The following is a 55,984-nucleotide window of genomic DNA, read 5'->3' on the forward strand; positions in this document are numbered from 1 at the left end:
AACAGGAGAGAGACCTTTCAGGTGTAATTCTTGTGTGAGTAGATGTGTGTATTTTTTTCATTCTTGCACCTATTCCTTTAGAAACTTTTTGCAGCCATGCTTTGTGCTTCTGATGTTAAAGGTGATTTCAGGTTAACAGATTCAGAATAAGCATTCCTCATGGGGCTTTGGTAAATCATAAACCAAGATTGTGGATGCTTTAACTAACGTCCCTGTTCCCCAGCACATTCTCCAGCCTATCTGGAGGAATACGAGTGTGCCAACTTTCAAGCTGCATGGCCAGTTCAGAACTAGTATTACTGGAGCTGCCGGGGCAGAAGAGTTTCCCAAGGAGCAATGAAGCAAAGTGAGAGAAAACAGACCAAATACCAAGGGCTTGGACTGAAGTCCACACGAGAAACAATTCCACAGCCCCTCTGCTGTTTTACGTATTCTCCCTGAGGAATAGTCCCTCTGCAAATGTCACTCACATATCAGAAAAGAGCAGATTTAAAATACTTTATTTCCCTGGAAAAATGTTCTGGAGTTCTGGAAGTGCAGATGAGTTCTGGAATCCCTGAGAAAAATGTTTCCATATATCCAGCTGATATTCAAACTCCAGTGTGAACATCAGCATGAACACATTTTAGTTCTAGAAAGTTTGGTCAAGAAACTTTCCAAAGGTCCGGAGTTGAAAGCCACCACAATTCTGGAGAAAAATATTCTAGCAAATTGAAGACAGTTACCAACATGGGAGAATACACTGGTTTTATCAGATTTCTTTTACAATTAGCTATTGTATGGCACCCATGATCCTCTGAGTGCAGAACCAAATGTACAAGAGAGTTGTTTATGGAAGTATGAAAGTGATGCACTGCTTGCTGCTCCAAAGATTCATTTGTCTTAGCAAAATAAAGGTTTACCTTGCTTAGACAAAGGTCTTTTGGGAGCCAGGGGCAAAAATGGGAAGAGTTACAACCAGTCACTAGACTCATCTTGTGTTTCTGTTAAAGACCACACAGCTTTTCTTTAAGGGTGGCTTTTATGCCTATTTCTTACGTTACACTGCGCTGGAATTTTTAGTTAAAGCAGCTGTATGGGAATTGGGGATGACAGCACATTCATTTAGCTGGATGAGTTCTGTCAATACCCAGGATACATGATTAGTGAGTCACGCCTGCATTTTTCAATAGGAAACCAAAGCCAAGTGTATGTCAAGAGCCTGGTAGGCAAATTAAAACAAACACATGTTTTATTTTAATCGTGTGCTAGATACAATTTTCACTGCTAAAGCAAAGAACAAAGGGGACAGGACATTGCTAGCAGAAGTTTCAAGTCTCTACGTACATTTCACAAAGAGAAGAGGCTATGGTCTAGGCCTAATAGTGAGTATTTCCCCGTGCTGATGCAAGGTGAAGGGAAGAGCCTGCACTGGAACCCGCCCGTCCCGTCCTGTGTCGCCTGGATGCTGCACGTGTCCCCCCGAGCTCCCTCCTCCCCGGTGAGGGTGTCCTCACAGCCAGTAGAAAGAGTCCTGCAAGGAGCAGCTATTTAGCGAGGTGGACCAGGTTCTCAGCCTGGTGATGGATGATTGCAAATCTTCCCCAAGGACTTCCACCTGCATTATGTTTAGGGGTAGCTTGGGCAGAAAGAATCTGGGCTGTCCAGCAGCTCCAGCAAAGATCCCTTGGCAGCTACTTCCACCCAGGGCAGCGCCTGGCATCTGAACTGGGAGCTTAATGTTGCTGCTTTCTTTCCTGGCATTAATGCCAAGACGGAAGAGTCAGTTCAAGGCCTTTGATGTCAGGAGGACCATATACCCATTTGTCTTCCCTCTCCTTCCTTTCTAGTTCACGCTGCTTCGCGTGTCCCTCCGGATTGCAGGTCGAGAAGAATTGAGGGTGAGAGGTGAGCCCTGATTTAACTACATCTCACATCCAGCCATGGCGCAGGCTTGTTCCTGATAGGGATGGGCTTTGACTCACCCTTTGGGTACTGTTAAGAAGTCATCTCGAGGTCCATGCAGTTTTTTTATTCACAGCCTTTTGGAGGATGAAGTTTGTGTGTGTGCATGCACATATAATTGTGTTTGCTTTCAAGAGAGCTAAGAAAAGGTGGGGAACTTCCCTAGGGTTTTTCTTTTTGAGGCCCATGCTTCCTTGGTGATTGGAGTTATTAATTACTCACTTCCTCTTCTCCCACTTAGAGCTAAGAGGAGGAGGTGTTTTACATATTAGCTGCAAGCTGCTTTCTTCCCTCAGTTTTCACAGCTCTCATAGCAGTTACTTTGTTTTCCATTCACAGGTTTAAAATATGCAATTCCCTAGTATGTCTCTATGAGCAAAGTAAACACTGTTCCAGGATGTGTTCTCATCAGTTAATGTCTCCATCCTACTCTTCGTTATGTTTTTGTTAATAAAGCCTTGCACTCTTCCGCATTCATGTTTTGGTGCTTTATGCTGTCAAAGGCAGAGAAACCTTCTTGGTAATTGGTGGGATGCGCCCACAATACGTCTCTACTGCCCTTTGGCGTATAGTTTTCTACTTGACCAAGACCGAAAATTTCGCAGTTTGCTCATTAGCTCTGGAAGGCCCTTGGAAAACAAAAACATTCTCCCAGTAATTCGGGGATGGGCAGCCAGTGGCAATCGTCTGCATCGCGTGGCTGCAGGAGCGGCTGTTTGTCATCTGAGCAGCGATCACCGGCCGTGTGGGAGCTCCCAGACGGTTTCGCTTAAGAAGTAAAATGCATCTCTTCAGCCGTCTTCAGGGAGGAGTTGGGCACATCCTGTCACAGGATAAGCCTGAGTCACAGGATGGTGCAGGAGTCACGGTAGGAGGTTTCAGCTAAGGAAAACTGGGTATACAGCTCCTTTCCCATTACCGGGGGAGATTTTTTTCCAAGCTCTGTGTAGTGTTGGCCCTCGGACATGAGCACAGGACTCTCCCCAACGAAATTAGGTTCTCTCAACAACAAACAGAAAACTTTACTTAAAAATTAACATACACAATACAGCTAGTTAATAAAGAACTGTGCGACACTGATAAAACATAAAGAATTCATATATGATGTCATTACACGATCTCTGACTACATACTCAGTAAATGAGAATGGAAATAAATGCTTATATTACAAAACTCTAAATGTTACCTTGAAGTTCACTATGAAGGTGCCAGACTACGAAGGAAGAAATCCGAACCATGTTTGGAAACTAGCTCCCAAAGGATGTCTGAAAGTATCTGCAGATGAAAACGTGAATGTGAATCCAGTACTAAAAACACTGCCCTAGAGCCCTTTTTTTATTTGCTTCTTGCTTTTTTAAAATTGTATGTGTATATGTGTATATATACATACTATATATATACAAATATACATATATATGATTTCTAGTAGGAAATTATCTTAACCTCTGTAAAACAGAGATATCTGCTGGTTGTTTATAGACATACCCCTTTGCTGACTTTTTCCCAAAGAAAGTCACAGTTCATTTCTCATTTCCAATTCTTTCTCTGAATAGTTTCCAGTAATCTTACTTCCAACTTAGTCTTAAGTCTTCTACATTTCCAGCATACGTATTTCAGCTACTTCAATGTGATCTCCTACTGTTTCATACGCTAAGGCCTAAACTGAGTTATTTAATTGAGCAGTACAAACAGGGAGGATCAGACCCCTCACGCACAGCTGCTCTCTGCACACTCAGAGTGCATCCCACACTTCTGGGATACCTCCTACCTCCTGAGCATGCCCGGCCATCCGTGATGCTCTGGGAAGCGTCAGACTAATTACGCATACACTACAGAGACGTGGGGATTTCTACACCTGAGGCAGACTGGTCAGGGGGACTGATCAATTATTCTGCTAATGTCCAGATAAGGGTAAAACAAGAAAAATCTTTGAATTCTACCCAGGTAGCTTTTCTAGGTAGAAAAAGAGGATCAGGAAACCTTGACATTGGTAACTTTTTGTGTAATTCTCTTTCCAGCTACTACTTCAAAAATCTATATCTGTGTCACCATTAGAATGGCGTTTTCTGAAAGCAGTTGCCAGACCTGGACCCAGCCATGGTGAGGGGCCCAAGGGGTTGCACAGCGACCGTGTCCTCCTACCAGTGATTTACCCCCCTGGAACGGAAACAGCACATGTGTCTGTGCCTGTTCAGGTCTGCAGTAGGGCGAAGCCTCCCTTTATTTTCTTTAAAATGAGGAAATAGGGAGTAGAAACTTAGATGTAGCCATTTGTGTTTGCTCAACACTCAGGAATGGTTTTTAACATTTAGTTTACGTATTAACCCACCCAACCTACACCAAAATGCTCACAGCACACAGTGACCTGCACCCCTGCCCATTCGGATACCCTTGGGACTCTCAAAGGCATCGAGGTTTGCAAAGTGTAAGGGAAGCACGTGAGAGCAGACAGGACACCCATGTCTATGTGGACCTGCATGAACAGTTGATCCCAAGCTGGACTCAGTAATGGCCAAGATCAGATCTCCTTTCTGGATCTCCTTCCTAGGAGTCCTGAAGAACTACAGGAAGGTATTTCCTCCATCGCAAACAATTGAATTAACAGATCTTCAACTTGACCTGATTTGGAAGGAGACACATTCAGATCCCTCCAAAGAGTGTCTCTGTCTCCCCAGCAGAAGTGTTGCCACACCACCAGTTTTAAACACCCGGAGGCTGCTAAGCCATGCCGCAGATTGGCTCGGCTCATAAATGGCTCCAGAATCAGAAAAGCAGAAATGCAGAATAAAGGCCACTAGTTTCCCAGAGCCAAGGCAATCCTGAGGAGCAGGACTGCTAAAAGGGAAAATGTGAGATACAATTTGTTGTAGTTAAGAGGATCACTGAAAGAAAACTGGTAGGAAAGCTGAAAACGGCTCCTTTGTGGCTCCCCTCCATCAGCTGTTCCCACCAAGGCCTGGGCACAGCTGAGAATTCAGCCCAAAGAATTACTCAAATTAATGGCATGTAAGTTTTTTAAACAAAGAAATCTCCCTCCATGGGAAGAGCAAAGCTGGTCTGTGAAATTGTCTCCTGCAGAGTACTTTAGAGGTAAATACTGTGATTATATTTTTAGAAAGAATGCAAGATATCAGGATTGGGTTTAAAAAAAGCCCTTGATAAACTGGGGGCAGTGAAATGCCATATGTTCTTCACCCACCACAGACAAAGTAGAGTCTGACTTTTTTTTAAGTTTTCCTCTTCTACAGTTTTATGACTGTCACTGACAAAAATTCATGATTAGATAAAAGTAAAATGATGGGTAGTAAAAGTAAAATGATCACAAAGTCCTTGGAAGCCTGCATAGTAACATAGGAAGATAGCTTGTATTAATACAGAATCCTGGGAACTTTTATTTGTTGTAAAAATGATTTTTAAAAAAAATCTTCCTTAGTGATGGGATGATCCCAAATGATACAACAATGAACTCCCACATGTGTATTTGGAAAAATGTTAATGAGTAAAATCACTGGAGGAAGAGGACACATCAAAATAAGACAAAATTCATAACGGAGAGGCCGTAGATGACTACAAGTGGAGTATAGAGATGACAAGGGGAAGGAGGGCACTCACGAGGGCTAACTTTAGCCTAGTAAAGCTGATTTCCCAAGGTGCCCTGAACACAATGCAGTCTCTTGAGGCTGTTTCTGAACAAGAAGCTTATTTGGTTACCCTGATTACCTTCAAAAGGAGCCTGTTTTTTCTCCACTATCTATAGAAGGACTCTAAGGAGAGATTCGGTTTCTGGGCTGGAGCTGGCTTTTGTGAATACTCCTCAAAGACACTTGAGGCTTTGAAATTAGAGAAAGGGAGAAGAGCGTGCACAGAGATCATTCTGCGGAAGCTAAGATCATAAAGCCATCGGTGCTCTGTATCTTTGGGTTGCAACAGGCCTTTTTAGCCGCAGACATACTTGTCCGCGGTAAGTTAACTTGCACATGCAGTAGCTTTGCTTCTTCCATTCTGAAAGCTCGCAAATGCTCACAGATGAGGCTGGGATCTCACGATGTGGCCCTCAAATTCCTGGAAAAGAGCTTCAGATCTGTGCCCCAGCGGGTTCAACCCAGCACCACTTGGCAGCCTGGGGAGCAAAGCAGGGGAAGGAGCACGTCCCACTCGCCGGCTCTTGCCTAAGTACCAGCTGCTGCGCCTTGCCAGAGAGCAGGCATGGGGCTAAGCGCTATGCTGTTGATGCAGAATGGCAGCTACGTTCAGTTGACTGGATTTCTTGGATGCGGGGCTTTTTAGACGAGACGCTGAAAAATGAATTCCCATGTGCTATGTGGGAATTAGAGCTCCTTTTGCACTTTCCATCGGAGTTGAAAGAGTTTGGCCTGCTGTCAAAACATCCCTTCCTCTTTGTTACATGCTCTGCCAGAAAATAGCTACTTTTTGCCTTAGCCTGCTGTAAACTTTAGGGAATACTTGGGGGTAATCCTGCTGTTGCCACTGTAACCTCATATATTTAAAAAGATGTTTTGTACTGCTATTCCCTTTCTTTGTGTACTTTAATACACTAGAGAACCCGGAGGTGCTGTCCCAATATTCCCCTGACCCTTGATTTACACCAATGTAATTTCATTGACTGTACTTTTGACCCATGCAGCTGAGATCAGGTCTAATGTAAAAGAATGATGTGGAAACAGCTGTGGAGTGAAGCATGAGAGCTCTTCTGTGTGGGATGGCGCTCCAGAATTGCCTTCGTTGTGAGACTACACAGGAAAATTAATCTCTCGGTTTTCCTGTTTTCAGGCAGAAGATGATTAAATCAAAAGACTGCTCATTCTGTGAGCCTGAGATTGAAACAAGGGAAATCAATTTATTTCTGAATTACAATAGTTACTTCGATTTATTTTTATAAATGCTGTCTCATGACTCTCTGTTCCTCTTTTTCCTTCCTTTTAGTTTTCCTGGGACTGGGTTTGGAGCAAGAAGTATAAAAAAAAGAAGGGGGGAACACGATAGTTGCTTGTCATTCATATTTGAAGGAGCTATTGATTCTCATGTCCCATGGTCTAGTAAAATTTGTATAGTATGTGTTATTTTTGGTAAAAATATTTCCATAAAGTCAACTTTGCGTGCAAACTGTCGGCTTGGTTACCATTCATCATTTAAATTGCTGGGGAGTTCTGCTGTACTGCAACAGGCAGTCCACAATATTTGTATTGTTCTGTATCTGGATAAAGGCTAAGCCTTTGAACGTAACCTAGATACCTGGCAAACCTGGTGTTTATTAACGGCTCTGATTATACCGTGCCCAAAGACGACATTCCAGAGAGGCCGCGGCCATAACGTCTTGGACAGAGAACTCCTCGGGACGTGTTAGCGCTCAGGTCTTAGAGAATGACTCTAGTTTATTTTAATGGAGAGTGCGTTTTATGTTTTGCTTGTATCCTGCCCTAAGGAAAACAGCGTCCCAGTGTTTTCCTTGGATTTCACTTAACACTGAGTTTTATTCTGAGCGTGCACGGATGCACTGTGGGTGTTTTGCAGATGAGTAACAGCGCAGTGGAGGATCTACCCAGAGCAACAGCCCAAGTGAAGAGCAAGCACAAGCAGGAAGGCTTCACTGGGAGCGGGAGGCCAGAAAGATGCGGTTAACCGGAAAAAAAAAAGAGTTCAGTGGGAACCCGCCGAGCGCCTCCCCGCGCCGCTGTATCCGCGTCGCGCCCCGGCGCCGCCGCGCCCGCCCGCGGGGGCAGAGCCGACAGCGCCCCCCGGCGGCCGGGGCCGGGGCCGCGCCGCGCCGCGCCGCCATTGGCTGCTCCTCGCCGGGAGCCCGGCGGAGCCACGCCCCCTCGGTCGCCGAGGGGGCGGGCGGGCGCGTGAGTGACAGAAGCGCTGCCCAGTGGCGGCGGGCGCGGCGGAGCCCCAGAAATGGCCGGCGGCGCGGGGGGCCGCTGCCGGGCCGGAGGCGGGGATGGGCGGGGTCAGTTACGTGCGCCGGATACCGCCGCCCGCGCTCCTGCCGCCGCCGCCGCCGCGGGCCCTCCCCGGCCGCGGGCTCGCTGAGGAGGCGCCCTGGGAAGCGCCGCCGCCGCCGGCCGGCGCCGCCGCGGGCTCCTGGGGCGGACGGGAGGCGGCCGGAGCCATGTTGGGCAGCGGGGCCAAGGCGGCCAAGCCCTCCTTCGTGTCCTACATCAGCCCGGAGGTGCGCGGCGGGGGGGTGGCGGGCGCCGTGTGGGGAGCGGGGGCGCCGGGGCCGCTCCGCCCCGCTCCGCGGCCTTGACCGGCGCCTCTGCGCCCCCGCGGGACGGGAGCGTCCTGCCGGCGGCCGCGAGGGGCCCGGCCCGGCCGGGCCGCGGCGGCGAGACCCATGGCCGTGCCGTGCCGCCCGGCTGCGGGCCGCGGGGGGGGGACGCGGCCGCCCGGCTGGCCGCCATGGGGCTCCTGGGCTGGTGACTTCCCGGTGCTTCCCTCGAGCTGCCGTTTGTGAGCCGCGAGCGGGTGGTGGAGCCGCCGTCGTGCCCGGTCAGCCTGCGCGGCTTCCCGAGCCTGTTTCTCGGCGTGCTGCAATATTAATTTTCGGGCTCTTTATTTTTAGTTCTTCTGCCGGAAAGCCCGGACCTCTTTCCCTAGCAGTTTAACGCCGAGCTCGCGGGTGTGCGTGTGTTTCACGTGTCCTTTCTGCTGTTCCTGCGCTTATTTATCAAACCTTCTGCAGCTGGCTTGGTTGGAGCGGCTTTAGATCCGGCTCGCTGAGGCCGCGCTGTCCGGGCGGTGTTGGTCCAGTGCTCGCTCGCGTTTCCAGTAACCAGCTATCTTTGGCCTTAGCTTAAATTCTTGGAGTTCTTGGATCCTTGAAGTAACTCCTTAGGAGGATTCGTCTTCATGAAAGCTAGCCATCTATGCCTTATTTTTCTTTATAATTCTTAATATCCTGGGACAAACTGGTGGCTCTTGGTTGCTCAGTCCCTTTGATAGCTTCTTAGGGAAAATATTTTCCTTATCTTGTCAATTAGCACGGAATTTGTCACTATGAGGACCTTGAGGAACCTGCTCTATTTTTCACCAAGTCTGAAATACTGATGTAGAGCTGTATCAGCCCATTTAAGTCAACTGTGCTGTTCAAAACTCATTTCCTTATTTTGTGGTGGCAACTCTGTTTTTATATGTTACTTGGTCCTAGTGACTTGTAGCAGTTTACTTTTTAAAAGCTTTCTGAAACTCTCTTCCTTCTCCTTAGCAATGAAAATGCATATGAATAGTAGCTACAAAGATTTCTTGGGTCATGTAAATTGTGTCCGCTAAGATTTATCTTTTGCCTTAGGAAAGTGTGTGCCTTGTACAAATGTGCAAAAAGGTCTGGGGACAGAATTTGTGAAGGTGGGTCATGTAAATTGTGTCTGCTAAGATTTATCTTTTGCCTTAGGAAAGTGTGTGCCTTGTACAAATGTGCAAAAAGGTCTGGGGACAGAATTTGTGAAGGTGGGTCATGTAAATTGTGTCTGCTAAGATTTATCTTTTGCCTTAGGAAAGTGTGTGCCTTGTACAAATGTGCAAAAAGGTCTGGGGACAGAATTTGTGAAGGTAAGAACTTCACTTGTTGGGCCGGATGTTCAGGTATGGGTTTTAAACAGCCTCTTTCAAAGATATCCAGTTTAAATGGGGAAGTGATTGAAGCTGACTGAAAAATGAGTCAGTGGAGAAAGGTACAAGTCAAATACATGCAGTGTGGTTGGGTATCAAGTAATAGAGTATTTTAACTTGGTCACAACTGCTGTGGTGTAACTCTTTAACTATGACTCTGGCTGCAGGAGGAATAATTGAGGAACTTTAAACTTGAAGATGAAGCTTGTAATGAAATACCCTGGTGTATCAGAGACTGCAATCATTTGCTTTTTATCTACTAATATTGTTTTTATCCATCTTCTTGATGTACTTCAGAATTTTGCAGGCTCTTGCCATAAAAGCTTTAGATACAGAGCTGACTTCTGCCATAAAATTGTAGTATCCTTCTCAGTTTCAAAAGTTTAATAAAACTGAAGTCAGATGTGAGCTGTGAAGCAACAGAACAATGATACAGAGCAATATGGTAGTGTGATATGCTGTAGTCCTTGCTTGCAACCTTCAGAGATTCACTGGGCACATATTTTCCCTTGTTTGCCTGGAAAGTTGTTTGAGATATTAGGCTGCTGCTGCTTTCAGATTAGGGCAGCGATACAATAAGAAAGGTGTAACAGGCACCCCTGAGTCTTTGTTAAAGCCCCAGCTTGTTTAGCCTCCGGTGGTCTATCCTCAAATACCTGAGGGACATGCTAGTAATGTTCAAAAAAATAAAACGTTAACTTTAAACTGCTATTGCTGTGGGTTTTTTTGCTGTTTTTAATATGAAGAGAAATCAGAATCCTATTCATGTTCACATGCAGCAAGATAAAAGTAAGGTGTGAACAAGAAATGCTCTTTATTAAAGGAACGGAAATGACTTCTGCTGCGTTTCCCAGAGCGTCTGGAAAAGCAGAGTTTTTGACATCTGACTAAATATAACCTAGTTATGCTCTGCTATATGGAACCACAGATCAATCAATGGTCTGTTAAGAGCAAGACCATAGGATGTTGATATTAATGACACACTTCCCTTCAGGACAGACTTGGCTACCCTGCAGGAAATGAGGGTGAATACTAGGGTATAAAAAGTCAATGTTTTGACATGTCTGATCATAGACTAGGGATATTTGCATATGGAAGCATAGAAAATTTGAAATAATTCATGGGTTCTTGTTTCTAACCTCTAAATGTTTGCTGTTTTGAAGTGTTAAGGGCTAACAAGCTGGATCATATTTTTCTTAAGTCAGTCTCAATTTGGATGAAAATTGAGGTGTTAAATGTGCTTCAAAGCTTAATGTTGCTTTTTGCGTGTGCATTTGTAAAAGTGAAATCCTCCATGTTTATTCTTCTAGGGTGTTAGTTTTTGTATTAGCCCTTAAATGTTTCGAAAAATCGTGAACTACGTGGGAAGACTGCAACCCATTGCTTCTCGCTTGTGAATTCTGGAAGTCTGCTCCATATAATTTCAGAACAGCAGTAATGATGCCTGGCCGTTGCTTTGTGGGGTCGGAGCTTTCTTTGCATCAGGGAAGGGATGGGGGCAAGAGACAAAGCAAGCTTGGAAAGCAGCCCTCACTGCCACCTATTTGGTAAATGCAGTCTGTGCCCTGTACAGAATATAGGTGAAAGTTAGGAGCATCCAGGAATTCATGTTCTGCTTGATGCTGCTTGTCCCTGCAATCCTAAGCACACCTCGGGACACCCAGTTTTGAGAGTGGTTTGCATAGCTCTTGTGCTTTCTCTCAAATCTTTCATTCCTATTAGCTGATAACTACTATAATTATTTGTTCCTTATTTCTTGGTACAATATCACAGATTTTGTTTTGATTTTTTTTTTTTTTAAATAGTACGATCTTCCTCTAGATTAGAATGATGGAATTGAAGTGTGGTATAATGAACAAAAGTTGCAAAAGTAGACAGCTGGGCTCTGAACTGATGTGGGGGAAGCAAGGAACTGAAGTCAGAGGAGATGGACAGAACAATGTAAGGAAAGAGGAGAGATTAAAAGATGTAACAGACATGGAAAACATGTGCTATGATCTAATGGGGCCAAGAAAGGAAGGAAAACGAGCGTTTAGAGATTATTTTCAGCACTGTTTTTAATTCAAGTGTAGTAAGTATCTCTTCTGGATTGTATGAAATGCCAGTGGAAGATTAGGATTATTTGACCAAGTTATAGTCTTTCAGAAAATACAGAGTATGTATGCAGGTTTGCATCTGAATGTTAAGCATGTGCACAGGTATTATCTTTTCTGTAGGAAATGCCAGTGTAACTGTTAATAAAAATCAAACTTTTTTACTCAAGAATATTGTATTCATTCGAGTACTAGTACTTTACAAATATTTTGGTATACAGTTTGATGTTTACAGTTGATAAAGATAAACGTATGGTTAAGAAAGCTATTTCAGCTGTTAGTCTTATAGTGAAGTATGGTTAAATATGAAAAAGCTGAGATTCAGGGCAAGCCTCACCATGATGTAGAGCTTTCTTGTGGAGAAATTAGTTATGAGAACTATATTACAACATTAAAACATCTTGCATTTTCACAGCAGTGTTATCTGCTGTCAGCCTTGAAGAATACATGTTTCAGATAGTGCTCTTGAAACCTTGAAAGTGGTAGCCGTTTCCTTCATGACTTCAATCTAATAAACACTTTTCCTCCATATGTTTACTAAAAACCTTGTTTGCCACCGTTGGAACTACCTCTAGCAGAAATGTCTGGCTCTGGGCAAATGGAAGAGTTACCCTGGGGTATGGTAGGTTTTGAGCTTACAGCATGTCTCTCTAATTTGCAGTAACAGACTGAATGCACTGCCTCTCTGCTGAGAGTGAGCGATATCCTGTATCAATAGGCCTATATAAATATTTTGCAATACTGATTCAAAAAATTCTAATATCTCTGATAAGATTAGAGTAGTCTGGATGCTAGCATGCAGGGAATGTTTTTTCCCTTTTTTTCTCATTCTCTGTCCAGTTGTCTAGCTCCCTGTGGAGTGGGATGTGAGGAAATTTTGTCTATTGTGATGAGGCTCTAGGACAAAGTAGAGCAGGAATCACTTGGGATCCCTCTCCTGCCCTACCTGTTAGGACCCTAACAATAAATTAGCATGGTGTGACATGTTGTCAAAATGCAGTTTTGGTATGACTTTATACTCTGTACAGTTAGAATTGATAATCATTGTCTACCACTGTTTACTAAGGTGTCCTGGAAAAAAGCGTGTAGTACCAGGTAGGTACCCAGGTGGGAAGCTGTCTCCACGTAAGTTACTAAAAGCTTTAGCAAAATGGAGATCTTTGTTCCTGTTGGTCCTGAATCAATTCAAGCTTAACTGTCCTCTTTTGAATGGTGTCCTCTGGCTATCTGCTCACAGATGTTGCTGCTGGTAGGGTTTCCTGTGTTGTATCCTGAGTAAGAAGTGTGAAGTGCAAAGCAGCAGCTTAGGGCATCCAGAAAGGAGAAGCTGCAGATGAAGAATCTAGAGATGCATGTGGCTTTTGATGACTACCTTAGATAGCAAGTGTTTGCATGCTTAACTTCAAGTGGTCAAAGGGTGAAATTTCCTGAGGTCTGAGGTGATCTGATAGTTTGGTCCTGTTGAAAGGGACAAACTTGCTCCTGCTGCTTATGCTGCTGCTGTTCGGTGCTTGTGTGACCTGTTGATGAGTCAGTTCTGCTAACAACGGGCTATAACAAAACCAAACCCTAACCTAGCAGAAGTAAAAAGTTTCCAGCAGATCTTATGAACTGAATTTCCTCAGCATGTAGCCAGACAAACGTGGGTGCAAACAGGTGGTGGTGGTGGGTATAAACTATGTGATTGCAATTAAAGGGGTGTTGAGGAGCATCCAGCTTAGAGGCAGCAGGCTCTCAAGTCAGTCTGAAGACCCATGTGTTGTTCAGTACTGAAATGCTGTAGAAAAAATAAAGATGGAACAGTGGGTGAAGAAATGCTAGCTGAACTTCTGGGTTCCCACATAACTTGCAGTGACACATGGGGAGTTAACAACTTTTCTTCATAACGATCTTGGCTTTCTCTCTTAGAAGAACAAATACAAATGTAATATTTGCAGAATTGTAGACATTTAACACATCTTTATTTTTTACTTGGAAAATGAGATCAGTGAAATGAAATTCTTCAGCAATGCTCAGCTGTTCATTGCTTGCATTCTAACTATCCCTAGTGAATATGTAGGAAAACTGTCTTTAAAATATTTGCACTTTATTATGGGAATATAAATGTTGACTTTCAAGTAGAATTCAGGCTACTGAAGACTCAGCTATTTGAAACTGTTGTATGTTACAGGAATTCTCCTTCAACTTCTGTGTGTGTGTTGTTTTTTTTTTTGTCGAACAAACAGTGAAATTAGTTGTGTGCAGGTTTTTTGGGGTGTTTTGTTTGCTGATTTGTTATATATATGACTAAGATCTGCTATGGCAGTATTTTAATTAAAAGCTTAACTCCTTCCAGGAAATACCAATTTTTAATCAAAACACAATTTTTAAAAATGGTTTGCTTCTATGATGCTTGTTATGGAAAAATTCACTTCATTTTAACAAATAGAAGTATGTTCAAAGAACTTCTTTGGCATCAGCTATTTCTCTGCTCTAGAGTTGTCTGCCAGCACCAGTTGGCAGGCTCTCCTGAGTAAAATGATACTTAATTTTATTCTTATATTGATATGAGTAATATATGTACACATAATCGTAAGAATCTCTTATGGTATCTCCCAAAGTAAAGGCTTAATGGGAAATAGTATACTACTTTGCTATTCTGTAGCAGTGATAGTATATGGCTTGTAAGTGAACAGTGTCCTATTTGGTTGCACATAAATAGTGACAGCAGAAGGCATAGCTATAAAGGCATTAGTAAACCCAGAGTTTAGCTTAGAGCTACCAGTGGCAAAGATGTAACATTGGGAAAACTTGCATGTATTCCTCCTCTGAATGCAGCAGTGTTCAATGTTAACCATGGTGGTGGGGTTTGGGGGTTTTTTGGGTGTGTGTGTTTTGTTTTGTTTTTTTTGTATAGTAATTTCCTTAGCTGAAAAGTGTGAACTTTGCTTTAAGTTACTTGTATAAGATCCAGACTTAGAAGTCAAAGGCAACAACTTGTGTTTTGTTTTCTGTATTAGCTGCCAACTGCAGTTACAGATTTCTTCAGGACATCACTGCTTTCACTTTAGAACTGTTACCTCTTTTCAACCAGTCTCGGAAGTCTCTGCTTTCATGCCACAGCCTCCTGGTGTTTTTAGTGTTGCTACACAGCCTTAAAACTTTGTTTGGGTCCTCAGAGTTTTGAGAACAACTAATTATATGAATGGCATAGGGAATTTATGCCGCCAGAGACTTTTGTTTCTCTGTATTTAATCCACTGAAACTGCTATTGCTCAAGTCTACTTCTGATAGCTTGCCTTGATTTGCAATATCTGACTTTGGATGCTGGTCGCAAACTAATTTTATTCGTCTTACTGCTGCGCCCTTGGGGCGGGGGGGTGTTTCCAGTTAACTAATAGTTTTCCACAAAGACTCTAATGCATGTGAAGTGATTCTGACTTGGAGAGGGAAGTTCAGAACTGGCTGAGCAGGAAGGGTATAGCATGTCCTCTAGTTTAACAGTCTTTCAGCTGGAGATTTTGCCCTAATTGTGAGTGCCACAAACCTAGAATAACTGATACTGAGCGTTTAATAGGTTGGTTTTGTGCAACTTGAGTCCAGAATCAAGTATATCCTATGACTTCTTTTACATCTTGACTTTGAGATTCTGAAGTCCTTTTCCCTATGGTGTTAGTATTGCTGTTTAAATAACTTGCATACTTTGATTGGAATAATACATAATATAAGAAAATCAGAAACATAATGAAGTGCAAAGCTTTAAAAATTGTGAAGGGCGTATTAGAAACACATCAAGTCATATCTTTGATCTGTGTGGAGAAGCTTGTAAATGAGCTTTGGGACATGGAAATGTAACTCTAACTTTAAGCTAGTCTATTTACTTATACTAAAGGAACTAAGTAGCATCTGTAATGCTTTTATTTCTGTCTGTTATGTATGCAAACAATGCATTTCCTGTTTTTGTGTTCAGAACTGCATGAGTGATGCTATGGGTGTCAAAGCATTAACTTAATTATTTAGCTGTAGACTGCTGACCTTAAGTGATTATCCTCTTGGAGTAGGAAAGGAGTGTATTGCAAACTGAAATAACTCTCACTGATTTAAATGTTCCTATTTGCTAGAATATGAGGAATTTAAGAGAGAAGCTGTTAATACAAGAGTGTTATTTACAGCATATATTGGAGCAAGATATTTGCAAAGAAGTAATGACTCTTTTTCTCTCTAGGAAATACACATAAAGGAACCCATAGAAAAGGAAGTAAATCCTCGCTTGTTACCAGGTAACTGTTGTATATTTAGAATTAAAGAAAAAAAAATCATGCAAATATGGTTATATATATTCTCATCCATTTGCTTCAGCAAACACTCAAGTGTCAGTGTCTTGTAGTAGAACAGAGGTTTGGGAGTAAGTAACAACACAGGTTGAATGCATTAAATGTCTATATCTGCATGGATTGTTATAAAAATTAGTCTTCACAATTTTTTCAGAGTAGATTATCTTTAGGTAACCTGCATTTGGAGAACTGTCTATACTTCAGTCTGCCTTGTTTCTTAAAGTGGGTTTTGATTTTTGTCTTAGAACCACAGACAAACTGGTAGAAACTTGAAGTTAAGTTGCTTTGCTTCTACTTTGAGTTATTTAGGCCTTTCTATGCCTCATTTGCTGTTAAGATCTTTAAAATTTATAACTCTTTATTAGACTTTTCTAAATACTGTTAGTGCTCTTCAAGTTCAGGAAGGATGAGCTTACTGTTACTAACACAAAATACAAGCAAAGCTTAGAATCATAATAGTGTTCTTTTCTGCAATTCATATAAAAGGCTGCAAGTCCAGCTGTTTGAGCCTACTAAAACTTGTCTTTGAAGTAAATACTTTCTTAAACTTGAAGTTCAGTTTCTGTTAACTTTAAGATATGAGCTTCATTGACCACTATTTATGCAAACATGTGTCTGAGGACTTTAAAATGATCCTGGAACCTGTAAAAAGTAGCATCTCTGGTCAAAGCTATGAAAAAGTAACCATGATACATTTGTAACAATCAACTAACAAATGTGTCAACGTTCTTAAGAGTTTGGCAGTAAGGAAAAGCAAAAAGGTTTTCAGCTTGTTCATTGACCATACTACCTATTCCTCAGTGGGATTTGGGGTTTTTTGAGTAGGTGCTTGTATAGTGACTCTTTTGATTTGTAACTCCATGCATTGTTCTCCTGCCACTTAGAGGAAGTTGTGGTATGGATGCTTCTGGTCACTGAACTTCTAACCATGTTCATTTGAACACTACAGAACAGTTTTCAGTCCATTCTGAGTAATGGTGGTAACCTGGAAGGCAACCAAGCTACTGATTTCAGGAGCCCCTTTAGGCTTGTTCTATAACAGTGATGATAAATCTTCAGGCATACAGTGCATGAGAAGCTGCCAGCAAGTTAATGTTGAGTTTAAGAGGAATAGTTCAAATATGTTTTAATGCTGTTAGTTATGCTGCAAGCTAAATGTTTGTTTTATACAGGTGAACTGCTGCTTTGTGAAGCAAACACGGTGTACAAGTACATACAAGAAGATGGGTCAAATCGCGGCACCTATGGGAAACTCGTATGCACAAACTTCAAGATTGCTTTCCTCGATGAAGATTCTGCTTCAGACGATAATGTAGGAAGACAAGTCTCCTAGTTGTGACCAAACAGGCTCTGAAGATGTAGTCTCTTGTACTATATAATCTTTCTTTCCCTTGCATAAGAAGAAAGACTGAAAATAAATCTATAGAAAATTTTAAAGGCCACAGTCATGTTAATCAGTTCACATCTGCTTGGTCTATATAGATCCTTCCACAAGCTCTAAAGACTGTTTCAGTTAAAAAAAAGGTGCAAGCCTGTTTTGGACCTTTACAGTTGAATGTAGTTTATAACTCTTCCTTGTGAGTTAGTAATTATATAAGGCATAAGTTTAAAGGAATTAATTGGTTTAAAAGTTAAATGTAAAGTTTATTGAAACCTGTGCAACTTCTAATACTTAACTTCTTATCTAGCAGCAATTACAAAAGTGTGAATGCCACGTGTACTTCTAAGATTGTAAAACATCTGTCTGACTTGACTTTGGGCCCCATCTGCAGAAGCATTTGAGGGTTCCACAAGACTGAATAGGTAACTGTTCAGTGGAAATACCCTAGATAATTGTCTGTTTGCTGTGTGGCTTAATAAATCTCTGATTTATTGTGTTTAAAGTCAGCTGTTGCTAACTGCAAAGACATAAGAACCTGACACTAGTGAGCTGACAAACCTTTTAACCCTTTTGCCCCCCCCCCCCACCGCTTTTAGAAAAGATTTGAATCTGTTCTTTGTTCTAGATGCTCAAACTGAGTTGTCTTAAAGGGGAATGGTAGTTCCACTCCTTTTTGGATGTGCTCAGGCTTGCCTTAGTCTGGTCCATTCAGGTGACAGCAGTGGATGACAGCCTAGTATATGGCTCCCAAGAATGCAAAGTGGTCTTGACAGGGAAGAATGAGAAGAATATGCTTTGAAGCATGTAGACTGTGGTCAGAAGTTTCTAAGGGTAAAACTTCAGGGAGCTGAATATTGAAAACTGGGGCTTCTGCAGCCAGATAAAAATTGAGTGGACATTCTGGAGTTCCTTGGGACAAAGCTCTAAAGCCTTTCCCACAGATCACATGAGACTTATTCTAAACCTGGTAGTGACCTTGTTCTGTTCAATCACTAACTTGTGAATCCTGGGTTGATAACATGTCAAATCAACTATATTTCTCTTAACAAATGTTCAGTGTGAGTACCTGTCCAGAGTAGTGCCGACCTGGAAATGACTTGAATAAGGTTAAGTCTGCTCACAATTGTCTTCATGTAAAACTTAATTTGCTGATGTAGTGTGCATCAGTCTTCTGATAGTAAAATTTAACATACTGGTTTATAACTGTGGTATTACTCAAATGTACTTTTTTGTACACTGAATTCACAGAGTAATAAACTGAAGGGAGCTTTAATCACCAAGTTTGACAAAGCAATAGACATTAGAATTGTTGTGCATGTCTTCATTTCACCCAGTGATAAATCTGACTGTTATGTTGGAATTTTCTTGGGATACTTGTTGTCTTAAGAGACTTTCTATTTCCTGCCTGGTTCCCACAGCAAGGAAACTTATCATAAAAGGGCTTGGATTCCATCAAACTACTGTATTTCCTGTTTATTGCAAGAATTCTAGTTTGAAAAGTGACCCTCAATAGAACTGTATGCTTTGAAGCTATTTGAAAAGTGAAAACTCTTAACTGCCCACCTTGCAAGCACAGTTGGGACCTTAAAATCTAAAAGGCAGGCATAATTCATCTGTATTTTAATAACTGTTCTTCAGTGTTCTGCCTTGCAGAGCTTATAAGAAGTAAAGCTGATATTAAAATATATACTGAATACATTGTTTACTGGTGAGAAGGTGCTGCTGCTTAGTGGCTTGAGACTTATGAGATTTTTTTCATGTTCTAGGAGCCACAATTCAAAAATAAGATTGTAGGAGAAAATGACATAACCCTGCAATGCGTAGATCAAATCTATGGAGGTAGGTCTTTTTTCCTTTGTTTAACATACCAGCGTTAGAAGATACTTCTAGATGTAGAGCATTTTTGGTCTATATGTCTACATCCTTTTTAGAAAATTGATAGTTTTCATTTTTGAAACTTGGATTGAATAGTCTGGAAAAAGCAGCTGCAGTTATGTACAATGATGAAATGACAGGTAAGAAATCTGTCAAAGAACTCAGTTTCATCCCTCAAGCTTGTCAAAATCTACTTTTTTGATTAAGTATCTTGCTAGAACAGATCAAAACAATTGCTTCAAAAAGTGAATTGAGTCATGATTAACAGCAAAGGGAAGTGTACTCTGCAGTGTGTTTGGTTAAGAATGGTGCACAAGTCTCTTATTTATAGAAATAGTTGGAAACATTGGAATATGAAGAGTGACTTCATTTGAGCAGTTGCACTGCAGGGTGGTTCAGATACCAAATTCCCCCTAAGTACCTTTTGTTTGTCTAAGGGAACTCTTGTTTTATGAGAATCTCAATGTTTTTAAAATATCAAAGGAAATCAAAAGCAAGCTTTTACTTTGCAAGTAAATAGTGAACTCATTGTTTTGCTACAGGACTTACAGGTCTGCCTGTATGGCTAAAAAAGGTAAATGAGAACTGGGGTAGTGATATGTAAGCAGTAGGGAAGGCTTTAGTGGGAAGATGGCATTTAGAGGAATGTTAGAGCATTATAAATTGTGGTGTGGTTTGATGGAGTGGACTAGGGAGAGACTAGTGGAGACTAGTTATGAGACACTGTTTGGTTTCTTGTACAGTGGCCTAGCTGCCAGTACTTCTGTTTGAAAATGTATCATTTCATATCTTGAAGTGTATGAAGGGTTCTCTTGAAGGCATTCTGGCGTGGGTTTTTTTTAATTTAGGATGAACTCAGTTGTATGGGGACTTTGCCTTGGCCAAAACTACTAAATTATGTTCTATTGCACAATCAAAACTTCAGACTTACTATGCAGTCTGAATTTGAACAGAAGTAATCACCGAATAGCTTATTTGCTATAAGTTCAGTTTCTACCTTGCAGGAGGTAGATTCAGTGGGACCTTTTTGGGATGGATGGGATACTGAGTATATAAGCACAAGAGCTTGCCAGTCTGTATGGTAGGATGATTGTTTTGACTTGAACTTAAGTTCTTTTCTTGAGGTTCTAGAAAAGATAAGTGTCAAGATCACTTGACAAGTGATGGCAAAGTTCTCTTTGTTTATTTAGACTTTTTACTTCTGCAGTTTATGATGAGAAAAAGAAACTTCTAACTGGACAACTGAGAAAATACCCAGAGAAACTAATTATCTATTGTAAAGACCTTAGAGTATTTCACTTCTGCCTCAGATACACAAAAGAGGAAGAAGTAAAAAGGGTAAGTATATTAACTTCATTTATTCATTTTTCATAAGCATGATGTTGGGTGTTAGTTTAACTGTAGGGATGAGGGAAGGGTGAGAAGTTTGCTTTGAGAGATCCCTCAAACTTGAAGTGTTTGGGGAAATGAAGAGTGAAAGTAAAAGGAGACTAGCTGATTTTTAGCTAACAGTGTTCATTAAATGTCTTCATGTATAACAATTAAAAAGATCAGTTGCGATGACTCTTTCAAGAGAACTGAAGCTTGGGAGCACTACATGAAACTAGCCTCAGCTCAAGCAGATGTTTAAATCTATTTTGTGTTTATTTGTGGTACTATTTTATTAGGTTTTGGCCTTAAACCTTGCTCATATATCAGCAGTTACATTTTTGAGAATGTGAGTTCTTTTGATAGATCAAGCCGAACCCCAAGCTGGGAGGCTAATAACTCTATTTAAATAACAAAATGCAAAATAAGAGTTGTTCCAGAAGCTGAACGCATGTAACGCTTCTTATTGAGTAGAGTAGGCATAGTATTTGGCAAACAAGGGAGAAGGCTTTCTAAGAGTCAGTTTTCAACGGTTGGGAATAGAACCCAAATTTCTTGACTGAGACTGTACACGCCTGTAAGACTATAGGTATCTTCTAGAAGAGGCATACTTCAATGTGTAAGAACTTCAATTTTGACCTTGAGCAAAACTAAACCTTAACTAAAGGCTTAAACCACACATTAAACCAATATGTAACTGATGTCCAAGCTGGCACAATGCAAACATGAAAATATCTTGGTAGCATAAATGTCCTCCTAATGAATACATGAAAACTTTTCTGCCATTGAGAGAAGCAGATTAATGTTTGAAGTATAATCTTCTTCCAGTTCTGATATCCTAGAGAAACTTGAAAATCTTGATCAAGTGTCAGGATGCTTCATCTCAGAATTTTTTGTAGTTAATGTTCTTTCTTCCTTTCTAGCAGTAGTTCTGTGCAATGTGCTAATGTAGTAATGCCTCTTTTGTAAATCAGATCTTTACTATCCTATTCTGTCAAAACTCGTGGAACAGCTTTATACAAAACCTGGGAGAGGTGATTAAGAAGTTATGTTGTATACATTGACAGTTTTATTCGTCCATATTTGGGTGTTAATTATTGGTCCTTTCTTAGATCGTCAGTGGCATAGTTCATCATAGCCAGACACCTAAGCTGCTTAAACGCTTGTTTCTGTTCTCTTATGCATCAGCTGCCCCAAACAACACAGGTAAACGTTTTTATATTTTTTTAGGTTGTATTTGTTGCATACTCTTCTCTAAACAGTCTGGGATATTTAGTATCTGAGTTTTTGCTTGTCTCATGACTAACAAGTTGATTTACGTCATTTTCACTTGTTAAGCATTGTTAGACTCACTGTTAAAAATCTCTAAACATTCTGCTGCTGATTTCCATGTGTTTTAACACAGATGGACAGAAAAAATTGCCAACAAGAGTAACATCACTGGATTAAAAAATTACTGTGGACAATCTGAAAGATGCTTAGCCTGTGCTCCTAAGCAATGTGCTCGCATATCTAGAAAAAATATTTTGTTTTTTTCTCAGTATTTTTTTCTATATTGTTGCGGTGAACTTCCTGCTCTCAAATGATAACTGCTGTGGCATCTGTCAGAAAGGATGTCCCTTTTTGCCCTTACTTGCAGGCAATCTACTTCTTCCAGGCAGATGAAAAAAAAAAAAAAAGCAATGATTTGCATAGCAAGGTTCCAGTAGGTGTCTGACTTCCTCACAGCTGATAGTTAAGTTATAACATAGTCTTCCCACTTGATCAAACCTGGCTGAATAATAAAATATGCTGTGAAACTTAAAATAAAGTTTTGTCAGTGCACTTTCTAGCACTTCATAGTTCTGAATTCAGCTGCAGTGATAGTGCTGTCTTAAACTACAATCCTGATTCTTGGTGCAACAAGAACACTTCTGCCTTTCACAGGGGGGAGTTCTGATGTACCCAAGGTGTTAATCATATTTCCTAGAATCACAGTTCTTGAGATTAGAAGGGACCTCTGGAGATTGTCTAGTCCAACACCCCTGCTCAGAGCAGGGTCAACTACAGCAGGTTTACCAGGGTCACGTCCAGTTGGATTTTGAATATCTCCAAGGATGGAGACTCCACAACCTGTTGCAGTGTTTGACTGCCCTCAAAGTGGAAAAGTGTATGTGTGGTGTGTGGGTGATGGGTTTTTTTATGTTTAAATGGCATTTTCTTTATTTCAATTTGTGCCCATTGTCTCTTGTCCATTCACCGGATACCACTGAGAAGAGTCTGGCTCAGTCGTCTTTACTCCCTCCTATCAGTTATTTTTGTACATTGATAAGATGGTCCTGAACCTTCTTAAGGCTAGACAATCCCAGCTTGCTCAGCCTCTCCTCATATGTCTGATGCTCCAAACTCTTCATCTTAGTGGGCCTTTGCTGCACTCACTTCAGTCAGCCCGTGTCTGTCTTGTACTGGGGAGCCCAGCCCTGTCACAGTACCCCATATGTGGTCTCACCAGTGCTGAGTGGAGATAAAGAATCACCTTCCTCAACCTGCTGGCAATGCTTTTCCTAATGCAGCTGAAGAGTACGTTGGTTGCCTGTGCTGCAAGGACATATTGCTGGCTCAGTCTGCAGCTTCAGCTGTAACTGGTGTTCAGTTTGAAACGCAAACATCAGAAAGATAGCAAGCTTTTTCCAGGTAGAGACTAAGAAAATGCAGAAGCCTGGTCTCTATAGCAACACTGAAGTGCTGTGTTGAATTCTTCCATATTTTAAATCTTCCATAATAAATGTCTAGTTCTTATTCTTTGAGCTTTCCGCAGAACAAACCAAGTAGACTTCAGAAACTGATCTTGTCTTTTATAGTCTATCCTTCAGATCTTAACTTGTCCCTTACAACTCAGCAACATCATTCTGTATTTCCAGCTGTACGTTCTTCATCTACTATATCTTCTCCCTGTGGAAAGTTCAAACTTGCTATTGTATCTTCCATGGAAACTCTAGCTCTTTGGGTATTTCAGCATCAGCTGATGCTGTAGGATACTTGATTATGTTCAGTGTCTAAAGTTATTGACTTTGCTTCATGAATTATATGGTTTTGATATGTGTGGCTAAATTAACCTGATGTCATAATTGTTGTTGAGGTTGCTAAATGGAAATACAGGGGAGAAATCTCAGTTGAGAAGACTGAGACACCTTAATCAATTTACCATTCTTATCAAGTGCCTGAAATGTTCCATTCAGTGCAGAACTTTTATCCATGATGAAAGACTGAGCATTAAATAAAAAGGGATATCTGAATTGCAGAGAGACTTCTGGTATGATTGCCAGTTCCACCCCTAAGCATGTATAATCAGACACCAGTCAGCATTACAGTGTACAAAGCTATTTGCTGTACAGTATGTGGGGTTTTAGGCTAGATGTGAAGAACTGTGTGGAAGTTCCATAAGGCCTAGTTAGTGTCTGTAGGAGAAGCTTTTCTTGAAGTTATTAGTTGAAGCAATAGTTGACAGAAAATGTTAGAAGAGATCAGATGGAAGCAATGTGTTGCACAAATGTGTTTTTATCTTAGGCTCAAGACTCTCTGTACACAGGAACTTTTGTTTACTTGCCTTTAAGTGAAGTGGTTACTGTTCATTAGGAATACTTTCATGTTAGCAAGTAACTAATACTCTGCAAAACTAACATAACTGATGTCTGACAGATGGAAGAAACCAAACTGTGATGTTTGATACTCTTGAGGACTGGCGTGATGAGTTGGAACGGACTAAAGGGAATGTGAAATATAAAGCAGTGGTCACCAATGAAGGCTACAGAGTCTCTGAAAAGTAAGCTTGCCCTGGCTGATAGTAAACTTCTGATATATATCTCATCAGTATTTGTAAAAATTAATGCTCAGCATTTAAGGTAGCACTATACTCCTTTGTGGAGTCTGGTTTCCATTTTTTACAGAAAAACTTGGTTTGGGACCTCGGGAGGTGATCTTCTCCACTCCCCTGCTCAAGCTAGGCTAACTTCAACATTAGATTAGATTGCTCAGGGCCTTGGTCAGTCAAGTTTTGAATATCTTCAAGGATGGAGAATACCACCTTAAATGGTACAGGAAATATGAGTCTAGTAGGCACACTTATTAGGGTGAATTTTTGCTAGTCCTGTACTTTTACTCTGACAAAACTTGAAGTTACATGCAGCTGCGTGTTTTTTTTTTTTTTAATAAAACTGGTTTAAGGTATATCTGCAAAAGTGCTAATTTAAGTTAAATTGCATCTGCTTTAGTGGAAGAGTAGAGATGTATAGTTCTGCCATTTTCACTAAGTGGTATCAATGATCTTTCAGAGGTATACAAGGCTTTGTGTAGTACCCATGTTGAATAACCAATTCTGAAAGGCTTTTACAGACCTTGGAAATAAAGTTTCAAAATAGAACTAAATTTTAACTATGTATTCTAGAACTGTATTGAGAGACCCAAACTGAGGTTAAGTATATAGTCGCTTCCGTGGGCCTTGAACATAGGTAGTGCTGGTTGATAATGGGAACTGAGTTATACTAAATGATATCCTTTAATTTTGATGCAAATTACTTACAAGGCATGGAAACAAAATTGATTATCTGATATTATTAAGGGTATCTTTGAAACTGCTAAGAGCCTGAGAGAACCGAAGCAGTTTTAAAGATCAGTCTCAGATGTTACAGTTAAATGTGGGACTTAATTGCAGCATTGGAAAGGCAGGAGAATATTGCAGTGAGAATAGTGAACGGCTCAAGATTGGAAAAAGATACCTTTTCTAACTGAAAATAGAGGGAGGGTTTTGAGGTTGACATAATTACCTAGTAGGAAAGACTTTTGTAGCTCTAAGAGTGAATATATAATTAGCATGTGGGCTAGAACATTTGCCATCATTAAAAGGAGCACAGAGACTGTTCTTTGTTCAGCTCTTAAGTGAAAGAAGCTTTTTGTCATCTTAGGTTGCCTTTGTATTTTGTTGTTCCCATATGTGTCTCTGAAGAGAGTATCTTGAAGTTCCAAGGCAGAGGCATTCCTGTAAGTATATATGCATTGTTGAAGGATAATAAGAAATCTTACGGAGAAGGCAAAACTTCAGCTGGTGTTACAGATGTTATTGCATTTTAACTTCAGAATTTGTTTTTAACAGTTGACACACAGTACACTACTTCATCTGTAGAAGGAGAAATAGATGTTGGAAGGAGAGGTGCACAAAGCTTTCCTGTATTCCCCTAAACAGTGTAAAGCAAAATACATGGCTTATTGGTTCACAGCCCCCATTTACTTATCAAATGTCTAATGTCCTATAGTTGCACATGCTACTAATGTCTTTCCATCTGTATTTTTCATGAGACTGACTATCTGACCAGCATCTAGGTGGTGCAGGATGTAGGGCTTGAAATGCTATTAGATACTGAGCTGAAGACTACTCATGTGCAGATCTGGGTGAATACCTCCAATTAGCTAGCTTGAGTATCAGTAATAGTATGGCTGTGATGATGCAGTATTCTTGCAAAGCCGGGTAGCCTAACTGGAAAACTAGTTCTACCAGTCTTGACGGAAAATGAAATTAAATATGCTGTTCTGCTCCCTGTAGCAAGGTGGATCTGACTTCCTACATAGCATTGCAGTTTAAGAACTGGTAAGACAATGTAGAAACAAGGAGCAAATAAATATCATTTATGAGACCTTACCTTAGTTGCTGAGTGTCTATCAAATTTGCCAGTGAAAACAATGTGCATTTCATGCTCTTAAATTAATTGGTACATGGTGAAGATACTGCTGTATTGTCCTGCCTAATTTGGCCTTTCAGACAGTGAAGTTCAAAGTAGTTCAGTTGACTTGTTCTCAAACAGTCAACCTGACAGATACAGTGGCTGTTACGTAGGAGAAGTGTGTGTGTGTGTGGGTTTTTTTTCCTTCCTTCTTCCTTCCCCTCTCTCTCTCCTCTCTCCCCTTAATTGTGTCTTGCGGTGTTCAGAGGCCTTGTAGAACTTTTCTAATTACTTCCAAATCCTTCTTGGGAAGCTAGTGTCAAAACAAGCTTGGCTATACTAACTCTGTTTGAGGTGGAAGTGAGGTGACAATATAGCCGCTTCTTCCCACCTTGATGGTGGTCGTATGGTTTTTGCATCCTTCTGAGGTATGCCTCTTGGCTAATATAAGTTGGTAGCACAGAACTTTAACTTGCTTATTAGGTTTTTAAAGCTGTCTCCAAACTATAGGCTCATCCTAGGGAGTGGAAGCCAACCTGAATTCATTTCCTTTCTCCATGAGTAGCCTCAGACTAAACTGATTCTTTCAGCAGTTATTGGAGAGAAACAAGGGTGTATATAGATGACCGAGTCCTAATTTGGCTTCTGTAATTTTCCTGATGAAAGGGATACTGACCTTAAGTTTCAAAGCAAGTTTAAAGATCTGCTTGAAAGCTGCAAGCAGATGATGTGACTCAAGAAATCCTTAGTAAGTATAAAGGAAATGAGAAGCTTTGTAGTTGCAGGTGTTCCTTGTAGCAAGTCAGTCCTCGGTCTGGTTTAGTTGTGGAGTTCTTGTTTAATATCTTATTTCATATGCCTAGATGACACTGACTTATGCATAGCTCATGTGGGAAGGCATGACAATGTATTTTGTGAGATATCTTGAAGCTGAGATATAAGAAAAACACCACTATGTATGTCTGTGTGGAGAAACTGTGTACTATATAAAAGCTGCTTAAAAGAGCTGACTTATTTTGGCACATCTCCAGCATAATTTGGCAGTAGCCATTTGGATCAATTTTTTCACCTGTGAGCAGAGTTGAGAAAGTAGTGTTTCAATATAATCTGACATCTTATGTGTTTCTTCTGTCTGCATAAAGCTCTGCTTAAAGTTTGCAGCTGATAACAGTGTGCTGAGGCATTTAGTTTTGGTGCAAATGTAGAGGTTTGCTACTGATGGGTTCACTGGATACACCAAAAAATCAACAAAGCATAGCATGGAGAAATCTATTGTAAGGACTCTGTCAATCTCAGCAAATGCTTTGTACAGGACAGTTGACCAATTATTACTTGATAAATGTCTTTCTGCAGATTTGGTGTTGGTCTTGTCATAATGGGGCTGCTCTTCTCAAAATGTCTGCATTTCCCAAAGAACAGGATGACAGCACTTCACAAATGCAAAAAGCCTTCTTGGATGGGTCAGTAATAGCTATTCTGTCCACAACACTTTGCTTGGTATGGACCTTGCTTCTCTTTTTCCATATATGCTATGTCTTTAAGCTTGCACGCATCAAGAAACAAGTTCTAGATCTAGAAGTAGTTCTTACAGTGGTATTGCTTTAAGCCCTTGGACTAACAGCATCACTGGTCAATCTTGCAGGACTGTAACATCACTGAAGGCTTATTTGCGAAAATATACGTACTAGATGAATCTGTACCTACTGTGGATAGGTGGGGGCAACTGGCTTATTTCTAAGTAAAGCAGCTCCAAACCCTGTAGGTCTTAAGTGCAGTGAAAGTATCATTAACTGAAGGGTTCAACTGTGTTTGCAAGTAAGTGAAGTCCAGGCTTTTCATTACTAAACATTAACTTCCAAGCTGAGTTCTAAACCTTTCTGTAAGCTTAGCTGCTCTCTCAGAAATAGATTTTTGTCCTTATATGTTTTTATCTGAAGTGACCTAAAATGGCTGAGACAATCTAGCAGTTCACTCCTGCTGCTTTCAGGTGTAATGGCAGACAGTACGTTGTTTCAGCTGAGTTAGTGAGGCGAGTAGAAGTCTGAAAAATGTCAAAGCTAACGTAAAGGGAAGAGCACAGCTGCCTGGCTGCAAGTTACAGCAATGACTTGCTGCTGCTTTTTCTAGTTTACCTACATAGGGTCCTGGAGAGACTCTTAGCAGCAGCAAGATTAGCTTGGATCAGTATGTACACATCATATTGCTTCACTGCTAGCTCTTTGTGCTTCAGAGTCTGTTAATTGCACAGAATGGATAGATGGTAGCTTAATTAGGCACTTAAAACATTTTTTGTTTTTGAAGTTAAATATACTTGCATGGGAAAGGCTTTTAACTCTTCCTGCAGATTCTCTAACATTTCCCTTTTGAAATGAGGATGTTCACATGATTTATGGCTTTTTTATAATGCTATTTCAAAATATGAAAGTAAAAAACTAGCAGTAAGCTTTAACAAGATATAAACTGATATTCTGGGCCCTTGTCTTTGGCCATCTGAACTTGCTGGCCATGTTTTTGTTATGGAATACTAGTGGTTAACCACTAATGTTTAAAAATAGGTCTACAAATTGTGCATAAGGGTATGTTAACATGCTATTGTAATGGTAATCTGAAATCTTAACCACACAGCATATGTGTACTATTGACAGCTTTTCTTGTTGAAAAGGTTTGTGTGGAGTCTGGGCTTCTGGCATAAACTGCTCATTTCAGTTTGGACCAAGTGTCATAGCTTACAAATGATTGATTTCATTCCATTCTCAGACCTGATGCATCCATGCGTAGGTCTAATGATCAGTATTTGAGGTGGACCCCTGTAATTCTCACTTAAAGCAGGCTTCTGTGTTGCAACGTACAGCAAATTGCTTTGTCCTGTATTGGCCAAGTGCCTGCGAGGCTTCACTCTGAAGTATAAGCTAGAGCAGCTTTTCCCAAACCTTAACAATAAAAAGCCAGCATGACCATGGAGGGGTTTACTAAGCTGATGCTCATCTGGGATGACATTTGTCTGAGTACTTGACTCAGAGACAGCCTCTGGAGTCTTAAAATGAGAGGATGTTCTGGATCCAGACTAAAGTTCATCTAGCCCAGGTTCATCTCCACCTCCCCGCTGCTTCCCCCTCTCTGAGGGGAAAAATTAGCAGATATGCAGTGTAGGGAAGTACAGGGGGAAGTGTACTCTTGTTTGAGTCCAAATTATTTCTTCTTTCCTTTATTCGTGTGTTTTGTGAGCAGACCTGGCAGCTAAGTGTCAGAATGCAATTCAGTTGGTAAAAGTCAACAAAAATTTGAAGTGTGTTGGAAGGTTTGGCTGTTTCTGTCCATCCCTTTTCTCTGGATTCACCTCTGTGAAGACAATACCTATTAAAGAAGCAGTAATACAAAACTGAGTGATCTTTGTAATATTCATAAAGCTCCACAAATATGCACAGACATCGCATCTTTTATATCAGTGTAACAGTTAAGAGCAGCAAAAGTTTTTCTAAGCTTGTAGGCAAGCTTCTTGCCAGTATTTTAAAATGCATGGAGAAGATTAGGTTTCCAGTGTGTATATTGCTTAGTCTTATAGCTGTTTCCCAAATCATGAATGTTAACTTTGTTTCCGGAGATAATAGTTGGTGCTTTTGTGTGTGAAGCAGAAAGCTTAATCTCTTGATAATTTGATTTAGAATCTATAAGACAATTAGTAAACCTCCCTATGAGCTCCTGAAAACAGATGACCTGTCCAGCAGCCTTCCATCTCTGCAAGATATCCAGACTGCATACACAAGATTTAAACAGCTGTTTTTGATAGGTAAGTCTAACTTTAAAGTAGTCCTTAATCTCTAAAGTGACTGAGATGCTAAACAATGAGTTTTGTCTCATGAATGCAGTCCTCGTCTTTATTGGTGTTTTGCTTTCGATTGTAGTTAAAAGCAGCCTTCTAAACATGTAACTGAAGGCTGTGCTTATTACTGGTGTGTTAATGGAGTTTTGTAGCTTTCAAACTTAATGTCTTGCTAAACTGTCACAGTATCAGAAAGTGGCTTTTGAAGAGTTAAAGCAATTACTGGAGTTGAAATGTGAATTATACATTAGCTGGATTTGAACTATCATGTGAGAGATTTTCAATCTTGCCTGCTTCATTTAAATTGAATATTAAGTGTTAAGCTTGTAAGCCTTTGGGCTATATCAAGAGTTGAGACTAAATGCTAATTGATTTTTTTGCCCTAACTGTTGTTATGAACCAGTTGTGCTTCAAAACATCTGAAGCATAAACTTGCTTAAAGTTCTGTTGTCACTCTCATTGCAGAGCTAAGATAACTACTGTAAATAATGAGTCCCCTTGAAAGGAATAAAAATGGGGGCCATGTGCAAGTGTAATCTAGGCTTTCAAGCTCTCTCTTGTAGCACCTTACCTATCTTGTTGTCATGAAACAGTACTTTGGCCTTACCTCTGGGAAGAAAAAGGTCCAACTGCATGTGCACAGTGGCCTATCTTAGAAAGTGGGGCCTTTACAGTAAAATATCGGTGCAAGTGTTGCAGTACCCTGTCTTGTGGCATGCTGAACACTGGCCACAGTTAGCTCAAGATTACTGATGTTGGACATGATAGAACTGGTCATCAGTGAGAAGTTAACTTTTGTAACATAGCCTACAGGCTGTATTTAAGTTCTGTGGGTTTGAGGTTGTTTTTGTTGTTGTTTTTAATGGAATTTAGCTGATAAGTTGATATTGATTGCAATTTACGGTGCATAGCTTCTGGTAAATTTGCAGTGAAGACTTTGGTGGCACTCTGAAGAGAAGGCTGGGATATATGGGGAGTAGGCGGAGTTTCACACTTTTTTTTTTGCCTAGAAATTAATGCTGTTAGATCTGCAATGAATCTTTCATACTTGGGAACTAAATTACCTGTATTTTCATGTGTGTTTTAGTAATTTACCCTTTAGGGGAAAAAGGTGAAGGCTGAACTTGAGTTTAAGTCCTTTTAACATCAGTCACTAAATATTGCATATTTAAATTATTGTCTGAGTATTTTACATTATTTGAAACTAAGGAGAATGTTAAAACTGCATTCCAGCAAATGTTTTTCTCTTACAGCTTTTTAAATGAGCTTTGTTAATAGACAGCAGCTCACTAAATACAGCACTACACTAGCAATCTGAGAACTACTCAGATAATTTTTTGCAGGCATATTAAAACCTTACAGGAATTCAAACTATTTTACTATTATGTTTCAAAGTCTTAACCCATTAACCACTACTTCTGTTCTTTACATGCCTAGCTAATTTGATGTAAGTAACTTTAAATGTAACTTACATTTCCTGAATATGTCCAAACTGAAAGGAAGTTTCAGTTATAAAAACCTTTAAATGAAGCAGGCAGCAACCTATGGTTGAATCCTGAAAGAGGATTTTGGGAAAGCTAAATTTTACTCCTCTTATTCTTTGAAATGTTGCAAAGGTAGCTACTTGTTTTGGTGGATGGGTCACAAGTCTGTGTATGCCAGTTCCCCACATGCCTTAAATGAGGCTTTAAAGCCTTCTTTTGGTCCTCAAATGCTACTGGAATATTTCTTTATTGTACTAAAAGTAGGGAGGAAGGGAAAGCTCCATCTCTATTGTGATGTTCTTAAGCAAAATACCACAAATAATAAAACAAGCAGAAAATGTCTTTGTCTTTTAAAGTTTCTAGTTTGACTTGAAATTAACTTTGGCTGGCAGATAACTGCCAAACCAAACAGTTCTCCGTAATGGAAAAGGGCTAAAGAACACTTCAGTAAGGAATATAAATGTCATCACGTGGCAGGGTAGGGAACCTGATCTTCCTACAGGCAGGAAAGACAGATCCCTTTTCCTTGATATATCATGAGGTGTGGGGTGTTTTTTGTTTTCTGGCTTTTTTTATTTGTTTTTATGACTAAAACTGATACTATAATTTTGCCTTGATTCAGAATGGATAGATGTCCTCTGAGTGGTGTGATAAGCTACAGAACATGAGATTTGGGTGCAAGGAGAAATTCTAAAAATTGGATGGAAAGAGCATGAATTGGGGAGCCTAATGTGTAAAAGGCCTTTTACTTAAAGGCCAGACAGTGAATTTGGGGAAGCTAATTGGGAAAGACTGGAGAAGACTACATCTAATGTGAACGGAACAACTAGGGACCTTTGAAGATGCACTCTAATGCTTAAGGTGCAGAGGACAACTAGCTTCTATGGCCAAGGTGAAATGAATTGGGGGAAGAAGCATTTTAAATGTGAACAGAATGAGGGGGGAGTAAGCCAGGAGGCAGAACGGTTTCAGGCACAATCAATCCAGACGCACCTCTGCACTTAAGGATCATAGGTGAGAGCTGTAGAAACCAAGACGGAAGTGAGTGTGTGCTGGCAGTAAATATCTGAAGCATATGGAGAGACTTTGGGAGGTGAAAACAGGAAGTTATACAGAAGCATGGAGAACTGAAGCTCAAGAGCAAAGGAGGAAAGTGTTGCATACCTCAAACTGTTCTGTTGTAACAGAATTGTCGTATACCTGGGGCTTCCAGGTTGGTAGCTTATGCAGGAAAGGTGATCTAGTCTGGTTTTAGTGGACCACATCAGCTTATGAAAGCCTTTCAACTTCTGAATACTGGCTTTAATAGAAATAAGAGTAAGTGAGACTGACTGCATTTCACCAGTTATAAAAATCCCAATACCTACTGAAATTCATAAGTGTAGGAACTTAGAGGTGTTGCACTGGCCTCCTTGTTTGTCTTGATTCCCTTTTTTGATGTATTTTTTCCTCTCTTCACAGTTGGTGAAAGCTGTCTAAAACTTTTTCCAAGTATTCTTACACCAAATAATTCTATCTAGCCCCCTCTTAAAACCCATTCATGTTTCTGGCTCCAATGGCAATGACTTTCAAAATTCAGCCTCCTTAGGTTGGGCTTTATACAGAACGTGCTTTAAAGTCAAGACAACTGGATCTCAGAAGTAAATATTCATCTCCTGTGATTAAACTTCTTTTCCTTTCCCATGTTGAAAAACAAACTTCTTGGTTTGGTTACTGCGAACCTACAGCATACTTTCTCTAAAAAGCCAATGGTGCTACAAAGCTGTATTGATATTGGTAAGACTACTTTGCTTCCTAGTTTAGGCATAAACAGGGTATCTACTTCTTAAACAGTGATTAGGATTGACTCCTTAGTACTGGTTGTTTCAAAACTCTTCATACTTGAAGGCTAATACAACAGATGGCTGTAATAACAATTCAGCACTGTGTATATGTGAACAAGACAAACTTTTTTTTTGCAGATAACAGTACAGACTTCTGGGCTACTGATGTGAAATGGTTTTCATTGTTGGAGAGCACAAACTGGCTGGAGATCATCAGGTTTGCTACATATAATTTTCTGGGTTTCAAATTGTTAAATGAATTTGTAGTGGGTTTTGTAGCTATTTTCTTGAAACACAAAGGCATTCTTCACTTCCAGTAAGAAAGAAAATAAGACACTTACCCATTTATATCTTATTTTCACAACTTGAGCCTGTATTTTTACAGGCAGAATTGTGTTAAGCTTCCCACACTAAAACATGCGAGAAGCAGCAGATCACTCCGATTTAAAACTCTTCCAGCAAACCTATTAAAGTCATAGATCTAGTAACTTCCCTCCTGTTCTTAGTCACCTTCTTTCCAAACTGAAGAATCCTGTTTGTTTCTTGCATGAAACCTATTCCATGTCTCTGACTAGCCTTGCCATTCTTCTCTGTACTCCTATAATATCCTTTAGGACGGGATGAACTGCAGTACTCAAGATGTTAGCCCACCACAGATTTATAAAATGACAGTTGTTCTCAGTTTTGTCCCCTTCCTCTACTGATTGTTCCTCAAGTTCTTTTTTCTTCTCTCAGCTGTCCACAGTGAGTAAGTCTTGGCATGGTATTGGCTAACTTAAGGCTTGTTTTAGTGGAATATTGAAGTTATTTTTTGTCTTCAGTGTTACTTTGTACTAGCTGAATTGTCTGCCAGTTTATTATGTGATCAGCTTGCTATCAGGAAGAGCTTCTTCAGTCTTCTGCAGTCAGCTTTAGTTCTTCCTGTTCTGAATAATTCTCAACAAATGTTGCCATATTGTTGTTCATTCCTTATTCCGGAGTTTACAAATATGCTGAATGAGAGAGAGAGGTTCTAGTGAAGATTGTATGTTGAGGAAAGCAGTGATGTAACTACAGTTGTAAGAAATTAAATATCAGCCCAAGTTCTTGTCTTTGCTTTGTTTTGAGACCAGTCATTTCCGTACTTGAATCCAGCTACTTCCTGGATCAGCCTATTCTTGGCTCTCAGTCAGTAGAAATGCCTCTTCAGCTAGTCTAGACACTAGAACAAAGAATCTGACAACTCCACACTTATGAAATAAATTGTCGACTTCTTTTAGTGACCTAAGCAGCTGCAAAAATCCTCGTTTGTGTGCAAGATTTTGCTGAAAATACCAACGTTGTGAAAAGTTAGGACTAGAAACCAACTGCATTACACGTGGTTTTGTGTGATCTTTAATCCCACTCAGTTGTCCTTGTGCGATAATCTTTGGAATAAATTTTGTCTCCTTGTTAACAAAATCCAATTGCTGATTCTTCACTCTGCCCCTCAAAAACATATTGCAGGAGAAATATACTGTATAGGAGATTAGAAAATAAGTGTGGTGATGTTGACTCTTTCCAGGATAGAGATCTGGACATAAGGAATGGTAACAGTTTGTATGGTGACTGGTACAATATTTTATTCTGGACCACTATTATGATTGTACAGAGAACAACTGGAAATGCAAGGCTGATTGCCAAATAAAAATACCTTTTTGAAAGTTTTGCTCTTGAAACTAAACAACTTCTCATTTATACAAGTTGAGCATGATTTCATAGTCATTTTGAAAGACTGGCCAAATTTCAGTAGTATGAAGTTCCAATTCCTTTTAGGGAAAATTGTAAAAATGCTACTAAAATGTCCACTTATTTTTCCCTATACCACAATAGGCGATTCTTGAAAAAAGCAATTGAAGTTGCTGAATGTCTGGAAAGACAGCATACAAATGTTCTCCTTATAGGTAATAATTTCATGAGTTTATCCTTTTTTTTTATATATATTTTAACTCTTTTTACTCTCTAAATGTAGCTTAAGTTGTCAGTTTAATTATGGTAGAGGCTGCTAAAATTTGTAAGCATTGGTACTTTTAAGTACTTAAGCCTCATACACTCCTGGAATTGCTTTCTCCAGTTAACTTGATAAGTATAGTCCCAGACTAAGAGGATGTTGTGAATGTAGAAGCTGATGATGAATTTGCATGTGAGTTGTGTTATGCATTCCTGTCTCCTAAATCATTTTATTAAAGGTCTCCTAGACCTTTTGCTGCACTTAAAATTATTGTTTTTCAAAAAAAGAGAAATCTGAAAAGATGTTTTAATTTTGGTTCTAGAGATAGAGTAGTACGTAGTACCTTTATTAAAAATGCATGAAAGAGGATGCTTTTGTATACATCTTGAACAGTTTGTCCTGGACTGGGGACAGTAATCAAATGGAGAAACAAACTTAACGTTAACCTTTAACCTGTTTTCAGATTACTGATTTAGGCTCCCCCCCAACACGCATGCTGCCATTTGAGAAACTTAGTGTGGGGAGAGAAGATGCTTCCCAGAAGGTGTCTGAAGGGTGGAGAGCGCATGTCGCATAAGGAGGCGGTTTCAGTGCTGCCACGTGCTCCTTACCTCAAGTCTCTTGTGCATGTTCTGAGATACGTCAGGTCCCAGCGGCACCTCGTGAAGAGGCGCGTGCAGGGCAGGAAGGGCAGGGGTGGATCCGTGGCCTGGTGGCGTAGGGCAGAAGGGGCAGCATGCGCATTGTGGGAGACTAGAGGGAGCAGGGGTCAAAATTATAGCAGTAAGTGTTTGCTTTTGTGGTTTTTATTGTCAAAATATCCTGGTAAAAGTGTACAAAAAACCTTCAGTTTTTACAAAAACAAGTATTGGAAACACTTCTCTCTGACAGTATACCGCTTGTAAGAAATTGTGTGCTTCTCTAAATTTAATGTACAATTCTGTTTACTTAGCCAAAGTTAGCAATACTTTTATTATGTCATTCCTAAAACTTTGGGGCAGGGAAGTAATATGGCTTTTTCTTCTCCTCTGTAGAAGAGAGTGCTACTGATCTGTGCTGTGTAATCTCCAGTCTGGTTCAAGTGATGATGGATTCATACAGCAGAACAAAGTCAGGATTTCAGAGCCTTATCCAGAAGGAGTGGGTAACTGGAGGACATGGCTTTTTGGATCGTTGCAACCACTTGCATAAAACTGACAAAGAGGAGGTATGATTTCTTTAATTTCCTTACATACTATTTAAAAATTTACTAAGTATGAAGAAGGACTGGAATATCAGTCCAGAAAATCTAATTTTCCTGAGGATCTTTGTTTTGCTTCATGGGTTGGTGTTTTGTACAGTGTCACTATTCTTGTTGTTTAGAGTTCAACCATGTCTTGGTAATGAAAAAGAAAAAAACCATAAAATTTCCCACACACTCTTTAGGGATCTTTCAAAAGACTTGTCTATCTTGTCCTTTTAAACTTCATTAAACTGTAATGACCGTGACAATAATACAAGTGAATTGCACATTCTTGTTGCATCTAGAGTTTATTTTTATATGATATTGCTGAAACAGCTGCAGTCTCATGTACATTTTTGTTCTGGGAATAAATCATGCTGGTATACAGAATGAATATCATAGCTGTAAAGTGATTATAGGAATTCTTGATCAGAACTAATTTAGCCTGCTTTGCTAACTTCAAAAGACTGCAGACTTGTAGCTTTCATAGCAAGTTATTATGTGCAATTTCAGGTTAGAAAGCATTCATCTTTTTGTGAACAACTGCATTCAAAAAAAATAAACTATTGACAAGGGATAGCTCAGACTTTTTCAGAGTTCAGCTAAAGTTATATGCAGCAATTCTGTAGTTCACCAGAACACTTTGAGACTTGTATTTGGAGATACTAAATACTGTGAGTACATGGCTTGCATGATAGAATATTTTTCTTCAAACTGATGCAATATTTTCTTTATTTAGGCTCCTGTTTTTCTGCTCCTGTTAAACTGTGTTTGGCAGTTGGTTCAACAGTATCCTCCCGCATTTGAGTTCACAGAAACTTACCTGACTGTCTTGTCAGACAGCCTTTATGTACCTATTTTTAGCACTTTCTTCTTCAACTCACAACATCAGAAAGACACTAATACGGTAAGGGTTTGTTATTTTGGGGGTGCAATGTGTTGGAGAGCAGTTTTGACCAAGGAGTAAGGGACACTTAAATTCACTAGCTGTACATGAAGGATGATGCCTTCAAGGTGAAGGCGAGCAACTTCCAATGTAAGGAGTCAATTTCAGGCCTTCTGAGTCAACATGTGATGTGGGAAATCAAATTACTTGCTTCATTTTACAAAAGGGAGGTAACTTAGGAATGTATTAGCTCAAGTGTGTGGCTTTAGGCTCACATTTATTGTGTTTAGATGAAAATGAAGGTCCTTAACCTAAAAGGAACATCCTGCTGTCCTGCATAATAAGTTATCTTCAACAGCCTTGTGTTTTACACTCATTCTACTCCAAAAGCAACGTTTCCTGAATGCTGATTTACACTTGGTTCATGTATATCTCTAGTCTAAAAAGCTGGAAGTAGTGGAGGTATTCTCTGCAAGGCTGCACAAAGCCTGAAAAAGGCGAAGATCATTGTCTCTTAACTAAGGTGCTGATTTTGAAATTAAGTATAAGCAGTTATGCAGTGCTGACAGTTGAGAGACTTGGAGAGGCTTATCATACAATCCTAATGCCCCCTCCCTGCACCTCCCCCCCCCCAAACACTGGAAGAATCCCAGTGTCTGTCCATTTGCCCAATTTTTAAATGTCTTGTTTTTCTCAGATCACATCAATTTCAACATGTGAAATGCTTTCTTGCAATGGTGCTGCCTAATTGCCCTGTAGAAATGGAGTATTAAGTAACAGGGGATATCATATACATGCAAGTGAATACAGACCTGAAGGCTAATAGTGTTGGCCAAATATTGAATACACAGAAATCAAGAGTGCTATTGCAACTCTGTGAACTCTTCTATGGAAAAATGGGTTCCTTAATTTCGCCTTGACTTGGTCAGGATTCCTTTCTAGCAGCCTTAATTGTGACCTGTTTATTTTGGCAGACTGGTGAAAGCCTCAAGATACAAAGTGGTCCTTTCAAATTTCTTACTGTGTGGGATTGGTCTGTGCAGTTTGAGCCCAAGGCCCAGGCTTTGCTGAGCAACCCTCTTTATGCAGAGAAGCCCAAACCAGATAAAAGTCAACGGAAAACTACCAGATTCAAAGTAAGATATCTGCTTGACTTTAAGTGATAAAAACATTTTGCAGAAGTTAGTCATACTTCAAATGTACTTACAGTAGAAGCATTGGCTCCAGGTTTTACTTGACAATGCGTATACACCTCAGACTCTCCTGGGTTTTAAGAATGCAACTTGCACCCTTCTCAAGTTATAAATCACTGTTTTAGTCATGCACAGCCATGAATACAGGGTTTTTTTTCTTAGTACTTCTGTGCAAGTGTAGTGATAACTTCCGTATGGGACTTAACATCTAGTGTATTGTGGCAACTCACCTGGAAGTGATTTATTTTGTTGTTCAACAAAGTACCTGATTGAAAGATATAGCAGGCTTATAACTGGTGCCTTAATTTTATCCTGATGAGCGTAACGGTGTGTGCTTCTTTTCTAATTGCCCAGGGCAGTGATGATAGTGGATGGACCACCTCATTACTGGAAAGTAGCACAAATTCAGTAGCAAAAGCTTGTTTGGGGTAGCTTTTCTCCATTGTAATCTCCCTGTAACAGGGAATAAATTCTGTTCTGTAGAAAGCATTCTCAGCTGAGACTGCCAGCACAACCTACAATATTATGTATAGAACCTATATGTGGTGGGAAGCAATGAGAAACTCATGGATTAAAAAATTCTAAATCAAGTGCTCTTTAATTCTTGTGTGGCTAGCTTAAATTAAATTTAGTAATATTTAATATTTAAATGTATGCAAAGTTTTATTTTTTCAAAGAAAATGCCTTATTCAGTGTTACTACTTTGCTATAGTTGCATTGCAAGGAAGGTATCTTGGAATGTTATGCTGTGTGAAGTGTTTGTATTAAACACTGAGGAATAATAGTTTTAGACACAACCACCCTTTTGCTATATAGTCTAAGTGACTTTCTCACCGGTAAGTACTCTCTGAATGCAAGTTATATTTACCTTCCTCTTGATGTTGTCTAAAGTCCTATCAATATTTATTTTGGTATATTTGGTTTTTTTTCCCTCCCCTCCTAAGCATCAACGGCAGCTTTCTTTGCCACTGACACAAACGAAATCTTCTCCGAAAAGAGGATTTTTCAGGGAGGAAACAGATCATTTAATTAAAAACCTTCTGGGTAAAAGAATTGGCAAGTTCATAAATTCTTCAGATGAACCTCATAATAGCTTTAGAGAATTCTATGATAGCTGGCATAGTAAACCTGTTGACTACCATGGTCTTCTATTACCTTGCATCGATGGGCCAGAAATCAAAGTCTGGGCTCAACGGTATTTACGATGGATTCCTGAAGCCCAGCTTCATGGTGGTGGTACAATAGCAACAGCTGCCAAGATTTTGGACTTGATGGAGGAAGTACAAAGCTTGCAAGTGAAAATGGATGAAGAACATAGTCAAGCTATTTCTCGAGATGTGCAAGCTGTCCCAATGCTGAGAAATTCTGCTCGTTTGTCATCCTTGTTTCCATTTGCTTTACATCAGAGACAGTCTATCAAGCCAGCTTTACCCACTAGCACTTGGAAAGACTTGGAAGATGAAGATGACTTGGTCAAGAGGGATGATGAATTTGTTGACCTAACTGGTGATATGTTATAAAATATATAAATTAAAGTATGATTTATATGTGGCTAAGGTCTGTATTTTAAATGTTTTGCTATATCCTAATGTAAGGAACTCACTCAAGCATCTGCAGCCTATTTAGTCAGTTTGTGGGGGTTTAAAAAAAAATTAGTTGGAAAAAAAAAAAGCGGCCATGATTAACTGAGCATATTTTGAACTTCCATTTCACTCTAAGTGTTGCAAAAACACATTTTTAGCATAGGTTTAATAAAAAAAAGTCTGATAGACTGGCCATATGGCCACTCTACAAAAAATACATGCTTTTCTGATGTAAAGGTGGGATGCTAAATACATGTACAACGGTAATCATGAGGAATCTAGACATCAATATTTTCTTATCACCCTTCTTCCCCTTGAGCTAGAAATACTAAGATTGGAAGTCACTGTCACTAGGAGTTAATACATCTGCATTTTCCCCCCCTTTCCCCATGTGAAATAAATGGGGGAGGGTGGTAACTAAATGTGCATTTGTGAGTAATCTTTTTACAGCTGAAGAATAAACCTGTTGTCACCATAACTTTTCTGTCTACTATGGCATGAGCTGAAGTCATGCGCTTGTCAGCCTCATCTCTTCTGACAGCATTCACCACCGGCTTGCAGAACTTCTCCTTGTGTAGTGTTATAATAGCAGCTTGCCTGTTCTCAGCCTCTGCATGCACTTAGCATAGGGATCAGATGCAAGGGCTTAACTACATGTTGCTGTTAATTGTAGGAAATGGCCTGCCAGACTCTAATTTGCCAGGAGTACTCTTTTTCCTTTTAATGGAGTGAGAGGTTTCGTTCCAGACTCCCAGGTTATGCCAATTGCCTTTAAGGCTTTCTGTAGCTTGCACTGAGACCCTCCATATAGAAGGGAAAACAGTTTTGTTATCCTGCAAGGAAGCTGGATTTGCAGTCTCTTGCCACTTGTCATGAGTTGGTGGTATAGCTCATGAATGTGGCTTTCATATACCATTATGCACACTTGCATCCTGTTTCTGGATGTTACAGCAGTACCTCAGTGAAAAAAGCCATAGAGAAATGCCTGTCAACTTTTTGATCTACTGTGTGTGTATGTTTATATATAAAAATATTTTTACCACAAATAGTTGTCCTTTGTAAAGTTGTTTTGCTCTGTCAAATCTATTTTGAATGCTTAAATTCTACAATACCCCAAGAATGGATGTAAGTCATAAAATAGTTGCTTTGAGAGGGCAGAAATTGAATGTTTTCTCTGTAGTCTAGTACAAATTTAAAAATCCATGCTGGAAGACTTAAGTGATGGAGAAACTGTCACTTAAATTGGATCAGCTCACTGTAATCAGGGATATTAAACTAGGTTACTGATCAGTCACTTCACACTGAATTATAGTTAATATGTATAGCAAAAACTATCTGCAGCCCTCTAAAAATAAATATTAATCTGTTAAAATAAATGTATAAAGGGGGGGGGAACTCAATGCAACTCAGTGCCAAACTGAAGCTTCTCAACTCTTGATTGCCTTAAGTCTTAGTGGTGAAAGGACAATATTTAAGTTCATAGCCTTTTATTTAAAAAATAAATAAATAAATAAAATAAAAAGGCTAGTACTTACATTTACTTCCATGATATGTGTGATCTTAAAGCTAACACTTGCTAGAATGGGCTGTCCTGCAGTTGTCCTTCAGACTTTATTACCATAACTCAAGTGACTCATATATGCAATAATACTTTGCATGTGATATGAGCAGTGCATTATGGGGAAGAAATACCTATCATTCTAAGGTGTGTTTTCTTTTTTTAAGCACTACCATTGGAAAAACTTAAATGGATTTTTCTATACTTTTGATCAAATTGTTGTAATGTTTCAGTCATGAAGATAATGTATTTATATTAAAAAACAGATGTTGGACATCTTATTTGTACATAAGTTATCAAAGTTTATATAGAAGAGAGACATATATGTGGAATTGAACATGGGAACACTTCTAATGTAGACTAAATACCATTGTTATGGGTTTTCTGCACTATGGGTTTGGGAATATACTTAATATTTTTACTCCAGGCTTCTGTTTATACCTCCAAGTTTTTACACTGAATGCAAGCTAGAAGCTTTACAGTTCTTTTTAAAATGCTGTTATTTCTCTAGTGGGCTGTTTGGAGACTTTCAATAAAATATACTTTGACATATTTGTCTTGAAATAAGAATGTATGTTTAAGCTCATTTTGCAAAGTGACAATCTGCTGTGACGGGGTATTCTAGTTATACACTGGATATTTAAAGACTTTGTGGGAGGAGACTGTGCAGAAGTCTTGGTTGGGCTACTGGACAGGTGCTGTCAAGTCAAGGAACAGACAAAGTCAGTGCAATGTAATAGGATAACTGTGGAAGCCACCCTTTCTTAAGGTGGTCTGAAAGTGCCTGCTGAACATCAGCTTGGGGAGGGTTTATTAAACACTGGCTATTTCAGTCTTGGCAATGTATTTGTCTCATGAAGTGGCCCCTCCAGTTGAGAGGAGGGTGTATGTTCTTACCATATTAAACTAGGCAACTTCTTGAAATTAGTTACTGCACCTGAGTATTTCTTAAACCAAATGTATTGAGCATGGATTGGGGGGTGGGCACAGTAAATCATGAAGTACAAATGAGAAAAACATAATTTTTGCTGTAGGTAAACTGCTGGCTTCAGTATAAAAACAGCATTAGCACAAATCGCACATTCAAAAATCATACCACTTTGGATATTTCTTGAAGGGGATGTACAAGACTGAGATTTAAGACACAACCATTTTTGAAGTCTGGTAGAGTAATACAGTTAATAGCTTATGCAGTGGCTAGAAAGTGCTGGGTCATGTTGCAGCATGAGGTGTGCCCCTGCCTCATGCATATCTTCTGAAGATCAGCAAGTGTACTTTGACTGTTTGACTTAGGTTCAGGACAGCATTCACTATAGTGAAAACGTTTGATTATTCATGTATAGCCTAGTGGAATGCAGGGCTGTACTCTGTAAAGGTAGTCACAGCCAGCTTGGCCTCCTGATCCCCTGCTCTGTTTAAAGCTTTTTTTCTGTTCGTGCTCAAAACATAAATAAAGCCCTTCTAGGAGGCAGCAAAATACCTTCAGCAGTAGCTGTCTTGTGATGGGTTACTTCTGTCACCAGGGATTCCCTTCATTCCAGTCTTTAGCTGGAAACTTCATATGCAGTACTTACTACTTGGTACTCACTTGAAAAGAGCTAGGTTTTGCATAAATCTCAATCTAGAAATTATGCAGAATGGACTTAATTTTCTGGGACAGTGAAGAGGTGGATGAGTAAACTATTTTGAGTCTTAAAACAAAATTCCATATGCAGAACTGTTTGATCTTCCAGGGTGAACTTAGCAGTGGGAGGGAGGCAAAACCCACAGCCCTTCTGATAGTCTCAGGTCCCTTATCTTGGTCTTGCCTCAAATGTTTGCATTACTTTCATTTTTTGGAACCTTTTGGTACTGAAGTATTTTCAGCAAAGCGTGATTACATACAGTACTCCAGTTTGTTGTCAGCATTTACAGAAGGGCAGAACTCTTACCTGGTGGGTGAGCAGAGTTATCTTAGGAAAGGAGTGAATTCAGAAGATGAGGATGGCTGCTGTTTGAGCTGGAGAAACAACTTGTGGAGGGCACCTCCAAACTGAACGCAAAGGGAGTAAGAATGGGGTGGTTCAGGCTTCATTAAGAGAATGTGGTGGAGATGACAAACAGTTCCAAGTTCCAAAGAGGGACAGGAGCTCGGGAGGGCTTGGGAGTTAGCTCTGACTTCTGAGAGCAGCAGCTCTCTCTTGTTAAGGAGGCTGAGAAGAGATTAATAGATGACTGCTAACTTTTTGACAAGTGTTTCTACGGGCAAGGGATGCTTGATGCTGCCATGTTTTGGACTGCTGTGGAGCCATATCCTCATGTGGAAACCCTGCAGAACAGTAAAATGCTGTTGCTGGATTGTGGTATGTTACTTCCGTTCCAGTGGGTATGTTACCAACTGATAGATTTAGTTTATCAGTTTATTTATTGCAGTAATCTAGTAAAATGAGCTAGGTATTTCCCTCTTGTGTTGTCTGGCTGCTTAAGACAGGTAGATAACATTTATACAGGAAGTGTATTTGTTAAATCATTTTATGAACAGCAGAACTGTGAAGACTGATTTTTCTACAGCTTTTTCTCTTCTGACCATGTCCCAATTCCCTGAATATCTTTCTTCTGGTATTTCCTACGCTTGCTCATACTGAAACATCTTCAGTCCTCCCTCTCCATCTCTGCTCTGTTCTCAAGTTACATGCTGTATTAGTAGTTAGTAGGTTTGTCACTGCTGCTGGACAAGCCAAACTTAGTATCTCTGTTCCTGAGGAGCGAAGTAAACAGATGTGGCTTGGCCAGGCCATATATTCTCCAGATGACTTGTTGGAATTTAATAACTTTTGAAGCTTGTTTCCATCAAATGCAATCAAAATTAACTACTGGTTTCCAAAGCTTTGGTGCAGGTGGATGGAGAGGAAACTGATTAGCTAAACCATGTGGTCACTAAGGAAATGAGTGGAAGGAAACGAAACTAAAACACCTGTATTTGCAACTCAGGCAGGATTCAAGTCTACAGTTTTCAAGCTAAAAGCAATGTAACTGGCAAATAGAAAAATCAGGTCATTTGGAGTCAGATCAGCCATTCTGGTTTTCTCTTAATGCAACAAAATTTTTATTTTTCTTTATTTTGATTAATGTCTATTTTTATGTGTTCTGAAATATATTTTCCATTATTCTATACTGTAGGAGCCAATAATCAGGCTTGGGCACCTTTGAGTTTCTTAGAAATCAACTGGCATTTTTATGACTTCTGAAAGGTCACTTTTAATCCTCGTTGTTAATCTTATTCACATTCTGAAGGAAAATTTCAATTAACAACAGCTAACACAGCTAAAATTAATGTAGAGTTTTGCTAATTATGAATGTAAGTCTTGAAGTATTTCATAAATATTACCAAGCCTTTAAATATCAGAGAGCCTTGTAGACTAGCTAGCTAGCTAACTTTGGAGCAAGCAGGATTAATTTTCTTCTTGTCTTTCTACAGGCATTGTTTTGAAGTATGTTTATTCATGAATGTGATGACAAGAAGATTTTATGCAGAGGGTGTAAATGCTCATTGCTTCGTATTTTGATGATGATGCAAGAAGATAGTTTAACTTTCACTATGACCCCGATTTACAAATCAAAACAGGATGCTTCCCACCAAGCTCCTTAAGTTCTCTACACAAATGAATCCAGCTTATTTCCTATAGGCCACTTCCTGCATTTTTCCAGTTTCCCAGCCTATACTTTCCACTGTGGGTTCACTCTTAGGAAATCTTTCTTGACATGGATTTCTAATGGCTGTTCACTTAAATCTGGGAAAGACTGGTTTTATACCTGCTGTCTATTCTTAGTTTCTTAGTTCTTCCTGTTGCATTCTCCTGAGGTAGCAGGAATATCTATAAGCCAAATAAGAAGTTCTATAGATAACTAAACACTTAACAGTTAACAACCAGTCTTTCCAAAGTACAAGGTCCCCCACTTCCCTGTCAATATGGAAAATTGCAGATCTGGTGATTAACAATAAAAAAAATTATTTAGAATAAATAAAATCCCATTTGCAGCCTTTTTCACAAATGAGAACTGTTTCAAGAAAAAAAGCATGGTGATAACCACAAGCTATCCTTTTTAATATAACATATCTCCTGTAGATTTCAGTAATCTGCTGCACTGATGTCTGTACTGAAGAGTTATGAGCAACTGAAGAACATTCCCTCAGCAGGGTCAGGTTTTGCTTTTGCTTTTTGCACCTGGTCTGGTGCAACAGCAGACTGCTGCAAAGGATGGTCCTGCGATGCACCACCCCAGCTGTGCACTCGCACATCCTTCTGTGTGTTAATGTCATGTAGCCAACCAGCTGATTTTATGGAAATACATATTTTGCTTTTGTGGCTTAGTTTTCTATCAGATCAGCTTGTTGATCCAAATCACCCTATGGCGGCGCAACGGAAACAACAGGAACAAACTGTTTGAAGATGTTCTTCTCAATAAGCAACCCACAGTTAAACCAGATTAGGTGCTTTGAAGTAAATCTCACTCTTGAACTGCTGTGTTGAAAAAGAACAAAATCCTGGAAACCACATCTAATGTGCCTGCTAACTGAAATGTTGTAAATAACATGCACAACTTTAACTGGATATTTAACACTTCTGGAAAAAAAAACAGAACCAGTTGTGATTAGAGGTTGCCTGTAAAAGCCTTACAAGGTGATTAAAGAATAGTTGTGTTGGATCTGACCTGTTTGTTATAATAAGAAGATACGGTCAGCAAAAACAGCTAGGGCAATATATGGCCATGAAATAAATTTTGATGCTTTACAGACCTGTTGTTCCTCTGGCTGTAGTTTGGACTGTGAGATTTTTGTAAATACCATCATGCTGCCTGGGCTGCGATTAAGCAGTGTGCCACCTGCAAAGCAAACATCTTTTTTTTTTTTAACTTGTCATCTGAAAGCAATCATTGCTCTGAAAGTAAATTTGTGTCCCTGATGCCTTCCTCCTTTTCTCTTTTAAGCTTCAGGCATACATAGCTAAGCTGATTGGTTACTTGTTTTTTCCCTTCCCTACTCACTTTTGTTTAGCTTTAATATGGGGTGATGTGTTTTGCCTGCATGCAGCCCATTATCTGTCTCAGGTGTAGGATGGAACTCTCTAACCTGACTGAGAGACCCTAATTTTCAGGGCATATTTATCCATCTAATACTGTTCTGAAGGCAGTGGCCCTTTTTGTGATTGAAATTGCAGCTGAATAGATATCTGGCAGACATGATGATAAAAAGGGCTAGTTAGTGAAATGAAATGCATTAATAGAGAAACCATTACTTAATGTCTTTGTATTAAGTAGAGGCCTGTGAATATGCAAAGCCTCTGGAATTCTGCAGGTAAAAGTGGATACTGGAAACAGCTGAAATGTAATTATCCAGACCCAGCCTCATTTGGTCAGGCAGCAGAAAATGACTGAACAGAAACATTTCTTCATAATCTTTGTGTCTTATTAAAGTAACAACAGCTTTACTGGTGCTAGCTGCTGACATTAATTTTCTTTTTAAACTGGTAAACATCCTTCCTCTTCTTGATCATTTTTTCCTTCAGTTATCAATATACAAAGTGCTGCATACCAAGCCTACCCTCAGAAGGCAAATGTTTTTCCAACTGAAATGTGCACCCATAGGGAAAAGTTGACTTCTGTCTTTGTCAGAATAGTATTGCATATGGCTCTATGCCCCCCTCAAAAGAATTTTTTTTCTTTTGAAAAGTAATATTCAGTTAGTTAAATCATTTCCAAGTGTGCTGAACTGGAGTTTAAAAGGTGAATTTAATCACAGGACTGAGAAGGAATTCTTTAGTACACTTGAGCTCAGATTTTTTTTTTAAGTGAGGAAACAATGATCAGCTGTTCTTTAGAAGGACATATGGGGAAAAAGAAACACTTAAATAGTTGTGTCCTTTAACACCATTTGTTCAGCTGTATGAGTTTACAGAAAGCTTTTAGTTGGTGGGATTTTTAGTCTGTATGAAATCCCTTTAGATATGGCTGAATTATAAAGGCATAGAAAATGTATTTCATGCATCTATACTATTTTTTGTTAAATTCATTTAACTATTGGTTTGTCAATAGGTAAGATGCAGACAGCTCCACTTGTTGGAAAATCTTAGTCAGTTAAAATCCCCCACTGATTCAGACTTCCCAGGTCCCCTGAAGTTCTACCTGTGCCTCCGTAAGAAGGTAAGAGAACTGCATTAATAAGTGAGTAACCGGTGCTTGGCTGTCAACAAATCCTCTGTGCTGAGCTACAGAAGTCCAAGCAGTCTCCCCATGTTGGGGTAGGCAGTAGCTGTGTAACAAGACATCAGCAACTTGGATTTTGAGAAGTCCTAGATACACAAAATTTATTGTTCTCTGGAGAACTGGTAGCAGAAACCTTGAAAAGGGGCTTTTGGGTCAGGGTGTTGGCTGAAAGAGCTGTATTTAAAGAAATTGTCCTCAGTTGTTTGATTTATACTGTGCTCAAAGAAGCAGGGCTGTACATTCTTGTAAATAAACCAAACTGCATCAAAGACGCTTTATTCCTAGCTGGAGTAACCTACATGCCTCTGAGTTGGCCAACTGCCCAGGTCAAGAAAGATCCCTTCCTGCAGAAGGGAAACTGCCAAATGGAGTAGATTTAGGAATTCTGGTAGTTTTTTTATTTTATCAGCTGTGCTAATGACATATTAAGAAAGTTTACTTTTAAGTAATTTTATCTATGCATTTGTACAGTGTCAAACATAAGGAGAGATCATGGTACTCCACCTTGTTAAGTAATCACCGCTGAGATTATTTCACTTTTAAAATATTTGAAACAGAGTTTTCAGAGTTTTCCACTTTGATTCTAGCTAATTTTCAAAGTGCCTTTACTAAACGTAACAATTACATGTTTTGTGACTATCACACACAATTAAGTGGTATTTTCAAATCTGAAAATGTTTGCTGTGCTACAGTCTCCTTCAAATATGATCTTGCCGATGAAAAGTGGCTAGGTAAACTGGTAAGTAGGAAGATGCCATTTTTTGGTCCTCCTGTATATTCTCTTCTGTATTTCCTGATGCTAATGGCAAAAATAAGTCCTTGCTACTGTCAGCACTCCAGACAGGGGAAAGGAGCTGTGAGTACACCTTCATATAAATCATTTGCTGAAGCTTTTATTTCAGTTGCAGTAGTATAGATAAGAGCAAAGTGGCCTTGTCAAGCATTAGAAATGTGTCAGAAAGCAGGAGGTTAAAAACACCTTGTCTTAATCTTATATTAACAATGACCAGTGAACACGTATTCAAACATGACGTTCATATCTGAGGCCAATTTACAATCCTGGGGTTGTGCAGATGTAAGTAATGCTTGGTTTCAACTGCAGGATGTTTATGACTGATGTGGAAGTGCCAAGTTGGTTCTCCAGTTCCAGGCTGGGTTTGCAGTTAGGAAAACAGAGCCCATTTGATTTAAAGAAGAGGGAACCTCCAAAAGTTCCCTGAAGAGCAACTACAGAGTTGTTTTTTCGGAGTGGGACCAAGCTTTCAGGATAGGGAGTGCTTTCTTTTCTTTGGCATAGTGCCTGGTCCTGCGCTCCTACAGTAACATTGGCAGTGAGAGATCACCTCTCTGGATTTAAGCCACATCCTCATAACTCTCACCTCAGGTGCATTTTGAGGCGTAAGGCCAGTAAAAACTTAAGCGTCTTCTGCCTGTGTGTTTGTGCTCCAGAAACATGAGAACTGCATGTGGCGCTTCATAATGTAGGATATGAACAATGAGATTATTTTTAGTTTTGGGAGATTTTTTAAGGATTTAAAAAAAAAAGATCTCTGAACAACTTACTGGGTAGTAAACAGCTGATAGATATAATCATCGTTTTAGCTCCTGGCAAGGAGAATTAAGCTAGTTTTGGTGCATAAGTAAACAGTAGTGAAAACATTTAGTGAGAAAAGTCCATACGTGCTGAAGTAGGACACCTTGATACAGATGGTTGACTCATCAGTGTGACATATTCTGTTTTAAATATGGAAAGCTCATATGTCACTTTTGTATCTCAGCAAGAGCAACAAGGGATTTATTTTATCTTCCAAGTTTGACTTATAAACCAGACAGGGATCTGGACTAACTCTCCATGTGGGTGAAAATACTGATATGCTGTGCAGCTTCTCTCTCAATCCTCACTGCTGGCCAAGGCCTCTCCTTGCAGATGCATCAGTAGTGCTGGGAGATTCCTGGACCAGGCCTGGGCCTTCCTCTTACGCTGCCAAATGCATCTCCATTACCAGTCATCAGCTGAGTTTCTCCACCAAATTTTTGCTTATAACTTCCATTCTGATTTGTGAATGGCGTTAATTCAGCTGCTAGTCCTTTTCTCTCCCTCATCCCCTGGGAAGTCACTGGAGTCCCGAAGGTCTAATCCTGCCTTCAGTGATGTAGCTCCTCACCGCGAGCGTCAGACCAAGACTGGCAGCTGCGGGAGGCAGATTTTCAGGAGGCCCAAAAGGTAGGCTGCGTTCTACCTACCTGCAACTGAGTCTGATGGTCACTCGCCACAAGTTGTTGTTTCTGTACTAGCGTGAGGCTTGGAGGAAGACAGCTATGAATGCCCTGGCCTGAAGTTGTAGTTTGACTAACAGTGGATGAATTCAAGAGAACAGGAAAGCCTCTTCCAATCTGTTCAAAGCTAGCTTTTGCAACAGCTGAGTACCTTTCAAAACAAAACAAAATACAAAAGTGGCCAGCAGTAAGACAGCAGTTCATGTAACTGAACAAGCAATGTAAATATTCTTATATACTGTCTCTCCTTTTCCTCCCAACAGTAAAAATGTATTTGGGGGAGTTTTTCTCATGAGAGGTTTTCCAAAGCTATTTCATGTCATGTCAGGCTCACTGCCCCTCTGCTGCTGCATGTCTGGGCATGCAGGGAAATGCACTGAGCTGCCAGTTCACTCAAGATCTTGTCAGCGAGGCTTTCATCTCCCAAGTTCCCTTCCCCATTTGATGAAAACCCCTGGATCACGTACATGTCTGGCTTGTCGGGCTTCCTCTGAACATAGAACTGCAATGCTACTGCCTGAAGTGCAGCATTCCGAAACCTCCTGTTCAGAGATCCCCCCCGCTTCGAACTGATTTCCAGTTTGGAGTTTGAGGGATGGGAATGTTCAGTAAACAAATGAAGGAAGCGTGTTTTACATCGGTACTTTACTCTTAGATGACATGCATGCCCTCAAAACTGGACAGAATCCCTAGAAAAAAGTCACATCACTCTTGTCCAACTTTTCCAGCTGTATTTTCCATTTCTGGTGCTCTTTTTAGCTCTTTTCGGCTTCAAGAATGAAGCCCCAAGTCTCCTCTTTTCTTCCTCAATCTAATTTCTAGGAAGAAAAATTACTAAAAGGCAAAAATATCTGAACAGGTGAGACATACAAGGTTGATTATAACATTATTGCTTTGCCGTGAGTTTTCAGATAGTTCTTTGCTAGTCAGGTTTTTGCTCTGTTCTAATCCACCATGATTGCTACAAATACTAATATTAAAAAACTGGAGACACTCTATAATCACATACCCTCCTGTCTCATGATCAGGTACTGTGTATCTTCTTTACTTAGTCACCTGCAGGTAGTCTCCTTGTGCTGGGTGCTATCCAAGTACACAGCAGGAGGCCGTACATATTTATAGGTCATTAACGAACTCCTAACAGTGCAGTCGGTATTTATGAAAATGTATTTATTCAACTGGACAGTAACATTCTTTTAATAATTGGCCAGCCTCAAGGACTAGGTTGTGTTTGATGTTCAAATGCTCTTCAGTCTATATAGCATGTAGAAAACATATCATAAATTGCCTTTGTTCCAACAATTCAAATTCTTAAGAAACTAAGAATAGAGTCTTCAGCCTAGATTTCATTTAAATATGCCTTGTAAATCCCCTGTGAAGATATTGCTGTTTGAACAACAGCTCTTTGCCATCAAATGCATTAATACATGTTTACACTGATGGTAAAGTGTTAGTCAGTGAGAAGATCCCTCTAATAGCAATCAGTTAGAAATGAGCTAGCGATAACATTATTTTACAGTATTGAAGATAGCACAGACATAATCCAGTGCAGAACCTGCCCAAAGAAAACCAGGCGGCATTTAGCTTGTTTTAAATTTGTGAGAAAATGTTTGCAGGCCAATCTTCTCAAGCTTTCTGTTCTGCAGCCAGTGGAGGCACCTGGGGTACAGGTCACAGTAGAAAAGTGGCAGTGCCTCGCAGGGTGCTCTGTTGCTGAGCTCGCAGTCCCGCTTCTGAGCCTCCCTGCCCTTCCTGCGAAAGCATGTGGGTGGTCCTGCCTGTACGTGCCCCCACTGAGCAAAGTCTTCTGGAATTTTGTTTCTTGCTCAGGCATAAACAAGTCCAAGTTAGCATCTAACAGGTTGTGATGGCAAGGACTGTGCAAAGAAGTCCACAACTTAGTAAGATACAGTGCTCTGGAGCACTTGGGTACAAGTGTGGCATTTCACTAGATTTCATTGCTTCATGGTTTCAGAGCCAACTTTAAATGTAATGGATCTAACTAGACAGATGTAGCTTGCATTCTGTTTTCATTCTTGGATGAATTGGGGAGAACCGTAAGCCAGAAATGTATAAATGCTTTATCTATGAATGCCTGTCACAAGGTTTGAGCTCCCTGGATAGCAGGTATTATGGAAAGTATTACCATCTATGCCAAACTTAAAAACCTTCTGGCATTCACAGATTCCTAATCAGAAACTCTCCTGCGCACCAGTGAGTTAGATGTGATGACAATCTCCTGGCTGCCACTGGAAGTACAAACCATCTAGCGTAAGCAGGGTCTACAACCTCTGCCAGGATTAGAACAGGCATTTCCATAAACTTGGCTGATTTCTCAGGCACAAGGTAAACAGAGAACACAGCTTTAGCCCCTTTGCAACTGTCTTTATAGAGGCTTGGAGATGGCTGCTGCCAAGTATTTCCAGATTTTTCTTCCATTTTCCCTCTCCCAACTGCTCACCCAGCTTTGCTGAGTACATATGACCACTACTTCCTGGAACTTTGTGTTTTTCTCCCTAACTGACCCCGTGTCTCTGTTTGCCTCACGTTTACTATGTTCTAAAATCACCACTGATTATTTGATTCTCTTTGTGTGGCTCTTCAGTCATGGACTGAAGTAATGGACATTTATTATATACACACTTGTGAATGAACCAAAGTTCTCTCTAATTAGACAAAAAAACCTACTGTTCTAATCACTATTTATCTTGTGAATTACAGCTCTGTGGAAACATTTTCTTTTCACCATCTGGCTTTATGTATTTTTTTTAATGAGTTGATGAGTATTTATATACTTTACAAGGAACAGATAGGGAAGAATTTGTTCCATTAGGAACTGAAACAAAGATTTTTCAAAACTGAATTTATATAAAGTTCATGGCATTAAACATTGACAACATTTGACAACAAGTTGTCAAAGTACTAATGACAGGCAGTTTTGGTGGTGGTTTCATGACATGGGGCTTCCACCTCATTTTACTAAATGAGCATGTATCAAGAAAGCTGCACATTTTTCCTAGTGATGCTGTTTGAATTGAATCACTATGTAGCAATGGAAGCATTTTTATTACAAACAGCACCTTAACTGGTATTTTTGTCCTTATGATTTCAGTATTGTAATATTAAAATTGCAAGTACAGATTCTTGCTATTGAATAGTATCATTCCGATGACAGCTATACAGGGAGGAGGATGCTATTAAAATACAAAGATTATAGGAACTAGCAATCATCTGAACTCAGCAGGTGATGAGAAAATGAGAGGATCTGGAAATACTTGATATAAAAGGAAACCTTTTTGAAAGGAGCAAATGTGAATACCACCTTTGCATGTCTACCTTTTGTTTTCCTAAAATGCCTGTCACTCTGTCTCTAAAAAAACCCACAATTTATTGTTTTTGTATATATGAAAATTAAAGGCAGCACTAAATTTTTAACTCAAAGCCCCTTGAAGTTAAAAGAAATCTTTTTACTGAATTAGTGGCTGTATCTGATTTTTTATGGGGTAGGTGTTATCAGCTGGCACTGTGCCACTGAAAGGGATCTGCAACTTCATATTATCCTGAACCAATCTAGGTCAAATATGGAATAATTCTTCATATTTTTGAGAGGCCTAAAACATCATCCTTAAATCATTGCAAAGAAGAGGCTTAAAAAGAGGCTTATTAGAAAATATGTATTACCAAATTTCTGCTTTGTAAAGTGATAACTTAAACAATGTCTAACTATTGGCCATTAAAAGCTGTGAAAGCAGGCCTTTGCTGTATGGACAGAAAGAGCCATTTCAGTGGGTCTTTTTTACTTAAAAAGATTTGCTGCTAGTTTTGGAAACTTCAGTCCTAAAACCACCAATAAAATTCCAGCTGGACTGAACAGCCAGTAATGGATATATTTGGTAACCAGAACAACAGGACAAGTAAAACAGGTACAGCTGAAACTGAAAGAGAGAAAAGGCTAGAGAATATTATGCGAGCACTGTGTATTAGACATTATTTCTAGGGTCAGATGATAACTAATTTTAGTTTCTTTTCACTTATAATATCAGTCTATTCATTTCTCTTGTCCAATAATTTCTTGTCTCCTTCTGTCATCACTCTGTACTCCTCATCTTGATTCTTCCTGGAAGAATTCCCTGTTCTTGGAGATCACATTGATAATATTGGACAGAACAAATCTCAAGATATTTTGTTCCTTCAAAACGATTTCTATCATTAATGTCTACTCTAGCACTTAAGCAGCATGGCTCTAATCAGGAAGTTTCAAGATATGATGGTTTGACCTTGAGAAATTCCCGTCTCCCTTTGCTTCTGGCCACTGGTTTCCACATTTTGTATGACAGCTCAGTGCTCCTTCACTAATGGTACTATGCCCATTTGTGAGGCTGCCCTGTTGAACAGATCACTGAAATAATACAGGTTAAAAATAACCTTTCAGGGATCTAGGCCACAGCCCCACCTGACACTTGTTTGTAGTGGCATAATTGGGAGTGGCAAACTCTTTCACTGAAAGGGAATGTGAAAACACAGGTAGGAATGTAAACAAGCTTTACTGGTGAAACCAGTGGATGGTGAAGCTGTATCAGAGTCAGCAGCCTCTTTCTAGCTTCAGTTTCCTCTAGAAAACAAATTCTGTTTTCTTGCTATCAATTTCAAAACATCCACAAGGAATTAATCTAATCATCCTTCATGAGAGAAATCTGCCTAGCAGTACCTTGTTATGATTCTGTGACAGTAGAACTAGGATTTGTCCACTAAATCTTAAGTTTCAGAGGATGGTACATCTATTAGGTTTAGACTTTTACACATGCTAGACTTAATCAGCAATATGTCATAGCTGTGACATTCAAGTTACAACACCTTTGTCAATAGTTAATAGCTGCTTTAGGCATTAAATACAGTTACTCTTGGTTTGACCTGCTATCCCAACAGACATGAGTTTCCACTTAGTCTGTTAATCGCAGAAGTAACCCCTGCTTCCACTGTTAAGTAAATCACAAGACCTGCAGCTAGCGCAACCCAAAGGAAGAGTCCAAGATTCAAGCCTCTGCTATTTTCCTCTTTATTTCCACTTATTGGGAATACCAGCAGTTCAAAAAACCTATATACTTTTGGAGTCTACTGCATCTAGTAAAGATAACTTAAGACTCAGCAGCCACTGTTAAAGAAATTCTGCCAGATACTGGCTTAAATTTAAATGGGGAGGTGTGATGAGGTCCAGCAAGTCAAACAAAGAGTTTTTTATAGACTACAGCCCTTCTTTATGCATTATTGCGTATTCATACAACATTTCAAAGATTTAGCCCATCAGCGCACAGGCTGGATGACACTGTAATTGTGATGGGGGAGGAAGGGAATTCAGTACATAGGATCCAGTGACAGCTCAAATGACATGAGGTATGCATAGCACCAGCCAATGCTAAAGCTAAGGGTAGGGGGTTACAGCCTTCTAAGCTCCTGGTAAAGCCACCTATGACTCAGAAATATTTTTAAAATACAACTTGGTACTGCAAAATAAATTGTAGATAACAAGGTTGTGACACAGTACATAGGATCTCTTATGTGGAGATTCAATAAGAAGTTAGGTAGAGTCCAATAAAACAACAGCTCTCAGTAGTGTACAAAGAATGAACACC

General features: G+C 39.8%; 1 protein-coding gene across 2 annotated transcripts; it reads left to right on the top strand.

Moving 5' to 3' along the window:
• The first annotated feature begins 7,994 nt into the window (after positions 1-7,994).
• MTMR12 (myotubularin related protein 12) lies at positions 7,995-42,386 on the top strand. Of its 2 annotated transcripts, XM_067316556.1 has the most exons (16): positions 7,995-8,134; positions 15,871-15,925; positions 17,152-17,291; positions 19,127-19,199; positions 20,443-20,573; positions 21,716-21,809; positions 24,282-24,405; positions 25,544-25,619; positions 27,650-27,756; positions 29,959-30,083; positions 33,562-33,640; positions 35,275-35,345; positions 36,427-36,599; positions 37,354-37,521; positions 38,475-38,636; positions 39,638-42,386. In XM_067316556.1, exons 1-16 carry the CDS (start codon positions 8,075-8,077, stop codon positions 40,211-40,213), a joined length of 2,214 nt encoding a protein of 737 aa, XP_067172657.1. In that variant the 5' UTR covers positions 7,995-8,074; the 3' UTR covers positions 40,214-42,386. The 2 variants fall into 2 exon arrangements, with proteins under 2 accessions (XP_067172657.1, XP_067172656.1); XM_067316555.1 differs by lacking the exons at positions 25,544-25,619; positions 27,650-27,756 and having other exon boundaries at positions 8,019-8,134.
• The last annotated feature ends 13,598 nt before the right edge of the window (positions 42,387-55,984 follow it).

The sequence above is a fragment of the Apteryx mantelli genome, chromosome Z (genome assembly GCF_036417845.1).
Source record: "Apteryx mantelli isolate bAptMan1 chromosome Z, bAptMan1.hap1, whole genome shotgun sequence".
In the NCBI taxonomy this organism is placed as follows: Eukaryota; Metazoa; Chordata; class Aves; order Apterygiformes; family Apterygidae; genus Apteryx; species Apteryx mantelli.

Coding starts and splice junctions, on each gene's coding strand:
- MTMR12 (XM_067316556.1), top strand. CDS start 8,075: ATGTTGGGCAGCGGGGCCAAGGCGGCCAAGCCCTCCTTCGTGTCCTAC. Junction 21,810..24,281: donor AGCTGCCCCAAACAACACAG/GTAAACGTTTTT, acceptor GATGTCTGACAG/ATGGAAGAAACCAAACTGTG. Junction 24,406..25,543: donor GGCTACAGAGTCTCTGAAAA/GTAAGCTTGCCC, acceptor TTGTCATCTTAG/GTTGCCTTTGTATTTTGTTG.